The 71703-nt window shown below is 41.6% G+C and overlaps 3 protein-coding genes across 4 annotated transcripts; 1 reads left to right on the top strand and 2 right to left on the bottom strand.

Annotated features, from left to right (window-relative positions):
- Positions 1-4848: 4848 nt before the first annotated feature.
- drg1 (developmentally regulated GTP binding protein 1) lies at positions 4849-16066 on the bottom strand. The gene is made up of 9 exons (XM_085463572.1): positions 15864-16066; positions 14187-14310; positions 13883-14058; positions 13708-13777; positions 9562-9731; positions 8748-8878; positions 6043-6210; positions 5775-5897; positions 4849-5215 (listed from the first exon to the last, which is right to left on the bottom strand). Exons 1-9 carry the CDS (start codon positions 15900-15902, stop codon positions 5116-5118), a joined length of 1101 nt encoding a protein of 366 aa, XP_085319698.1. The 5' UTR covers positions 15903-16066; the 3' UTR covers positions 4849-5115.
- A 2525-nt stretch (positions 16067-18591) lies between these two features.
- On the bottom strand, positions 18592-45752 carry kcnn2 (potassium calcium-activated channel subfamily N member 2). 2 transcript variants are annotated; one of them, XM_085463571.1, is made up of 9 exons: positions 44824-45752; positions 44328-44423; positions 29674-30092; positions 29257-29398; positions 28990-29100; positions 28784-28911; positions 26969-26977; positions 24056-24125; positions 18592-20639 (listed from the first exon to the last, which is right to left on the bottom strand). In XM_085463571.1, the coding sequence occupies exons 1-9, from the start codon at positions 45607-45609 to the stop codon at positions 20364-20366; spliced, it is 2037 nt and encodes a 678-aa protein (XP_085319697.1). In that variant the 5' UTR covers positions 45610-45752; the 3' UTR covers positions 18592-20363. The 2 variants fall into 2 exon arrangements, with proteins under 2 accessions (XP_085319697.1, XP_085319696.1); XM_085463570.1 differs by lacking the exons at positions 24056-24125; positions 26969-26977 and having other exon boundaries at positions 20526-20639.
- A 14606-nt stretch (positions 45753-60358) lies between these two features.
- Positions 60359-71629, top strand: slc2a11l (solute carrier family 2 member 11, like). Its single transcript, XM_085463575.1, has 11 exons — positions 60359-60461; positions 60557-60717; positions 60845-60969; positions 61082-61211; positions 67262-67410; positions 67504-67691; positions 67923-68033; positions 68570-68671; positions 70315-70390; positions 70507-70634; positions 70738-71629. Exons 1-11 carry the CDS (start codon positions 60444-60446, stop codon positions 70942-70944), a joined length of 1395 nt encoding a protein of 464 aa, XP_085319701.1. The 5' UTR covers positions 60359-60443; the 3' UTR covers positions 70945-71629.
- Positions 71630-71703: the final 74 nt, after the last annotated feature.

Raw genomic sequence — 71703 nt, 5'->3', positions numbered from 1 at the left:
AAAGAAACGTGAAACATCCTCGCAGACCAGAAAGAAGCCTAGCCGCCTTCAACACAAGCACTGAAGACTGAGGACCTGCAAACACAAATCTGCCTGTTTAAATTCATAGATAGAGATCTGAAGATTGAATAGCTCAAGCTAAGAGTAGTTTCACATGGGAATGGGAATAGTTGTTCTCATTTAACAATATTCTTGTCAAGTCTAGTTTGAAAAATAAAAACTGTCTGCTGTGATGTGTGTATCTAGTGAATTAACCTTACTGAACCTGCTTATCCAGTCCTAACTAGTTTTAGTTTGAGAGGTTTATCGAATATTATACCTTAAAGTGTTTTTTATGCTTCACAGCAGAATTTAGGGCTACGTAATCATTGTTTTGAACGGCAGATGGTGAGGTCTTATTATTTTTCACTTTGCACTGCCATGCTGACTGCAGACTGTAGTGTTTAGGAGGTCGCCTGACAGACGTCCAAAGCTGCTTGTTGACTGTGGCTGTCTTTGTGTCGATATTTCATGTTCTTCTGCTGCCTCCATCAGTTTTCTCAGAGCATGTTCATTCTTTATTCTGAAGTTGTCGTGACTGTGAGTGCGTATGTTTCTGTGTCCCTGTGCATTTGTTACCTCTATTATAGACTGACCACGTACCCAGAATTTACCCGACCTCTCTCTTAATGGCTTGAGCCCCCTCGCATTGGGTAAGTGGTTAACAAAGTGGATGGATGGATGATTCTGTCACTGCAAACTTTCTCTGTGAGACATTTGAGTAGAATGTATTAGTAACACTTACACAATTACTGTATTTAAAATAGCAGCTACAGCTGAGGAATAACAAATGGCATGGCACCACATCCATAATGAGTTGATTGATTAAAATAAGAGTCGTAAAGAAAGGAGGAGTCTGGTTTTCATATTTCAGATTTATTGGTTTGATGCATTAGTTGGGATTGGACGACACAGACTGAATTTTAAAAGAAATAGCCGACCTCTGCGGAGAAAATGGAGTAATATATTTGATGATCATTTCAAGAACATAAACTCGGGCTGAGACATATTGGCTTGTAAGTTTCAGGCGTTTCTAAGAGTCTCGTCATTTGATTTACAGATCTGTGATGAGTCTGCAGTCCTTACAAACGACACATTGTTTTAATATATGACCTCTACCAGGCTGAAATCACTGGACATGCTCAAAATCACTGAGCACTTATTGTAATTGATCATTTCCACAAACCTCCCATATTTTTTGCTATCCAACTTATAGATAAAAAAAACAAAACACTTTTTTTTATATGAATGCTATGAACCCGATTGCTTGCTTTCACTGTTAAGTTTTCCACTTTATTCAACATAACCAGTAAAAATACACAGAATATTTAGATGGTATTAATGAGCCATAGCCCCACATCTTACTGCATCATGAGATTTTATTAAAATATAAACTAAACACTTGTAATATTATTAAAATTGACCCTGTGGTTATTGATCTTCTTTGTGTTTTTCTACCACACACCACCGCTGTCGTCCAGTCTTATTTACTGCCCTATTTTTTGTGATCATTTCATTTATACATGAATATTTGGAAAAATGCAGAGACATTGAAATAGATATCCAGATAGCTGAGGCAGACAGTGCACACAAGACTCCAAGGTGCTTGGCACAACCATGGACAGAAGATGCACTGCATGGTTAGATCAAGCACAATGGAGTCATGAGCAACGACAAAAAAAAAGTCCAACAGATATTGCACAGATGCAACTCTGCACAAATTGACCAAGCAACGTGCCGTATCGACCAGGTTTTTGTGCAAATGTTAAGTAGCAGGTTTTATTTTTTTCCTGAAAAAAGACACAGCATTGTTAGAATATTTTATGGGTTTTGCTGAAGGACGGTCCTGCAGTCGGAGCTGTCGGCAATGCAAAATTTCAGAAAAATCCAAAAAGTGTGAGAGAAGTGATCTGATCTCATGGGGATGTTTAAAAAAAGAAAGAAAGAAAGAAAGAAAGAAAAGAAATGCTACTGGTTGGTCTACGATCAAAAAAAGATGAAGAGACTTGTAGCTAGGAAGAGCTGCAGAATTAAAAAAAGCGAAAGATTACTCACAGGTCATGGTCACTGCGGGGAAAAAGGGCTACACCCTTCCTGCGCACGAACTGCGTCAAACCCCACCCTCTCGCCCTTCACGCCCAACTCTAACAGAGGAAAAAAGTCACCATTTGATCACTTTTCACTCTTTTAAAACTCAAATCTCAAACATTTTTAAGAAAGGACCTGCAGCAGGCCTGAAAAATGTTGGCTTGATTAAATTTGTTTCCTCATTGGGCATTCCCAAAGTGATCAATGGAAACAGAGTTTGGGTAATTCATCTGTGATCTTATTAGAGTCGCAAGATCTCATAGAGTCCAAGTCCCTGAAATTTTAGTAGTTATTGACTAAAAACAAACCATGCTCCCTGGACTCTATTGAATTAAGAATTAGAGGTATAGCTACTTCTCTGTAGTCCATCTGGGGTGCATCTGCCATCTACTAAGAGCAAAGAAAAACCACTCCTAACATTTTAGTCTTAACTATGTTAAGTGTTCCTGTGTTGTGATACCATCAGGCTAAGAGAGCTTCTTTTCCAAAAGGTTTGACAATCTTGTTACCTTCCCTTGTGTCTCTTTCTAGCTCCCTGAGGACATTTTACTACAATGAAAAGGCACGGCACAATAATCAACTTACAAGGCTCAGCAAGTGAAACCACTTTGTGTGATGAAATTACACCATAATGCATATTAATGCACCAAACAGGAAAAAAGCTGCCTTTGGAAGTGACCAAATGGCACGAAAATTGGAGTACTTTGGGTGAAGATGGTGGGCGGCGGTGATGAAACAGACTTTTGTTTTTCAGAACAATGAGGATGTTTGAAAGGGATGCAGCGCAGCTGATGGGATGGTTTAATGGGTTTTATGCACAGATGATGATTGTGATACATGATTACGCTTACTTACCTTCTATTTTCCTGTCTTCTTCTGGAAACCAACACGGCTTAAAATACTAAGAGAAGTATTTGAAAAAAGTGCTTTCTGAGCTAAAGCAACAAAACCTAAAGCAACTGTTCTTCAAACCTGACCAGCACAGTATCACTGAAAACAGTTGGTCTCAACCTACTCTGTGTTTAACGGACAACTTTCCAGCTGCTTTCGTTGGAAAGTCTCCTCTACACATTGTCTTTCCAAGAAACTCACCTTTCCATTCGCTAGCCTCAAAGCAAGCGTAAGGCGCAGGTGGTTGAGGGGTGGTGAAGACCGCTGGGTGCTCTGAGCTGTGTCTTGGGGTCTTCCAGCTTGCTCTACTGGAGACAGACTGTCCTGACTGCGTCCTCAGCACCCTTCAAGTCCCCAACTCCTGCCCCTCCTTCAAGCTAGGAGGGGTTGGGGATGTTCTCTTGGGATAGGTGCACTGGCAAGGAGGACTTGGTCAGGCTGGGATTGGATGTAGGTTGGGGAGTCTGAATGGGGGGGCGCCGGTTCCGCATTTCATAAATATTAATACGGAGTCCTCTCTCTCCAAATGGGTAGATTCTTTAATTTTGTTAGAGGGGGAAGTGCTTTATTCACTTAATGGCTTTTATTAGTGCCCAGTGTTCAACTCTTTCATTAGCTAAAGTGCTGCTATAATTTACAGGGTAAAAGGGGGTGGGGAAGAGGCGGTGTCTGGGAAGGGTTGATCCTGCTGCTGCTGCTGCTTCTGCTGGACAGGCAGGCTTCACCTTCAACCACTGCAGCTTTTACTAAAAAGTGGCTTTTGGGCTAAAAGAACTGGAGTCAAAAGATATCAAATACACTCCATGAACCGTTATACTGTCGGTCATGCTGTCTCACTTTCACATCTGTTTTTTTTCCTAAACACATCTGTGCAAATCTAAAGTGTTAAGGATGATCCCAAATTAGACACTGTAACCAATTTATTTTAGAAAAAAGCACAATGTTGATGACACTTCTAACAAATAAGTGGCTTTTTACCTATGAGCAGAGAAAGATTTTGTGGAAACATGCAGTGGATTTCTCTCGCTGGCAAACTGGAATCATTTTTCTTTGCGGTTCCATATCATATTAATTTAGTAAATGAAGATAAAAGCATGCATTTTTTTGCAATACTATATCCAATATATGATAAAATGCCTGCATTTGATGTATACATATTAAATATACTGTAAGGGTCTCCTATTTAGCTTGGCAACATCTTTGCATGGGTTTTGCACACACGCTTGATAATTAAAAAACAAAACATGAGTATCTTTCATGTTTGGACTGCTTGATTTCACTCTTCAAATTTCTAATCCAGCCATATTATACCACAGTTTACATGCTTGGTGTCATCCATCGCATTCATTCATTAGCTTCTGGTACTCGCACTCCGAGTGGTCTTGTTGTAACATACGGACATTAAATAACACCAACTTCCAAGAGTGCACCCAGTGCCAATAAAAAGCAGCTTTATTTTGCTCTGTGGAGTTTGGCTACTTGTGAACATCCCAACAACCCTCAGACTGCATCTGAGTGAATGAACTTATTAACCTGAGTGGCCGTCCCCACCAGAGAGCGGGGGAGTGGGTGGGCCACCAGTTTGAATAACTATCCCCATCATCAATGTCATATAAATCTCTTTCCCCCCCTCCCCCCTCTAAGCCACAGTTAAATGTTAGCCATAATGCTGGCTGCGGGTACGCATCTGCAACATTTCTGTCGGATTTTTCCTAAAAAACCAAATTTAGCACAACACAGAACACTCCTGGTTACACTTTTTGATAAAGTAATAAATCTATTATCTGAATAAAAGCACAGAATAATAAAAAGCATAAAATAACAGACACATTGAGATTCCACTGTGATTTTATTGTACAGTTCTTTTAGGAGTCAATGGAAGCCTTAACCAATATTCAATATGAACTATTCATGGTGTTAAGTACTGTGTGTTACTTTAAATATGACACTTTAACCTGCCATTGTTTTAAATCAATGAAAGCAAAAACAACAGATGCTGTAATGACAGACATGTCCGGTAGTTTATTGAGCAGCTGTACAGAACACTTTGTGATAACATGGGTCATGCAGTGAGCATTAAGAATCCTTTTTTTTTTTTTACTTTTTCACCAGCTGGATAACATCTTCATCCTCCATCACATGGTCCTTGCCCACCTTTTGAGGGTTGTGCTTTACAGAGGAGCCCCAAACAAGTGCACTGAAAGAAAGAGTTAAGAAAAAGAAAAAAAAAAAGAGTTTGATCCTGGTTGACTGATGATTCGTTCAAGAGTGTGAAAAGAAAAGATATCAGGCCATTATAAAGTAGCCCGACAAATCATTCTTTGCTACAGCTCTATTATAAAGGAACCTACTGGGTATGTGACATCCTTAAGGAGCAAAAGCTTCCATGTGTCACAGTTTTACCCGTCCGTTCCCTTGAGGATGGCTAATGCTCAGCAGCACTAACATAATGAATGATTGACGATGTTATCTTGCCAGGGCCATTTAGAGATGGTGGTGCAACACGCGGTCACATGTCTAAAAATCAAACGTTCCAGTGATGGCAACATTTAGTCTGGTAAATGTTGCCATTAAGGGAGGTGATAGAGTCATGAGAAAAAGAATGTCCACCCAGTTTTAGTTTTAAGGTTTTGACGCATAAAAACACATTAAGAATAATCTGATCAACACCACACTCTAAAATCACTTACATATAACCTCAGATGACAAAAATATTTTTAAAATATTAGCATTTTAGCTAAGGCAACTATACTCACTACTTAAATTCTTTGATGAGGTTTTTGTGAATCTTCATGCAGAAATCCTCCACTGAAGTTCGGTCATTGGGGAGCACAACAGGAGACGTGTAATCAGGAAGCTGGCCTTTGGGTTTGGTGTAGCTGTAAGTAAACGTATCATCTCAGTAACTTTTTCCAGTTTGAACACACAAACACTTCAATTTTCCAAAGACTTGCTTTAAATCTATAACTGACTTTCGCCGCATTCACAGAATCTTTTGCAGGTTGTATTGATGGAAATTCTTACATGCGCACAAGCCTTAAGTAGTCCCACATCCTCTCCAGCAGGTCATCAAAGTTCCAGCGGTGGTGGGCTGAGATGGGCACAGTGTGGGGCACTTTGTAGATGATGTCGAGCTCTTCAATGGAGATCTGGTCGATTTTGTTGAGCACATAAATGCATGGGATGTAGACGCTGTTGGGACAGGGACAGAGTCTGTAAGTGAAACCACTACATACTCAGTTATACTAAATAATCCAAGAAATAAAATGGTGAATAAATGAGTCTATATTTTGGTGCAGCATGAAGCCTTCTACTACATTTACTTGTTAACTAACATGTCAGCTGATACGCAAATGTTAGATATTACAACTAATGCCATTTGCCTAGCACAGGGTGCACGCGGTCTCAAACAGAAGATTTACAAATCAATTACTTTTGGCAGAATAACTCCTAATGAATATCATTATAAATTCATAGAGCTTGCAGTAAAAGTAAGATCAGGTGACCTTGAACTATCCCTCGGTGTTGCTGCTGTTGGCTCAGAATAATGCACGACCTCCCATAATGCATTTGCCTCTTTCACTCCTCTTGCACTTACATGCGACTAGAGTAAGTCCTTTTTTTGCACTCTGTCACAGTTTGTGCTTTGCCATCTCTGTGCTTTTCCCTTTCCCCTCACAGCAGATGGCTGCTCCACCCTGAGCCGCGTTCTGCCAGAAGCCTCTTCCTGTTGAAAATGAGTTTTTCTTCCCACTGATGCCAAGTTTGTGTTCATAAGGAAATCGCTGAATCACTGGGGTTCGTCTATAATGTTGTCTTTAGCTTAAAATATTAAGTGTCTTGAGACCATTGTGATGATTTGGTGCTACATAAATAAAACTGAACTGCATTGTCAACTATACACTCTAGTATACTCTGAGTCACTGACATGCTCTACTGTTTCTACTACATTTAGTAAGACATTTAATTCCTTTATTCTGCTTGTTGATTTTGAGATATTTTGTTTTTCATATAAAGCTTAATATTTTCATTTAAATGTAAACTTATCTTAATTTATTGTATTTATTTTTTAACTTCAAATTACTTTCTGCCTTATTTCTTTTGACATATCTTATTTTATCGATCTATATACTGTTTAAGCACTACTGCCTGATGTGGAGTTTACACGCCTGGGTTCTTGCTGTACTTCCTTCCAGTCCAAAGACATGCAGTTAGTGGGTTTAAGTTAATTGGTGATTGCAAATTGGCTGTCTGTGTCGGTGTGAATCGTTGTCTGTTTCTCTGCGTTAGTCCTGCCACAGACTGGTGTTTTATCCAGGGTGTACCCCACCTCTCTATGGTAGCTGTGATAGCCTCGAACCCTCTGCTACCCTGAATTGGATAAATGGAAGAGAATGGCTGGATGGATGGAATAAATAATGTATATTTCATTCAATTGTATAACAGGTGGTTACAGTTTCCACTGTGTCCATTTTCCTCCCAAAGTTCAGTAATTTTTTGAAGGAAAAAGTGTTTACTTTTCACAGGAACGTTTGACTTTATTTTTTTTATATGTATATTAAGTAATTTTAATCATGTTTAAAATATGTAGTGCTACATTTCCTTTTGTTAAGACACCTCTCTTCAAATAAATACTGTAAGTATACAGGCAAGGAGGGGGCCCCACCTAGTGCTTTATGCAATTACAGTTAATAGGCCCATAGGCTTCTGAATTATGAGAATTTTTAAAAATATTTTGCCCTTATGAAACATCACAGTGGATTTTAACTCAATTAAATGTGAATGAAAGCCAGAATTTCATCATTAATTCAAGGGATTTTCACAAAAAACCCTTCTCTGCTCAGGTTCAGCCAAATGCTGCAAAACTGATCAGACAGAGCTTTGCAGTGCAAATGGATGATGACCCAAAGCATACTGCAAAAGCAATGACGAGTTTCTCAAGGGAAAGAAATGAGACATTCTTCAGTGGCCAAGTCACCTGATCTCAAATCAGTAGAGCAGCTTTTCAGTTATTAAATACAAAAGTGAGGGCAGAGAGACCCACAAACAAGCAGCAGCTGAAGGCAGCTGTGGTAAAAGCCTAGTGGAGCATCTCATGGGAGGAAACAACATCTTGTGATGTCCAAGGGTGACTTCAAGCACTCACTGCAAGAATTACAAAAAAAAGTCCTTGTATTTAAAATTATGTTTTTCCAATTACTTTTCAGGATTGTTTAGGATTTACAGCATTAAGAAATGCTGTAAATCCTAAACATGTAATGCATTTTTTGGCCAAATCCCTTACAATAAAGCTGACAATAAGTCCGGACTTCAGACTTTGATTGGCCAGTCTTAAGATCCACATGGGGGTGTACAGGATTTAGACATTATTTAAAAAATATTCTATAGACATAGTGTTTGATAAATTTGTTTCCGTGCAGAAATTGTAGTTTTTATTTTATTGTATTGTGGTCTTTCTCCTAGTTGCTTTTTTCAGAGGAGGGACCATGCTCAACTCCACATATCTCTGATCCCATATTTGTTGACTTCTTATATTAAGATAAAAACCTTTGAGTCATCTAAGTAAGATTAAAACAGGAGTTCTCCCAGATGCTGCCTAGCACATAAACAGCATATTTAAATCCATCTGTAGTGGGAATGATGGGAGTGTTAAATAGGATTTCAGACCGGCAGGCCACACCCACTGAGAATGACTAAGAAAGGCCCATTGTGACACTTCAGCAGCTCACCGATTTCCCTCCACCACATCGATGAGGTCATCAGCTGTGGAGTCACTGCGCAGAGTGATGTCGGCGTTGTGGATCTTGTACTCTGCCAAGATACTCTTAACTGTTTCAGCGTCAAGCTCACTCTGTGCACACTGGAGAGAGAAAGAGAGAGTGCATGTGGATGGATGACTTAAAGTAACACAAAAAAGCAAGAAAATAGTCATTAAAAAAGTCACAATTTAAAGATCTGTATTAATCAATTATTACATATTAGAGTCAGCAATACAATAAAAATCCATATGTTCTAATCCATGTGGCATCACTACCCATTTCTGCATCTAAATGCTCTGCTGAATTAATAAAAGTGGCTGCTCTCCAAGGTGTTACAATAAACTGCAAAATATGAAAAACATTCAGCTCTGGACATAAACGAAAAAGGGAAAATTAAATACCACCCATGTTTGTTTGATTAGAGAAAATGGGATAGCTGACATTCTGCTACCTCATGATGAGCTACAGAACTACTGTTAGGCTAACATTAGCGCAGGTAAGCTGTAGCAAGAGGGTTAAACTGTTCTCGAAAGTACAGATAGACACAAATGCCGGACAGGAGGATAAACACAAATAAAGGACAAAACATCAAAATGTCTGGGACTGTGAGATTTTAAAAACTTAGCTTGGAGAACACATTACACTTGAATGTAGAGGCTTTAACTTTAATGACAAGTAAATGATGTTTTAAGTATCAGTGTAATTGTTCACTTGAGTTTTTAATTCTAAAGTGAAAACTGTAAGTGCGAAGTTTCATTTAGTGTGTTTATTATATGAGACGTACCGTAGCGGTAAAGTTGATGCCTCCTTTGTCCTTTTTCTTGAAACCAATGTTTGGTGGTTGCTTGTTAAGCCGAATGCCAAAGCCTTCCAGCTCATGTTCTATTAGCTTCTTATGAAGAAGAGGCTTCAACACATCGAGCACTATCAGAATCAGATTGCAGGTTCGAGCCACTGTGAGAGAGCGGAAAAAGAAACAATAACATCAGTCAGAAATGTGTAAAAAGAAATCCCAGTTGAAGTACACCTGTTCAGCTGCTCGTTAATGCAAATATGAAATCAACAAATCACAAGGCAATATTTAGACATATAGCCAGGTAGGTCATATGGGTCAAGACGACTTGCTGAAGTTCTAACTTGAGCTTCAGAATGGGGATTTAAGTGACTTTGGTTTTTGATGCAGGACGAGCTGGTCTGCATTTCGGAAAAAGCTTTCAGGATCAACAGAATTGTCTGAAAAAGGGAAAATATCCAGAGAGTGCTGTGAGGAGTGCTTTTTATGGAAACCAAATGACCACTCCATAAACACATGGCACAATACAGGAGGGAAAGCTCAACAGAACAAAACAAATGAACTTAAAGGAGAAAGCACATTTTTTGAGGATGCCAGTGTTCACATTTTGGACCACGAACACAGACGGTTTGAGAGACGAGTAAAGAAGTCCATCTACATCCACTGTGAATGTCTGTCACTAAACAGAGGTGGTGGGTGTGACACGAGTTATCAGCCACCTACAATGCAAATTTGAGAAACTTTCCCGAGCATTTCCACACCCACTCTCACCTTGCCTCAGGTGACCTCGATAGCTCATATGAGGTGCAAGAAATGTTTTCACAAACCTAAAGAAATCTGGTTACCTTCTTTTCAAGCACTTAAGACTACCATGACCTGTAAAATCTACATAGACCACTGAGCACTATTTAAAATGTCACAGCCTACCTAGGTATTGTTGCAGCAGGATAGCACACCATGTCACAAAGCATCTTAAAACAGATTTTGTAAACATGACATTAAGTTGTCAGCAGCTGATAAATCTGCAGCAACTGTGTCACGTTATCATGTAAATATCTGAGGAATGTTTCCAGCACCTTGTTGAATCTGTGCCACATAGAATGAAAGCAGTTCTAATGGAAGTACCACAACCTGGTACAATGAAAGCGTAACTAATAAATTGTCCAGTGAGTGGATAAAGCTGAGGTTCACTGCCTGGCCATAATGGTCAAAAGAAATCTTTGAGCAGGCTTGCACTTTTTGATGCCAGAGAAAAATGTAACAGTAATGAAGAGGCTCATGAAAGGAAGAGCTTAAAACACCAAGACTTTATTCAAGAGTGTAGAGTGAAAGGGTGGCAAGTATGTCTGTTTCCTCTAGAAGTGGGGTGTGGAAGGTTCCCAGTACAGTCACTGTAGATGGCACTCACTACACTCAGAGTTTCAGAAAATGAGCGGAAGACAGCTGTATGCAGGATGGTGGAAGCAGCAGAAAGAGCCTCTTATGGGCTCTGGTGTAAAAGGGAGGTGTAGGGTTGGAAGTGTGGAGGTGGTGGGCAGTGATTTAAGATAAGATAAGATAAGATAAGATAAGATAAGATAAGATAAGATAAGATAAGATAAGATAAGATAGAACTTTATTAATCCCTCAGGTGGGTTCCTCTGGGAAATTCGACTTCCAAAAAAAGCACAGCAACGACCAAAGTTACAGTTACAGAACTGTTATATATATATATATATATATACACACACACACACACACACACACACACACACACACACACACACACACACACATATATAAATACAGAGACAAATATAAATAAAATATACAAAGGGGATAAATAGAATAAATAGGAATAAAAAATAAAAATACAAGTGAATTGCACATTTCAAGTATTGAGTCTATTGCACTGTTGACTATTTACAAAAAGTATTGCACAAGGTATTGTACAGTGAGGTGCAGAGGCACTACAGCTTAGTTGTTCCCCCCTCCTTTGTCCTCCTGTTTCCCCTCCCTCTCCCCTCCAGAGAGGAGTTAAACAGTCTGATGGCGTGTGGGACAAAGGAGTTTTTGGCCATCGCTGCTGACACGCCAGATGGAGGGTGTTGCAGTTAAGGGTTGAAACGCCAGGTTAAGCCTGGGCATGACATCAGCTCCAGGCCAAAGGCCACAGTCAATCTGTAGAGCATCAGCAGTTGTGTTTTAAGCAAACTTTAGATAAAGACGTGAAACATTGTCTCACTGAAAATCATTGATTTTAGTGTTCCCGCATCTACAAATACAACATCTTATGATTTAATTTGTCTATAAATATATACAGGAGAAAGCTAAATTCTAGTAGCACTATTAGTAGTGCTGCCATTAGGGCTGGGCCATATCATACCATTCACAGTAATACCGGTATAATGTTGGGCAACGATAAGAAAATGAAATCTCGCGATAGAATATGGGTAAAACGCGCATGTGCAGTGCCTTTGTTTTCATACGCACATGGCGGAAAAAGCATGGCGGCGACGGAGAATGAGAAGGGCGAAAGCAGATCGTTGAATGAAACGGATGAACCAGAATTGGTTTGTAAAAATGCTGCAACTTCAGTGGTGTGGAATTGGTTTAGCTTTCGTCTGTCAGATACACAACAAAGCACTATTTTTGGTAGAGCATGCTAGTGGGCCGTCGTTATTACCATGTTTTTTGGAAAATGCGGCACACCTAAAATCAATCCTTTGATTTTTCTGAAAATCGACAGTGCCCCTTATAATCCTGTGTGCCTTATGTATGAATTCTGGTTGTGTTTACTGACCCATCCATCCTCATCCGCTTTGTCCGGGGCCGGGTCGCGGGGGCAGCAGCCTAAGCAAAGAGGCCCAGACCTCCCTCTCCCCAGCCACCTCCTCCAGCTTATCCGGGGGAATACCAAGGCGTTCCCAGGCCAGCCGAGAGATATAATCTCTCCAGCGTGTCCTGGGTCTGCCCCGGGGCCTCCTCCCGGTGGGACATGCCTGGAACACCTCACCCAGGAGGCGCCCAGGGGGCATCCTTGTCAGATGCCCGAACCACCTCAGCTGGCTCCTTTCGATGTGGAGCAGCAGCTGCTCTACTCTGAGCCCCTCCCGGATGGCCGAACTTCTCACCCTATCTCTAAGGGAGAGGCCAGCCACCCTTCGGAGGAAGCTCATTTCTGCCGCTTGTATCCGTGATCTCGTTCTTTCGGTCACTACCCACAGCTCGTGGCCATAGGTGAGGGTAGGGACGTAGACCGACCGGTAAATTGAGAGCTTCGCTTTTACACTCAGCTCCCTCTTCACCACGACGGACCGGTGCAGCGTCCGCATTACTGCAGCTGCAGCCCCAATCCGTCTGTCGATCTCCGGCTCCCTTCTCCCATCACTCGCGAACAAGACCCCGAGATACTTGAACTCCTCCACTTGGGGCAGGAACTCATCCCCGACCCGGAGTGGGCACTCCACCCTTTTCCGGCTGAGAACCATGGCCTCAGATTTGGAGGTGCTGATCCTCATTCCCGCTGCTTCACACTCGGCTGCGAACCGTTCCAGTGCGAGCTGGAGGCCCTCACCCGATGAAGCCAATGGTTGTGTTTACTGACCTCGAAACGATTTTATGTCGTACACGGCGCTTGAAAATCTGTCAAATGTTTTAGTATGACTTTGCTAAGCTACAAACCCACAGCGCTTGATGGATTGTCGGAGCATTACGGCTATCGTAGGCAGGCGCCTCGCTGAGTGATACGTACTGTGCTTCAGCATAATATTACGGTATTGTGTGTGTATAACCTCTTAAGTTTAGTGGATATTATACATGGTTATGCTGAGGATATGTCGGCCAATTTCCACTGGAAATGCCTTTTGGTTTAACTGTCAGCAAGGAATTTGCATTTGCACTGTAAACTTTTTATATAACTTTAATGCACATAAAAAACAGCTGCTTGTTTAAGTGAAAATACATTGATGGTTTTTTTTGCACTAATAAAGTTGTGGAGTTGTAAAGTATTTTGTCTAGTGTCAATTATATCGTCAGTTATATCGTTATCGCAAATTTTCAAATGTATATCGTGATAAATATTTTTGGTCATATTGCCCTGCTCTAACTGCCATTGTATTTCCCTCCAAGCAGATTCCACTGTAATCAAATCATTACCTGCGATGACCTGTCGGCCTCTGCCCTTTCCATCTTTGGCGCCCTCAATGATTCCTGGGAGATCCAGGAGCTAAAAAGGACGAAGTCAGAAAAAGAAAAATATAAGCAAATAACTTAAACCTTATCACAGCATGAACAATATTCCAGATTTTGAAGAAAGCAGAAACTCTTGTACCTGAATTTTAGCACCTTTATACCGAATGACTCCAGGTACTGTTGTTAGAGTGGTGAACTCGTAGGCAGCAACCTCAGAGTATACACCTGCAAGGTTACTTAGCAGTGTAGACTTTCCTACAGAAGGAAAGCCGACAAAGCCGACACGAGCGTCACCGGTTTTCGCTACATCAAAACCTAAAAGTTGGAGGAAACACATGAAAAAAAATCAAATATGCATTAGCATTCTTTGCCGGGCAAAAATAAAGAAATATTTAAAACAAAATTTTGGTAACATCATTAGGACACAAGTATCCTGATCTCACCTTCTCCTGTCCCACCACCGCTGCCTCCTTTAGGTGTGATGAGTTCCCTTCTGAGTTTGGCAAGACGTGCTTTGAGCAGACCCAAGTGGTGAGCTGTGGCCTTGTTCTTCTGCGTCCTGGCCATCTACAGTGAACAATAATACCAGTCTGCATGAGAACTTTCTAAAAAACATTAAGTAAGCAGTTTTTACTGACTGCACTCAGGTACAGTCATGGTGAAACTTAAAACAGAATAGACTTATCCTTTACAATTCAAAGTTTAATTTTGCCCATCTGGATTTACTGTGATGTCAGTGCAGTAACAACACAGTAACAACACTATAAACCTGGTCCCATTCTCTCATGTTGTACAGTTTTTACTTTATGCCAACTTAAATGCAAGAGTTTCTTACATTTGACATGCAACTTTAACTCAAACTTACATACTTGAATGATCATAGTTAAGGCAAAGAGTTTTTTTTAACCCTAAATTAACAGATACTCATTCATTTTATTTAATAATCCTAGTTTTTCTGTCCATTTGATAAATAATACAGTTTAAAGCATTTAATGTGGGAGGAAACATTTTTAATAGGCAGAAAAGTCCTGGCCAAGATCAACACAACTGTGTTTCTCTGCACATTAAAATGTACACCTAGTGCTGGTCTCAAGTTAAAGATAAATGGGTAGGTTGTGACAGGGAGGGCGTCCGGTGTAAAGTCTTTGCCAAATCAAACACGTTAGCTAGAAATGTTACTAGTGACTTACAAGAACTGCTACCGGTACAACTGACCAGCAGGGTGGCTGCTAATGGCCAAAGACTGAGAAAGAATAGTAGGGGAAGGCATGTTTGGAGGCAGTAAAATAGAAGGCAAGATTTTAAATGTAGGAATTATGGCTGGTAAAGTGAGAGAAATGGCTAACAAAGGAAAGGATGTTCAAGATGGATCTGCCAGGCAGGGAGATAAGAGGACGACCACAGAGAAGACCGATGAAAGCAATGATCTGCTGTGGCAACCCTTAAAGAAGACAGTGAAACAAGTAGTCTTTGCACTGCAACCTGGAGAGTTTCCTTTTACTGCCTCTGATAATACAGTAAGGTTTCCATTAAAAACTAGAAAAGGCATTTTCTGAAGAAACTGCAGCGTGAATGCCGATAGCTGAATGTTTTGAGCTGAAATGAAACAATTGCTGAATGTTAAGCTAAAGTTAAGTTTAAACTAAACTAAAAACTTAAACAAAAACATTCAGTGTAATTTAAAGCAAGTACCCCTGCTGGTACGAACTCTTATGTTCAAATTTGAGGCTTTCTCAATACAACAACAGACGGCACACCATACAAAGATCATAATATATGGATACGTGTGAATTAAAAGACAACACTGTCGTTTTAAGTTAACTTGTATTGAACAGTTAACGTGTACACATTATTTAAAGGCGAACTTGTTACTTGTTACCACCATCAACCTGCACTAGCACGTCCGTTACACTGTCTTATATGATTAGTAATGGATTCACAAGTTCACTGACTGGGTAAAGCAACTTTATATGCACTTTGTGGCCAAAAGAAAAAATGTGAGTTAGAAATATTAAGAGCAAAACAAAGCCCGGCTGTAATATTTTTGCTAACGCTAACAGCTTGTGGCTAGCTTAAACGTGACAGTCAGCGGGTTAGCCCGCCCGCTGTTTCCATCTTACCTCATTTTCAATTTCTGCTATTTTGGCGAGTATACTCATGGTGACGGTGTTCCCCGTGTAAAATTCACGTTACCGATTGAAACTGAAAAGGTTTTACATGGAAGTTGGCAAAGTTATTGGGGTACTTTAGCATGCACACCACACGAACGCGGTGGTGCGGTGTTTCCAGGGAAATCTCGCGAGAACCCGGACAGAGGCGGGGCGTGATACCCGGTGCGTTGACCAATGACAGCCCGCGTTCACTCACAGGTTGCTCACTGAACAAAAAAGAGAAACGCCAACGCAGCATGAGCTTCCATAAGTGCAAATGCTTCATTTGCGAATCAGGAAGGTGGAATTTAGTACAACTAAAATTTCAAATAAAATGTATAAACACAAGTACTGCAATAGTACGGCTATAGACAATGGAAAATTCCATTATTCATTTGGAAAGGTTGTTCTACTTCACTGGATATCAGGAAAAAAAACGTTTAGTTAACTTGCTTGATAAATCCCAGTTAGCTCTTCGAGGAAAAAAAAATCTTTACGTCAAAACGTACAACAAAGCTATTAAACACAATATTTTATTAAGAATTAATGAGGCCTGTGTGCCTGTGCAGATGAGCATTGGCTTGTACTTTTCTCAAGTTTCGGATGTTTCTGAGTTGTGAGGAGACATCGTCGCTCTAAATTGATTTAAATAACTGTTTTACGCTGTAAAACATCAGATTTAATCAGTGTCTAGCTGAGAATGTACCACTGTTGTCTTATATCGTCATACAAAAGTTGTACCTAAAATACTGCATGAGTACATTTACTCAGGTTGGATAGTGCGCTTTTATTTATTTTGCTCTTTTATTGAAATAATCCACAAGTTAAATATTAGAAGTGCTTTTCAGTATAAAACAAAACTATTTAACTACACATGAACTAAATTATCGTCTCCTAAATTAGGTTATGAATAAAAAACACCTCTATAGAAGAAAATTTTGATGAAAAAATAAGCTCGTGGGCCACTTCACTGAGTACACCTTAGTGATATGAGGTTAGAATACCCTTTGCCTTTTGAATAGCCTTAATTCTTCGTGACACAGATTCAACGAAACGCCGGAAACATTCCTCAGAGATTTTGGTCTATGTTGAAATGATCACACAATTGCTGCAGATTTTGCAGCAATCTCGTGGTGATAGATCCTTCTCTGTGGCAGGTCCCAGACTTTGGAATAGTCTCCCCTTTAATATTAGATCTGCTCAAACTCTTGAGCAATTTAAATCTTTACTAAAGACACACTTTTACGCTCTGGCTTTTAACACATTATGACCCAAGCATTTTGGATTTATCTGAATTAGTTAGTATTGTTTCAATTCTTCTATTCTATTGTTTCTATTGTTATTATTGTACTGAATTAGTTAGTATTGTTTCAATTCTTCTATTCTATTGTTTCTATTGTTATTATTGTATTACACTGTAGTTTTTAATTTTATTGTTATTGTTAAGCACTTTGTGCAGCATCGGCTGTTGGAAATGTGCTATATAAATAAATCTGACCTTGACCTTGACCTTGACAACCCTTTATGAGAATCCCCCATTGCCACATCCCAAAGGTGCTCTATTGGATTGAGATCAGACCATTTGAGTACAGTCAACTCATTATCAGTCAGTATGAGATGATCTGGACTTTGTGACATCATGTGTAATCCTCCTGAAAACAGCCATCAGAAGATGGACACACTGTGATCATACTGAAGACCGACCGATATATCGGCACTGCTGATATTATGAGTTATGTTATGAGTGGTAATGTTATCAGTTTTCATGTTGCATAGTTTGTCCACCAGAGGGCACTCTTTAACGTCTCTGCTGGCACCAATGCCTGTCATTGGTTGGCACAAACACGGCAGATCTAAGTAGAGTCAGGCAGAGCATGAACGAGTAATCCAGGACTTGCTTTGACAATAAAATATGATTATTTTTAAACTGAATTGGAAGGACTCATAAATAACATAACAGATATTATGGAAATTTGTTTATATTTCATGTATCGTATTTCATGTCACCCATCAGCCCGTCTAGCACCAATAACCACGCCATGTTCAAAGTCACTTGAATCACCTTTCTTCCCAATTCTGATCCTCCGTGTGAACTTCAGCAGGTTGTCTTGACCGTATCTACCTGCCATGTGATGTGTATCATATTTAACACATGGGTTTTTGTCTTATTTATGAGCTGTTGAAAAGGTGTACCAAAAAAGCATCCAGTGAGTGTATAACTGCATATAAAGTCAAAGTATTGCAAACTGATGCTTCGGTAAGATTAATATAATATCACATTTGTTTAATAATAATTACATTTATTCAGGTAGACGTTTAAATACTGTAACTGGATTTCTGGTGTATAATTGTAAAATTGTTGCATGCTAACTTTTAAGAAATAATCAATTCTACCTTTCTGCTTCTAAATAAGAAAAATCTTATAACTTTGTTATATACTTAAGGACTATGCCTTTACTTTTGCCAACACAATGGCAACTCTGGCTATATCAAATAACCTAATGTATGTCATAGCGAGCCTATTTCTTTAGAAGATCTACAAAGTCTGTGGTGCACTTTACCTGGAGCGTACATACTGATGAGCACATTGTCTACAACACTGGTTATTGCACTGAACTGTGTAACATCTTTCTATAAAAGCACATAAGATACAAACCCACATTTAAATGCACACAAAAAGGATGGAGACCGGTGAAATTGTATATTTTTATTGTTTAATTCTTTATCGTTTAAGTCGCATACAGTATAGTCTGTCATTGGTTTCTATGCTGCTAAAGTTTGTGGACGGAACATCTGTGTTTTGTCAACTCTCTGATTGATTTATTGGTTAATGAGTGAGCTGGTTGAACAAGACCTGTGATGGATCTCCTCTGACCCATGCAATGCTCTGTGAACCTTGGAACGGCTGTTTTAAAAATACACAACCATTATGGTCGTATACTGAGTAATAATGCATAAAAGGGTATGTTGGACACATCAGGAGATCTCACAGTTCATATGTAGCTACTGTGCATTAATGACCAAAGTGGATATATGAATAAAATCAGAATATATGTTAAATCAATTGTGGACCGTAACATTTCCAAGTGTAGTAAATGCCAATCACATTTACCAGCCCTGCTCTTCCAGCTCATCCCGCAGTATCATCCAAAGCGTATGCTGTAAACGATAGATGAAGTGTGAAGAATACCACAGTTTTTAAATCACACTGTTTGTTAATTATGTTCAGGAAAAAGTCTCACAGACAGTTTTATGTATCTTAACTCCAGTCCGAGATATCCTTACCGTGTGCTAGTTATGCTGAATCTGCCTCTTAATCGATCCCACGTTGTTGTTTGTTTAGTTTTAAGAGGTGTGCTTCTCCTCATTAAAGTATATAAAAATAGGCATTTACTTTTTAAAAGGTAGATATGGTTATGGTTTTGTTGTTCAGCATTTGATGGCAGCAAGCATAAAGAGCACAGGTAAAAGAAAAAAAAAGGACAGGAGGTGAGACACAGCGAGACTGGGGGTTAATTAGTAAATGTATGATCACTCAGTAAGTTTCTAAAGACTTTTGCAGGTCTAAGATGATGCTTCTTTGTGAGAAACAGAAATAGGGCTTCGATTTGAATCATTAACACTAGCCACAACTCGATAATTGACAATAATAAACCCATGCCCAAACATTTAAAATGTTCTTCTTTTAATGAGCAACGTATCTTTATATCATATCTTAGTCAGCATTGAAGTGCATTGATTAAAAAGTAAGTGCAAGTACAGGTTCTGATGCATTCATTTTTACTAGAGGATTAAATTATTTGCAACGTGGCCCCAAAAAATAGTCATTCTACAGGGGCACTCTGCAAAGGAAAACCATTATAGTTGATGCTGTTTCTAACCTAAAAGATATATGCTGTTTTCCTCATTTCAAGCTTTTAAAGTTATCTCTGAGTGACAGTGTGTAGGAGCGATTTTCATCTGGCTTCTGCTGTCAGCTCACTCCAGTCCGTAAACCGCAGCATTTTTCCTCAATATCACTGCCATGCTCCCTGACTGATTTCTCAGTGGTTTCTCGGTTTCCTTTGAGGAACACAGAGACTGAATCAAGCCAGCAGAAGCACAAAGTCTGTGAGAAGCACTATTTTAGTGCAATAGTTTCACACTTGGTAACTCTGCTACCTAAAACTGGCTACCTCTGCATAGAGATGGAGAAGAGTTCTTATCACAGCCCCATCGATAGGCCTTTTAGTTGTTACTGAGGGAAGCGCCATTATTTTTATGTCACCAGAGCAAGGATAACAACATCTTTTGAGGTAATAAAAAAATAAATAACAGCATGAAGTTATCCATTAAAATGTATTGTCCCCAGTATCTTGGATTCTGTCATCAGAATTTGGATAATACTTATTGAAACCATAAGGCTTTACGATAAATGCAACTTGGCCATATGATGGCAAAAGTCTCCAGTGGAGGCGTTCCCCCTGGACTCTAGCTGCTCTCGGAGGAGGTGGGCGGTGCCGTGGAGGACGACCTCCGCCGGGACACTGACTGTGAGCGCTCAGGGCTGTGTTTGTCATAAGGCTGGAGCTGCACCTCCAGGAAGTCCCTGTGCTGCTGGCTGATGACCTGGCTGATGAGTCCGGGCAAAGCTTGCAAGTTACTCAGTAGAGTCTCCAGCTTCGTCTCCAGCAGGGCAATCCTTTTCTCCATGTCCTCCCCTCTCTCATTCAGGTCTGATACCATGTCATACATGATGTTCTGAGTCTGGAATAGGAGAGATAAAACAAGCTTATTGTTAACATTTTCAAACCGATGTTACTTTTGATGGACCACCAGAAAATTTATTATACATTAAAAAAAATAGGGAAAATGCATTTTCATCACATCAAGATGCACTGATAGTTCTGAAAAGAGAAGAAAGAAAACTGGTTACAAGAGGCTACGAGTGCTAAAGATTCACTGTTCAAACACATCAAAGTCAAAGTAAAGAATGACTTTAAAATAATAAACTGATGTATATCTATTTGTACGTCTGTCTGAAAACAATACTCACATTCTGCCTGCAATTTCAATGTCAGAAATCGTGAATAAACATCAATGGCGCTATGCTGTGTAAAAGTGCAATAAAAGTTCAGCTAATATGATGCTTCCACAGTCTGAGTCAGATCTATAAAGCTCACAGTTTCAGATGTTACAGGCTTTTTTCACTGTATTGCACAATATTTGCTTGCTAAACCAAGATAGAAGGAAGAAAAAACTCACCATCACATTCAAAGTATTTTAGGATTTCATGTTTCTCTTAAATGACAACAAAAAATGTTCATGACTGAGTGCAGTAATGACTCGGATACACTCAACAGCCACTTTGTTAGGTACACCTGCTCCACTGCTTGTTAATGCAAACTTCTAATCAGCCAGACTGCTTTGAGTTGATAGGATGGCAACGGGAAGTCAAACAACTCCTCGTTACAGCTAAGGTATGCAGAAGAGCATCTCTGAATGAACAACATATTGATGAGCTACAGCAGAAGACCACACTGGGTGCCACTTCTGTCAGCTAAGAACAGGAAACGGAGCTACAATTTACTTGTAATGGTGTGGAGGATATTTTCTTGATACACTTTGGCCACTTAGTACCAAATGAATATTTAAATGCCACAGCCTAACTGAATATTGCTGCGGATCTTGTCCATCTCTTTATGCCCTTTATGGCCACAGTGTGCCCATCTGCTAATGGCTGCTTTCAGCAGGATAGTGCACCATGTCATGCTCCTCAAATCATCAAAATTGTACTCAAACGCCCTCCACAGTCATCACAACCTAATCCAATAGAGCACCTTTGGGATGTAGTGGGATGTGAGATTTCCATTATGTGCAGCCAACACATTTGCAACTGTGTGATGCTGTCATGTCAATATGGATCAAAATCTCTCAGGAGAATGTTTCCAACTTCTTGCTGAATCTGTATCCCGAAGACTTAATGCAGTTATGAAGGCAAAAAAGGGTCCACCCTGGTATTAGCAAGGTGCATCTAATAAAGTGTCCAGTGAGTGTATACACCTTACGCCACACACGAGATCAGCCTGTACAGAACCTGCATTATATGACAGGATGGTGATTGCACCAATGCTTCAGTTTATGTGTCAGGCTGCACGCTGTCGTAATACTGCACGGTAAGATGTTCCTGCGCAGGCTTCTTGAGCTGAATCAACAGTTCAGATTTTACAAACTGCTTTATGATACTGCCATTTTATCCATCTTGTCTGCAATGGCTTGTGTCTCAATCAGAGAAACCTTCACCATCCTTCAAAATAAGGTCAGAGGAACATTATTGGGAGCACAGTATCTACCGTAAACTGATCTAGAAGGGTGAATTTTATTTGGACAGTTTACAGGAGCTTTATGTTTTCATGCAGACCAGAGTACATTAGTTTGTGACCTTGAGGAGACAGGAAAGGTGCCTGCTGACTTCACATAATGCTCTTCTGATGCATCAGCCATCTCATAACAGGCTATTAAAAAACAACAACAAGAAAAGAAAAACAAACAAACACACAAACAAACAAACAAAAAAACCTCCATGAAAATTATATAACTACCGTATAACTACTCTTCTCTAAAACGGTTTGGGCTTCCAAAATAGTCAGCAACAGCCTAAGAAATTCATGTCACATTCCAGATGAGAAGTGGTGGTGAGGCTGCTGGAAGGTGGTCTCTGAGGTACTATTCAGTGCAGGACTAATAACCCCTGGCAGCTTAGAGGCGATGTCATCCATCACTTACCTTGTCCTCTTCTGATTTGAGGCGGGGATGATGGGATAGCTTGTTTATATGAATCAGTGAGGACTAAGGAAGCCATGACACTACTTAACCTGACAACTGTTGTTAGGGTTGTGCTATTAATATCAAATCAATCCAATAAAGGTCTTTTTCCTCTTAGTGTAATTAAGAAATGATTGCATCCAGGCACAGGCCTCCAAGTTTCAAACCGTGAAATGAAAGGAGAACATGCTCAAATAAGGTGGAATGGATGATAGAGAGCAAGAAAACCATTAGTAGATCATTGAGGAATATATGTGATGGAGCAAGAATACAGGTGGTTAATAGACATCCACTTGGGCTGTAATGTAAAACCGCAAATTGACATTATAAACCAATTTCTGTACAAGACGAGGGAAGAAGCGCGAGCAGAGTGGCAGAGATGGTTGTTAAAGCCACTTGAGTGAGCACTTTTGTAATTTAAGGATATGTACTGGAAAAAAATGAAAAAGAAAAAAAAATCCTGTGGAAGGAAACTGCATTCAGCCAATGTCACATCGTTTATGTCACGCTGGATGAATAAACAGGGTCTGTATAAGTGACTCTGGAGGAGATAATGAAATAAGGGGATACGTTATGATCTGAGGAATTTCACTGTGCACTGCAGTGGCAATGCATCTTCCAAAAAGATATGTTCAGCTCTATTTAGCTCCGTCTTTCCACCGAGAGCGTGAAAAGACTGAAGCCACACTGCCCTCCTATGGTTGCAGACTCATACAACACTGGCCATAAGCCACCTTACTCAATGTCACGTCGCAGGTTTCCGTGCTGTTTTACAGCATGAGGTGATTAGGCAATATTAACTAATACCTTTCATGACATGCTGGCCTGAATCCAGTTTGACTGTGGTGTACTTTTGAATGTCAGAGTGCTCTGCTTTTCTCTCCTCTTTTTCTCTGCCTTTATTTCTGGCTGAATCATCAGATCACAGTGTGTCTCCCTTTCCAGGTTACTGTTTCTGCTGTGTCAGGCTGGCGCACTGCCTGGTCTTTCCCTAAGGTTTGTCGACTTCTGTTTAGTGCATCTGGAGACAAACATCAGAGAATACATAGAGGGAAAAACTGTGCCGGGTTTCTCATTACTCCCATTCAGTAATTTTTTTGTCCCGGGGACAGTGATTTACACTGCAAAATGAAGATGCGTTATTATTTCATACCCCAAGCAAATTGAATTCCAGGTGAGCGCAGTCAACCGCAATCAACACACAGATTGTAAAGCCTGTCTGTTTATTTGACACCTGTAGACTTTGATTTATATTAGAAAACACAACTAATTCAGCCAGTCAGCTAGCATGCATCGGATTCAGCCACACAGAGGGAGGAAACCTACAAAGGCAGCAGTGTACTGTTAGTCTAGCTTACCTTAGCAAGGTCCACTAGTGAGTTTGCTTGGTCATTCAGCTTGCGTTGCTCCATTTTAACACTTCTCAATCTGAACACAAGACCATTCAGAACCCAATAAATTAACGCTATTAGTGTCGATATGTTTTTTCTTTTTCTTTTCTTTTTTGTTCTTGTTGTAAATTTGTGCACACACAAGGCATACACATGAAGAACACTCCCAGGACATGCATGGGATATGTGTAGAGAATGCAGGGTTTGGAGGGGCAGTCTGCTTGGTTGAGCTGCATGCAAGTGGAAAGGAGACCACAGAGAAAGAAAGGGTGGGGGGGAGGAGAGGGAGCTGCCACGGGGGGTGAATGAAATCAGCTCTGCGTCCTACTCAACCAATACACACCACAAGGGAATGGGGGTGGGGGGTCATATCTGGGTACAGTGTAAACAGCATTTATCAAGTCCTACTGTATGTCTTCTTGACATATGAGATTAGAAAACATCAACAGCAAGGGTAAAAAGGTCAGCTGTTGTTCCTGTAAAGTTCCCTTCTGGTTAACTTTTTTCTCTTTACTATTCCCATTTAGTCACTCAGAGAGCCAAAAACATCACACACTGTTTTGTATTAACACAGAGGGTAAAGTTTAACCTTTAAACAGCAGCTATGAGCCTGCTTCCCTTTTGAGACTTTCCAATATTCCCATTAGAACAGAGAAAATCGTGTCATGGTGACAACTTTTTTTTTTCTTTCTTATTTTTTCTTCTCTCTTTTTTTTTAAGTGACAACTTAAAGAATCGTTTTAATTGTTAATTGCGGGCAGGAAATGAAAAGATTTTTCCAGAAACTCTCTTGTGGGCTAAAAAACCATGCAAAACGCTAATTTTTCTATCACCCAAAAATCCTACCTGCAAAGACTGAAAATTGCCTACTTTATAAAATGTGCTTAAATAATTTACAGCTCCTGTTTAATTATGCTACTGAAGCACCATTTTAAACTCTTCTTCTCAGGGGACTTAAAAACAGCAAAATGTGCACTATTGTAGAGTATTAGCCACGTGGCATCAACATATTAAAGAGGGTTTTTTTCCTTCCTCCTGAATCGCTTAAAAATAATAATACACCATTAATACAGTCTGATTCTTAGGTGATGATTGAGGGTCAAATTTTAAGATTGCTAAAGACGAAGAAATTCAAGAGTCTTCGAGGGAGACTGATATTTCATCGAGAAACTCCCAAATGTGCAGCGAAGACCAACAGAGAGTGCCACAGAAGCCACTAAAGAAAACTTCAAGCATAGGGCAAAAATGTCCTGCCACCTTAGCCCCATTATGCTTCATACAAAGAAGACTCTCAGACAAATGCAGAACAAATTTCAAAACATCACTCTTATATTCTTCTAGTTATAATGAAACAAATAAAGAAAAGAGCAGTGGTCTGCTCTAAATTACAGAAGATAATAGGTGTTCGGGGTTACATGGTTTTGTAGTTGACATGAGACCTGTTAGAAATATACATTTCACAATTGGAAGACCAATAGCTGTCAGAGGGCAGGTTGAGGTGAGGGCGAGAAAGCCTGCTGACCTTCTATTTTATATTCAAAGTATGTTTTCCACAATCAGTCACTGCTCATGGGCACTTCCCTTTGTGAACGGGCACTTTATATGCGGTTGGTGTTCATCGGGGGAAAACGGCTATGCTAAGCGTTTCAATCTCAGTTAGTGCTGCTCCACATTTTTTACCCTCTCAAGTTGCTTTATTTGTCATGACCTCCATTAAACTCATGGTGAAAAGAAATGCAAATTATTCTTCAAAGTAATGGATGGGTCTGACGTCTTCTTTTTTTACCCCCCCGTCGCCCTTGTCCCTGCTGACCATTCACACTGTTGGTCACAGTTGCAGCCTCTCGAGCACAAACGGGATTTCTTCAAGGCTTTACCCTGACCTTCCTCTTAGGTCACTTCCCTCTTTGTTCAATTCGCTGATCTCTGAGCTAACAAGCGCTCACTGTCCTGCTTTTTTTTTTTTTTTTTTTGTCCCCACTATGGTTCCTCCTTCAGCCTTGCGCATGGAAAAAGACTTCCTCCCCAAAGGGAGACATTTGATTTCACAGCCGTTATGGCCTAAAACATTCTGCAAGACATTTGGCTAGCACTTGTGTCATACCGTGCCTCTAGCACGAGTCATCCAAAGGACCTCAGTGTTGTTGTGTCTCCAAACTCTTCTTGCATGGCAGCTGCATGTCGTTGCTATTATGCTGTTTACCAGCCATGACAACAACAATGGACTGGCATCTCTGCTACTGTGTCATCCAACAGGGAAATGGAGGAAATGTAGCTGCAAATGTCGTAACAGGCGTAACAATGGTTCCACTTGCCGAAAGATGACCCTGAGCCCTGATCTGTGCGAGCGTGGCCGCTTGGGCGTATCGCATGACTTTTTGGGTATCACAGAACGTACACGTCTGCAGGCTAATGCCACTCTGGTCGTCATCCTTCGGTAGGTGAAAGCACAGTCGATTGGAGTTTAATCAGTTGCTTTCTGATTAAAGATCAAAAGTCTCATCACATCCATGCAGAAATGGAAAGAAAAACACCCTCCATCATTGATAATTGAAATTCACTTAAACTGCATCTGTGGGTGTGTATACAATGTGCAGCGCATATCTGTTCACTAACAAGGTGCCTGTACCGGTGATTTAAATCAGACAAAGAAAAATGTGATGCTGTGTGTTTCGTCAAACTGACATGCCAACTAAGAAAAACACACTTTTAGCAGGTGTGACTGGGTTGTGTGAAGCAAAGATTTTTGAGGGATGAATTTCACTTATCAAATGAGGGAGTGTAATTTTTTTTTTTTTTTGGTAGTTATTGGGTTCAAGGACAAGCTCTCGTTAGCATGCACACAACAGGTCTGTATCTACATGAGAGGCGAAGACTTACTTTCGAGCTCTATTGCATTGTGTCGACACAAACAGGAAAAACAAAAACAAAACAGGAACAAAAAGGAAACATGAAGTAGACAAATGAATTATTACAATATCAGATAAACATAGTCAGATGGCAAACTGTGTTTGCTCACGTCTGGCTGCTGAAACCCTCATCGCTACACTGTCACCTGTGAAGAGCAGCCACCGCTTCTCCTGACTTCCCTCATCTTGAAACCAGTTTGTCATTTTACCCTGCGTGGACCGTTTCTGGTGGTTGCAGCTGTTTTTGTTCTCTGAATCTAATTGAGCCTTTTCTGGTCCTATCAGAAAGACAGTGAATAAAAGCAATCTTCCTGTTAATGCCGGCAAACCAGAAGTGTCTGTTTAACAACAGCTTTTACCCCCCTCAACTAATAAGGATGTGTGAGCAAAGTTTTCTCACTGTCTTACAACTTTGACCAGTAGAGGAAGTCAAAGATTGCTGTAGGCCTATTAAAAGCCTCCACTTGTTAATCCACTTCCTATTCTATATTAATTGCACGCCAGAGTTTGTCTGTCACACCCTGCGATTAGGCTACAGGCCCTACTTAAAACTCTCCCACACGAACCCTGTGAACACTCTGCCTCATAACCGAGACCGAATCTCTCTAACACAAAGAATGTGACCAGGAGATGTTGATACCACGCTGAGTGGTCGTTCTAAGCACACAGAGCAACGTGACTTTTCCCAACTGAATCTGGTTCTTTATAGATTGCACTTTAGCTCTGAGCCATTTCCATTATTAGGCTGTCCAAGAGAACAGGAGGTGGACATGAGAAGCCGTCATCAATGCCGCGAATCACCTGAACCCAACAGCAAGGGCATAATGACTCGAAAAGCAGCAACAATGAGAGAAAGCTATTAAACTGCAAGTCTGGATGCGGGTTGCAGCAGCAGCAGACAGTTTGTGTATATTTGTGTTTCCCTACCTTCCCAATAAACATCCGAATGCCGTTAAAACTTAAATGTGTGTCCAAAAGATTCACGAGCAAAGCAAAGTTGCACACAGTACACCATATATATATATGTGTGTGTGAATAAAACCACAGAAAGCAAAACAAACATACAAACAGAGGACATTTTTACTTGAGTATGAACAATATACCAGCGTATTTGCTATTATTTATTCTAATAAAGCGCAGAGGTGATTGCCAGTTAATGAAAGAAGCCTCAGTGTGGCTGTGCTGGTAAGCACTGTAAGCTGAAGGAAAACAACAGTGAGGTGAGGTTAAAATCAATACTGTTTTGGAGTGAGATAGCACTTTGGGGGTCCTTGGGGACCCACTAAAACACTAGCTGACAGGTGAATGTCTGAGCAAGCGCTAGAGGAGTAGAAACCGAAATGTGTCAGCCCTGAGGTCAGCCTGACATCTGACTCACAGCGAAGAAGACACACAAGAGTCAACCTGACAGCAAAAGGTGGAGAAATCGATATCATACTCCTGTGAATTCTGTAAAACCTGCATATTTTGAGGTAAAATGAACTTTACACAGAGTTTCTTTTTCATGATGCTAGTTTATGCCTTTTAAAAAACGGGTAAATGCTTTACAGGAATCTCCAATGAGTCATTGTGTATATATACATATATAACATTCAAACATCAGCAGAGGAAGTTGTGAAATCAGTCAAGTCAAAGCATGGTTATAAAAATACAAGAACCTCCAAATCTATGAGCACAAAGCTTTGCTACAGGTGTCAAACAATTCAGATTTCAGGTTTGTGTTGCTCTGGTGAATGAAATTGCTGAAGAAAAGTGGCGAGGTCAGGGTTAAGAGCACGGCACCTACTGGTGAATGGCTTGGAGAAATTTTCTCTGGTGCTTCCTGACTCTGGCGTGGTCCATCTTCCTCACCAGTTTAGTGTTCTTGTAGATGAGCCACGTCTCCCTGAGAACGTTCGCAGCTGTGTTTTTCACCTTAGGGTGCAAAAACAAAATTGCTTAAGACTGTAATGAAATAAAGCATCTATGACACCTTGCAGCGCTTTCACTTACTCTTTTGGTTAGCTGGGTGTCCATCATAAAATTGTGAACATGTTTTTCAGCTTTGGTTAATTCCAGTTTCTTTGCCACCACAGCCACCACCAAGGCAGTGCAGCCAGCGCCCTGGGAGCCAGAGAAAATATACAGCGTTCCTTTACTTGTCAATATTTTTCAGTCACGATAAATTAGCAGCAGATCGGCTTCTTTTACATAATTAATAAGAGTCTTTCAATAGTTTCACAAGCTGATAAAAAAACAAAACAAGCATCATAATCTCACCATAATGCCAGTCAGGAGGCAGACTCCTTTCCCACAGTACGTATGTGGGACCATATCCCCATAACCAATGGTAAGAAACGTGATTGAGATCAACCACATGGCTCCAAGAAAGTTGCTGGTTATGTCCTGGTTATCATGGTACCTGTAATGAATAATAAATGTATCAGACTGACACACCTTCATGCACCTGAACAAACTGCTACTTATTTCTTTTTTAAAAAAAAGAGGTTTTAGCGACTGTAATGCCTAAAATCCAACGTTTCAGGACTCTGCAGTTTCATAATCTTTTCTTACAGCTTGTGTTAATCCTTCTATCTTGATGCTCAGACAGAAAGTGAGTATTCTATCTATTTTTAAGCCTTATCTATGTTTCATGCTGAGCAGCGCGGCATAGCATGAGAAAACTGATCCAGGCACCTCTCGCAGGCTCTCACTGTCCATGCAGCGATTATCCATAGCGAGATGGTGAAGACCAGCAGCACAGTGCCGGGGCAGATGGTCATGAGAGTCTTCATCACAAATCGCGTGTTAAAGTTAATCTTGTTGAGTGCACCGATGCTGCGGGACGAGGCATCGGTGAAGAGCTTGCTGTGCAGCAGCATGACGCGAGCGATGAGGTACAGGCGCAGGAACATGGGGATGGACAGGATGATGTCCACATCTGCATCCGTCTTGGATGCCACGTAGGAGTAGGCCAAGCGTGCCGTCCAGGTGAAGGTGTAGTTGCCTGGGATGGGGTGTATGGCGCACACCAGGATCTCCAGGCAGATGAAGAAGATGCGCTCGTATGTCATGGCTATCCTCCAGTCATCAGCTGCATTGTCCACCATAAATAGCTGCAAGGAAAGGGCACCATGAGAGTGATGAAGGGTAGAAAAAGCAATCAAACAAAAGGAAACAGCTGAAATTTTCATCATGTTGACACAGCACACTACAGGAAATCATTAAGCCCATTAAAGAGTAAACAGCAAATCGCCTCAAGCCATTAAATTACATTTTTTTTAAAAAAGAAACTGTGCTCAGAACATTTGAAGGAAGTGTAGCCAAAGAAAACGGAAAAGATTTCATGACAAGGGGAGGATGTTACAAGCTTTCAGATATTTACAGATATATACAACATCTAATGACCTCATCATGGCTTTAATGTCATATCTGTGTTTGTGAGCGCACCACACCAGGTGTGTAAGTTTTAATGCCTTAAGGAACGTTTGTTGCTATTTTTCCCATTTCCTTTAATGCCAAAGGTCTTTGTAACAAAATAAGACTGGGGCCGGGTCATGTTTACCACTGTGTTGCATCACCCCCCCTTTTTAACAACAATCTTAAAGCATTTGAGAACTAAAGCTTTGAAAGTCAAACGTTTCCCCATTTTTGCTTGATGTGGGGTCGCAGCTGCTCAGCTGTTTGACTTCAACACAGACTCACTGTTGCGATGTGTGTAAAACACTGGAAACCTCTGAGAAAGACTTCTGGATGGCAATATGTTCCTCTAAAACCTGCGTATGCCATTCAGCATTAAAGACGCTTTTGAAAATGTGGAAACCTTTGGTTGTTCTGACCACAGCAGAGTTAGTTTCCACCCCAGTCCATCTTAAATGAGCTTGGGTTCAGAGAGGATTTGTGTGTTTATTTTCTTTGATCTGAAAGCAGCTGAAAATGGGACTACTTATAAAAACGACTGCAGTTCTTAAACAGTTAATGCAATACCTTTGTTACAGCCATCGATTTAAATCTGAAAGTCTGCACTTCACCCACATCTCAATTGCTTGATTTAAAATCCACTGTGGCAGCGGACAACTTAACTGTTGGTACAGTAAACGGTTATTTCAGCATCAAATTTAAAAAACAAAATAGTCCAAAGACTTCAGATGTTCACTTATGATTGTAAACCAGTTTTCTTTAAAGTTTTACCTTTTCAACAAAACCGAGACATTTAAAGATTGTCAGGGCAGTATGGACTTTTTAAAGCTACTTTGACGTGAAAACTAAATAATGTAAAAAGAAAAAGAAAGCCATGAAACGGCAGACTCATCAATGCTGTATAAAACAGCTTCTGCATACAATAAATTATTGAAATTTCTGGAATAAATGACAATCCTTAGTGTAAAGCATCTTAGTGCCTGTAGAATAAATTGTTCTGAAGATGACTGAAAATTTTGACTTCTTCATTAAAATGCATTAAAATAAAATATTATTACATCAGGCAATACATTAGCGGTGTGCAGTAAGCATTTTCAACTTCTAAGCAGTATACTAATGAGAACATCTGCCACCTCCACATAGCATTAGGTGCTGATCGCCTGGCCACCCTGACCAGAAGGCTGGCTGTCTCACTGGGGACTTCAGTGTGAGTGGATTTCAACACCTCCCATCGCTCTTCTCCACCCCGTCCTCTGTCATATATACGCAGGAGCTTTCTCACATGGTCATTCCTGCTGATGTCCCTTCACTCCTCTTTATCACTTTCTACAGCTATCTTCAACTCGTGTCCTCACACAACTACCAATATCAGCTCCTTCACGGTCTCCACTTCTCACGCTAAAGGTTGTAAACAGGCGATCTCAATTTTATACCTGTTGCTTTGTATTGTGAAGCTTGTAGATAAAAAGCGCTCCAAACTGTATTCCTCTCTCTGACACCTCGCACTGGTATCCCTTCTCTAATGCGCCCGCTCTATCCACTCAATCACATCAAGGTCCTGCGCCTGTGCAAGCTGTCACAAGTGGCAGTAGATTTTTCACAAAACATTATTGTCAGCAAATCCAATCGAGGTTTCCTGGCAGCTTTTTTTTGCCATGAGAGCAGACGCCTTTATGAAGGGGGAAAAAAGAAAAGGAAAACTGCACTATTACGTGCCGTCCGAAACCTCCCTAATGTACTCGGTAATAAATTATGGGGTGTCCACTGACTTCTCAGGCTTAACTATGATATACAGTACAATGATTTTGCTTACAGCCCTCTGAAACAACATCCTGCACAGTTCTGTTCATCTTTCAGCTCAGAAATGTACAAGAATTATTAAAGTAAGAGGAACATCTTCACAATTTGTCCTATTAATGTGTTATATAATACTGAAGTATTTGTTTGCTTACTCAATGGTAAGAAATGAAAATCAAAAAATAACCCAGATATTTAATGGAAGGATTAGTTTCAGGTTATGTCGTAAGTCACAGAAAATGTATAGTTAAAAAAAAGTCATGATGCTCGCTGCAGAGGTTTTGTGCTGATCTTAATGCGAGAGAACAGCTGAAACACTGCAGTTACTGAGTCGGCAGAGCGTTAGCGAGTTTTTCTCTCTGTGCCATTCAGAGGCACTCGGTGATGCCGCTCTGTAACTTTATGTGGTCTGCAACTATGTCGTTGAGTTTCTATTGTTCATAAATGCACATGTTGCAGGGGCAACATCTCACAAGCAGTCAGGTCATCTTAAACGTGTCAGTGATATAACTCGAGAGGTGGAGCCATCAAAAAACCCTTTTGAGTTCTCGCTTGGCTTGGCTCCCAGTTAAATCTGGAATTGAATTTAAAGTCCTTCTCTTCCCATACATGGTCTTGAATAATCAGGCCCCATTTTATCTTAAACACCTCATATTAATGTATCATCCCAATAAAGCTCCTTACTCTCAGACCACTGGCTCACTTACAGGATAAAAGTAGAACGGGAGGCAGAGCTTTCAGCTTTGAGGGCCCGGTTCTGTGGAACCAGCTCCCAGTTTGGATTCAGGAGACAGAAACCCTCTCTTATTCTAAGATTAGCCTTATAACTTTAATTACTGATGAAGCATATAGTTAGGGATGAATCAGGTGACCCTGAGTGATACCTTAGTTATGCTACAATAGGTCTGGGCTGCTGGTGGATTCCCATGATGCATTAAGTGTATCTTCATCACTCACCTCTTTTAACGTGCTGTTAATGTGTTTATACATCACTCTGCATTTAATCATTAGTTATTATTGATGCCTGGCTCCACAGCATGTCTTTTGTCCTGTCCCCATCCCCCGAACTGGTCACGCCAGATGGCCGCCCCTCCCTGAGCCTGATTCTGCTGGAAGTTTCTTGCTATAAAAAGGAAGTTTTTCCTTCCCACTGTTGCCAAGTGCTTGCTCATAGGGGGGTTCTCTGTATTATTGTAGGGTCTTTACCTATAAAGTGCCTTGAGGTGACCGTTGTTGTGATTTGGCAATATATAAATAAAACTGAATTGAACTGAATAGGAGTAAAAAGATTTTAAAGAAAATTAGATGACCATTTTTAGAATAATTCATCATTTGCAGCACATAATATTAGTAAACATTGTATCTGAAGAAATCCCTACACACAAAGGACAACACTGAAAAACAAAACTGACTGGCAAAGAAAAAAACAGGTTACAGAAATGCTGCTGCATCCTCTGCTCGTGTAAGATGGACTGAGGTGAAGTGGAAAGCTGTCTGTGTTCTTATGTATCAAATTTTAAATTCATGCTTGAATTCACGCGCGCTGCTCTAACCAGGCTAAAGAGGAGAGGGACCGTTCGACTTGTTGTCTTGCTGTCAGGAAAGGCCTTATTTATTTGTGTAAGACAATGCCAGAGCCCATTCTGCGCAGAGTACACAGCACGGCTCTGTTGCAAGAGAGTCAGGGTGAAAAACTGGCCTGTCTGCAGTTCAGACCTGTCGCCTATTGAAAACATTGGATTAATAGGCAAAAAAAAAAGACAACAAGAAGCAGCAAGAAGCATTTGATTTACAAAACTGCAGCAGCTGGTCTCCTCGATCTCCAAACATTTAAAGAGTGTGTTGTTAGAAACAGAGGAAAACCTGATCCTAACCTTTTTAAAATGTGTAGCTAGCATTAAAAATGTGGGTGTATTTTTCAAAAACAATTATATGCCTCTCTTTTAGCATCTATTACCTTGCCCTCGCACTTTTAATCATTTATATAGGGCTTATATGATTTGCAAATCAGTCTGTCTTAAACTTTATGACAAATCATATGGTCATAATTTTCCGGACACTCTGGAGGCATACATCATGACTCGGCAGTTTGCCAGCTACTCTCCATTTAATTTGGAATTTCTCATTATAGAAGCAAAAAGAAAACTGTCCCACTCCTGAAAGGCTAATGGGATCACTGACCTAGATTGTAATTTTAGCTGTGACATGTTACCTAAAATGGAATCGCTGAAATAGTCATGTTTCTCACATCTTAAATAAAGCTCCCCATTCAAAGCGTTCATCTCAAGGACAAAGCCAGCGCACAGAAATCAATAAGACTGCGCTACAGACGTGTACGAGTGCTCCACATGCTACAGTTCGACAGCTTCAAAGGGACTCCGAGACTACAGCTTCAGCTGCTTTAATGCAGAAACGGCACACTGCACGCTTATTATAGCTTCTGAGCCAAGAAATGTGCAGGAAATATCCGCTGTCAACAAGCCGGCACAGTACAACACCAGCCAACAACAACAGCAACAAGTCCGTGAATAAATGGTACAACAACCCCACGTAGCCTCTCATTTGTATTTATTCAGAAGCTACAATCAAAGTCCCCCGCCCTCCCCCAAACACAGAAACACGTGAATTAAATTTTCAGCTGTGGTTGTTCCTATCAAATGAGCGACACTGAGCTCCTTTAACAAACTGACATCTGACAAAGAAGTGTGTAACTCTAACCACAGCTTGTCCTGTTCAGCTTTCCAGCTGAGTGTAATGTAGACATGGAAACACAAGCTGTGTCTCCACTCACACTGTGGTCTCTTACTTACAGAATTAGCTCTCTGAAAGAGGCTAAATCTATTATTTGTACGCGGCACAAGCGACGTTTTATTTTACATTTTAAACAACAAACCGGTCGTGTCAAAAGCAGTTACAAAGTTTGTTACCTCCAAACAATGTAATTAAACATTTAGCAGGAGCTTGCATAAGGAAAGCCTACTTGGTGAATAAAAGCAATTATGGTAATGGCCTGAAATACAATACTCATGGGGCTTTAACCGCACAGCATGAAATATTTCATACTCGCTGGAAAACCATGACAGAGAGGCGGAAGAAACTGCATCTATGGATGAAAAATATTCAACTGTGAGGTTTATTTTTTAAAAAAAGAAAAAACTTATGTTAACAGTGTGAAAAACAAAAGCCCTGATGAGAAATAGAAGGTTAATTATTTACAGCACAGATGGTTTAAGTACTATAAAAACAGGCTATAAATATAATAATTTCAGTTACATCATAGTTACATTTTTTAATGTTAAGAATGAAAATATGAAACAATTAATAGAGGTTCAAAAAAACAAATGAGTCCACAAGTAAATCTTGTGGTGATCATTAAATTATTATTACATTTTTTATTTTATTTACATATAGACAATTACATAAATGAAAATTATAACCACAGAGACATGATTATTAAAAATATGTCCAACCTAACATGAGAATAAAATAAAGGCCTGCGACTTGAGAAACATACCTGAAAGTTTATTTTTAAGATAAAGAAGGTAAAAAGAATCTATTTCAAGCGGTAAGAGCGCCGCATCTTAACCTCGTACACAGTGGATCATTAAGATTTGAAGATGAAACAGAGGCACAGCTAGAATAGAAGAAATCATTTTTCTTTTCAAAAAAAATCTTGTGCATAGACTTTCTTTGTCGTGCTCACTGTGTGGAAATATGACATTTAAATACGGTTAATCTTTTGTAAAAGTGGCAGAAACTTTATCAGGTGTCAATTAGCAACCTAGTTGCTAAAATCAACTTGTTTAATCTGCTCAAATGCTACACGTGTATGTTACTTAGCGTACACTTGTTAACCACTTTATTAGGTACATCTGTTCAAATGCTCGTTAATGCAAATATTTCATCAGCCAATTGCATGGCTGCAGCTCAGTGCATTTAGGCTTATAGACAGGGTCAAGATGACCTGCTAGAGTCAAAACCGAACGTCAGAATGGGACTGCAAGAAGATCTATGTGACACTGAATGTGGCATTGTTATCGGTGCTAGATGGGTGATGAACAGGCAACAAAAACTCAAACAACTGCTTGTTACAACCAAGTGATGCAGAAGAGCATCTTTGAATGCACAACATGTGAAACCTTGAAGCAGATGTGCTACAGCAGCAGAAGATCACAATGGGTGCCACTCCAGCTGGGAAACTAAGGCTATAATTCGGCTCACCAAAAATGGATAACAGAAGCCTAAAAAAATGTTGTCTGGTGATGGTAGAGCCAGAAATTGGCATAAACAAGTTGAAAGTGTGTATCCATGCTGCCTTGTATCAGCAGTTCAGGTTGCCGAGCATGTACTGGCTTGAGGGATGTTTTTTTGACACACATTGGACCCCTTAGTAACAGCGCCGGTCTACCTGAGTATCTTGGTGACCATGTCCATCCCTCAATGGCCATAGTGCGTGCACCCATCTTCTGATGCCTGCTTCCTACAGGATAAAGCTCCATATCACAAAACTCAAATCATCTCCTGATCATGGTTTCTTGCATATGACAGTGGCCTCATATGACCCACACAGTCACAATCTAATAAAGCACAAAGATGGGAATGTGGAGCTGAAAAATCAGCAGCAGCTGTGTGATGCTGTCATGTCACTATGCTTTAAAATCTCTGAGGAATAATTCCAGCACCTTGTTGAACCTGTACAATGAAGAATTAAAGACGTTCTAAATATAAAGGGGGATCTAACCTGGCATTAGCACCTGGTACCTAATATAGTGGCCAGTGACATTTCTAATTAGCACACAGTACAGCTCAGAGTGATGGGAATGCCATTAAGTCTGTGAGGTTATAAACTAAAGGATCAGGTAAAAAAAAAAAGAAGAAGACAAGACCTTAATGGCATTAGATTAAAAGCTAAGGAGTCACTAAATATATTTCAGTACATCCTGGGGGAAAGACAAACATATGCACTTTATTCAGTGGCAATCCATCCAATAGTTGCCCAGACATATTATTTGAATGTGAACTGTGTGTGGGGTCACACAAGAGATTAGGATTTATCCTTATCTGCTCAGTATGAATGCCTATAATAAAGTTTCATGGTCGTTCCTTTAATAATAAAATGGCTAAAAATTTAGTCACAAAAATAATAGATGAAAAACAGGCCTTTAAATTCTTACAATCTATATTCATCACATGGATATTGAAAGACACGTTTGTTTGTATCTATATATGTGTCCTAACCTTAACTGTGTGCCTTTATTCTAAAACAGCTCTCTCCAAAATCCCCACCTTACCTTAGGAAAAAAAACCTAAAATCAGTTCAAGAGCACAGACGTTAATCCCCTGCAATGTACAACAGAGCCCAGGGAACAGGGCGCCAGCCTGTTTCTAACTCGGGCCAAATCAAAGCATCAGCGGTTTCTCTTTGACATTCATCTTGTTTTCTGATGGACTTAAAATACAGTCTAATCACTCAGAGCGCATGCCCCTTTCCCATCATCGAAAAGGCTTCTTCATGTCAGTCTGAGAGACAGCACAGCCGAATATGTCTTGAGGTCATTCCCTGCCTGCCGATGTCCTGTGTCTGCACTGTGCAGCCCCGGAGGAGCTCACCTGCGCTGCTAGCTGGGTTGGTTACTGGTTTCACTACTCTCAATATAACTAATGGAGTGCAGCTCAATATTTAATCTGTGTAATGTGTAGATGGGAACATATATCTTGTCACTGAGAATGAAATCACTCAATCTCATTAGTGAATTAGGTTGAGAGGTTCAGTCCAATTAGGCATTAATGCAATGCTTTATTTATGATATCAAAGTGAGCCACTAAGAGGCCAGTTTGCAGAATAAATCTGAAGCTTTCGCAAATTCTGTTTGCTTTCGCTTCCGAGATTAAGTCTCACATTTGCATGTGCAATTTTTCCATTCGAGCAAAGTGAAACATTTCTGAGCCAAAGTAAAAGCTCGTATAAATCTTTCTTTAAAGTGCTGTGGCTGCAGCCAAGTCGCCACACATTAATAATCTACATTCAGCTGCGTGTTTGGAGTCACACACACGCACAAAAAGAGCAATTTCATAAATAATCTTCAGGATCCTCAACTCTATGGGTGGTTTGGTATCTGTGCCCTTGAAAGGCGGTACGTTCAGTGAAAACATTGAGGTCACCAGCCAGTGGTGGTTATCTGACTCCAGTCTGGAGTCTCAGGTAGAGGACAGATTTCACTGTGAGAAATTTAGAGCGTCTCCTGCAGTTACACCATATCTCTGACACATACGCAGCACTCAGGGGCAATCTGCAGAGCACAGCCAAGTTTGGCTTTGGCAGAATTTTGCTGGCACAGTTTGGGTGACGCGTTGTTGTTTTATCTTTTCCGCTGAACCGAAAAATGTAATATTGCGCGACTGTGAAACATCAGCGCAGACCCTTATCGCAAAAGTACACATCAAAGACAAAAAAAAAAACCAACCCAGCCCCCAAAGCATTTTGCATTAGTTTAAGAGAACTCAGCAGAACTGTCATCACAAGGTAGAGTGACACAGCAGTGGCCTTAACACAACACTTTGATGTGAGAAGAAGAGGGAAACTTGCAAAATGTCAGTTTGTGTTCGCTTAGAAAAACAGAGAGAACTCATCAACCACCTCAGCAGCTTGCAGCTCATATCAGACTCTGACAAGGACAAGTCAAAGTTAGGAAAGAGCTACACACTCAATGCAGCTGTGTTAACTTCCACAACACAGCTGCATTGCCTAACTAAGAAGTCTAAAAATTACTCATCTGGAAATATTAAGGAGACGTATAATGAGATTCATGCTTCCGGCTCTTTATCAAAGCTGGTGTGTAGAGGGAGGAATACATATAATTTTCCTTGTGGACACTAAAAACAAAACAAAAACTAAGGACAAATCTTTTTCTTTTTTTTTAAGCACACTCAGCTCAGTAGGTCACTCCTCACTGCCAATGCAGCACAGCAGTTGTATCCCTAAACAAATGACAGCCTGTGTCCGACCTCTCTCCTGCCTGCTCAGAGTGACCTTTTTTTGAGTTTTCAGTCACTCTGCGCAGAACAAACTCTGTGTTGTGGAAATCAGAGAGCGCAGACTTTACCGAGCTTGACAGGTAAATCAGTTTTAAGGGGCTAGAAGTGGTGGGGAAACCATTTCATCACCCTGACTTATGCCTCTACATCTGACAGGCATCTGTGAGTACACATGGATGTGCATGCATAATCTACTTCACTGCAGGAACAACATTTCCCACATGGCAAAGTGCACTTTCGAAACAGCAATTCATATTGCAACATTGCAAACACATTAGGCTCTCGTAGAGGCGCAAAAATGAAGCGCGGGGATGTGGATGGGGAGGGCGTGTTAAACCTAAGAACATTGCATAAAACCGAATAACACAACAGCTGACAGAGTGCTGATGCAGTAATGCTAAATAAGGACTCAGTCGATGGGTGTGTTTGTGTTTTGGTGGGCGCGGTGGTTTTCAAACTTTTTCTCCAGGGGACGTCATTTGCAGATAGAAAATAAAAGTATTTGGGTTGGTGAAGCTCTACATGGGAAATCTATCATTTAAAGCGATTAGTTTCTGAACTCAGGCTCTAATGTCAAATATTTGGAGTAGCCACCCCTCATTTCTTTACATTTTGTTAGGAAAATGGGAAATAGATGCAGAAATTGTCTAAACAAATATAGAAATAGAGCTTGAACTCTTTTAGACAAGCTTTCTCATAATTACTTTTGTCTTCAAGAATAGTTTCCAGGCTTCTTGTTAAAGCACTGCTTTGGATGCTGACATGGCAGAGCCTCCACTGTGTTTACAAAAGGCTGTAGACACTCTTTGCATCAGACCTGTTGCCACTGAGACTATTTCTGATGAGTCTTCAGTGAACTGTACACGAGTAAACTGGAGTGTCAGATGCATCTTTCAGGTCCTGCGTCAGGTCTTTGTTGGATTTTTTTTTCCAATTTGTCAAGGACACAACTTCCAGAGCTGTAGAGAGTTTTTTTTAGACCTGCCACTTCTTGTTTTGTCCTCCACTGCCCTGTTTCCTCAAAATTTTGAAGACACGCTCCACAGCATGCTGAGTTATGCCAAGTTTTCGATTAATAGCTCTTTAGGAATCACCTTTTGTTACAAAAATCCTATTTTAAGTCTGCCAAACTGGTTCAGCTAAAGAAACGGGAACAAAGGATGAGCTTTTGTGACAGGCTGCTAGCAACAAAGTGTCTAACAACTCAATTCAATATTCATTCTTTGCTAAGTTGTGTGTTATGTGTAGACACAACACCGGCTGATCCTTGAGTTAGGTGTTTTTTAATACTTGAATGATTCATGCAGTAGGTAAAAATATTCCTCTGAAAATGGGCAATGTCCAAAGAAAATCTTTAAAACACCTCCATCCTGGAGAGCTATTGTTCAAGAGCACTTTAAAAAATTACACATCTTGTTCCTTGGAAAGAAAATATGAAGCGATTGTCGTTGGCTTTTGCATTGTAGTGCACATTTACATTGACTTCATTCATGGGAAAATACTGTACTTTTTGCTTTGCTACACTTACTACTTGGCAGCCTTTATGTGAGGTAAACAAAACATGGTCAAAGACAGAATGATTCAACTATCAGAAAGTTAGTTGGCAACTGATTCCTCTTTAGGTTTAGACTATTTGATAAAACACGAGTTTTTAGATGTTACGTTGTTCATTTCTTTGCAGCGAAAGCTTCTACTTCTGATATTTTAGGTAAACTTCCTAATCACATTTATAGATACATAAGAAACACTTTCAGTAGCTTTACTTTCAGCTGAGCTTTTAAAATGATTGACTTTATATGATTTTGTACTTTGTTGTTAATACTTGTATAGCATCTGATAACCTCTTTGCCACTGCCAGATTTCCCTGTGTGAATTTACGAATCACTGAAAATTTACCAGTCAGTAGTCGTATTCTTCCACCTGTTAAAGTAATGTTTCTGACTTTGGAGAAGCTTTTCTCAAAAGACTTTCCAAAACTGCCAGTTAAGCAGATAATCAAGTTAAAAATTAAATGCCAAATTAAAAATCAAGAACCCCCCTCCCCCCCAAAAAATTCTCTTGTTTCAGCTCGTCTGGTGTGACAATTTGCTGGTTTTTGTTTGTATTACATCACTGTCAGTGTTTGCAAGCATTGTACAAAATCTCTGCATTTAATAATGGAAAAAAGGCTAATTCAGCACCAATAAACGACACCAGATTATTTAGAGATATAGTGAAGACTTAATGATATAAAATCTGAAGTAACATGATGTCACGTAGAAAAATGCGCATTTAAATCCATCCATCTCCATCAATCCTAACTGCAAAGACACTAAAGTCCAGGTGAAACTGGACATACACACTGAACATATCACCAGTGCATCACATGACTAATATCTACACCCAAACCAGTTTAGAATCACCAGTTAACCTAACATGCATGCCTTTGGACATTTGCACTCAGCACAGTGCCTGCAGGTGACCAGGTTCAATCTCAAACCTTCTTGAAGTGAAGTGAATGTGCTAACTGTTGTATCACCCCAATTTAATCATCTATCAAAATATTGGCAATGGTAAAATTTGCATTGGACAAGTTTATGTCGTTCCTAATGCACCCGACGTAGCACCTCACTGCTAATAAAAAAGTCAACCTTCAATCAGGATTTTCAATTTGGGGCATTACACCTTCATTTAGTCCTGATATTTAAATGTTTAAGGATTCAATCTGGAGTCTGTTTCAGTTTATCTTCCTTAAACAAAAAATAAACCGAAAGAAAACAATCAGTTTGTTTTTTTCACAAGTGTATTGAGTAGCAGGCAGCACACGGACAGAGAAAATCAGAAAGAAAAACACATTTTATCAGCTCTCTCCGGTCTCTCTCTGTTCTGTGTGCTTGTGTGTACTTGCGTTTACCATCAGCAAGGCAGATTCAGAATTAATTCAGCCGTCTACACATGTGCATGTGTACGTTTTTGAAGGCACATATGTCAATCTGCAGGAACCAAAAAAGCCACAACTGGCACAAAAAACAGCAACAATTGACACAAAAGAGCCTCAGGCAAGGAGGGATGGGAGCAGCTGTTGTGGTGGATGTTGAAGTATAACAGTGTGAACTGGATTTAAATAGTGAGACAAAGTCAGTTCCAGGGACTGGTTACTCCCAAAGGGAATGTGATGAATTAGAGGACAGACCTTCTAATCAACTTGTATATTTACAGAGCAGGTCTAGTGAGTAAGACTGCGGTGACTTGATAATGTTTTCTGACTCATCAAAGTGTTCCAGCTTCTACTTCAGTCAGCGTGAATATGTGGCGAATTGCAATAATCAGCTGTGAAGAAACAACTGCCTTAATAAAGTTTTCTAGGTCAACAAAGGAGGAAATGTCTTTTATAGCAAAAAGAGAGCTATGCGGGGTGAAAAATGTTGTGGATATTGACGTGACTGTCAGAGGGGACTTGATCAAAGATGTCTGAGCAGCCTGCCTGTGTGTTAAATATGCATCTGCTGACAATTAAAGGAATGGAAAGAAATCCTTGCTTTAGAGCTAAAATAATCACTTGCGCTCAGGAAACAGCGGTTCCTCAGAGTCATTTTAAGCAGAGAAAAGAGATTTCAACTTCTTGAATCCATGTTTATAATATACAGATGTGTTGCTGTAACATTGCAGCAAGGATATATATACATAAAAGTAGTCTCAGCGTCTCAGCAAACTGGTTTCCTGTGAATGGGAACAATAACCGCGTGGCTGATGCAGGACTAATTTGATACCTCTACCTAAATAGAAACATGCTGTGTACAAAGAATGTCTCTTTACATCAAAACTAAATTGTTACACCGGTCGGCAGCTGCATAAGCAAATGGTGAAAAAAAGCTCTGTTTATGGATTTATTTATTTGCTCTGTATTTTAGCAGAAATATCCAATGGCCAAAAAAAAGAGGAAGAAGAAGAAAAAAATGGGTTTGATACTTTCATACCAACGTATGATTTTCTTTCTAATTTATACACAGATCCTGCGAACCATCTGCAGGGGAAATGAAACAGCTTCTGTTGTACGGTGAAATATGATAATGATGCCTTTCTACCATCTCTTATGAAGAAAGGTTTACAATGAGAGATCTCAAGGCAGTGACACATTTTACTGTTGGGCTATTTTAATGACTGATCCTCTCCTGGGGTTTGTAGCTGCTAAATATACCAACAAAGCTGATGAAGATTCTGTTTGCCAGATGCAAGAGGTAAGAAGTGATGTTTTATCAAAGTGTAATGCACTATTTCATAAACAAAATGAGGCTACGTCTTGAGTTTGAGACTATAGACTGGCAACAAAGTGAAGAAATAAGGTCAGATGAAAACAGCTGGATCAGCTTTTACAGTTCAGCTGAAGGCATTTTTAAAATCACCCTCTTGTGCAAAGGTAAGAAACTCCATTAACATGATTAAACATGGCGTTGTTTAGTATTTGAGAAAATGCTTGGGTGGTGTTTCTTTTAAGGTGAAGCTTTTCCCATTTAGGTGAATTTAAAAAGAAAGAGACAGAAACACATCAGGCACATGGAAGCCGTCTGGCATGCAACGGAGGCCCATGCTGCAGGAAGTGAAAATTTGTGGCAAAGACATGAGTACTGAAGCACAGTAATGCAACAATGCTCCGAGGCATGGTCATAAAACTGTCATGTTGGAGTATCTCAGGCTAATAATCATTCATCCACTCAACCCTGCGAGGAGTTCCTTAATCTTCCCAATATCTATAATGAACTGTTAATGCGGCTTCAATAGCTGATGATTAGGCCTACAACAGCACCAGTGCAACAACCTCTCCCATCATTTACACACTCACAGGGCTGCAGAAAGTCTTTGATTCTTTGAAAGAAAAAAAAAGATGGCAAAGAAACAAACACACATTTCACATGTTTCACAATGTTCATGCATTAAATGCACAAAATACTTAAATCTGACACTAAATGAGCAGCAATGACTTTAAAATCAACCTGTAACAGTGTAAAAGAAGGGGAAAAGTGTGCAGAAATACAGCAGATTAGACATAAAACTGATAAAACATGCTTTGATTAAAAAAACAAACAAACAAAAAAAAAAACAACAGAGTGCATCAGCATTACCTGTATCTCCCTTGCATGGTAGATGATAATCAGCCCCAGGAGAATGATTGTAGAAAGGCTTATCAGGCATTTTAGAGCTAATGAATATAGGGATTCCTGCAAAAGAGCAAGGACAGTAAAGTCAAAGAAGACACAACAACATGACAGAAGATCTTGTCTTACATGCTGGAGTAACTCCTACTAATGTGCCAAAATAAATAAATAAGTAAGTAAAAACGGCACGATTTAGCTTTTTAGGACACAGTGCAACAAATTCTAACATTGCAGCTTCTTCTCCCATTCATTTTTTTGGAGGTGATGGTGGTGGGGGGTCCCCTTCATGGCTGGACAGCTGTGGGCCTTTTGGCCTGCGTGCCTGGGACCTGCCTGAGAACACTTTATCCTACCACAAGTTGTTTAACGTTAAAAACACTTGTTTCGTGAGTCACATGTCCCCTAAATCAACTCTAGCCTACATGGGACTGCGAGGCACGGACTTTGAGTGGGCTATACGCACCTTTCCATACGCTCCCCATGAGAGTTCAGTCTCTATAACCATAACAACGATCCCAAACATCCCAAAGATTAAAGCATAGTCGCTGAGCCGTTTCCTTTTCTCAAACAAGGCCCTCCTGTGCCCCAGCTTCTCCCCAATGTTCTGGTTCTTCTTTTTACCCGATTTGGCCCCGCTGTGGCTGCAGCCTCCCCCTCCGTCTCCCGATGCGTAAGGCATCAGGGTGCTTGAATTATTCTCCGGCTTGGATACTAAAGTGTCCGACGCATCTGCGGCGGAGATGGGCTGCAAAGGCTGGGACTCGGAATCAAACTCGTGTATGTTTCTGCGGGACGAGCTCAAGTTGCTCAGCGGCCGCATTACGCCGCCGTTGTATCTGCAGCTGCTCATGGCTATTTCATTGTAGGAGTTACTGTCTTTGTGGCTGCTGCCCAGGCTGCCCCGCTGCCTATCGCGGCAATGCTGCTGCTGCTGCTGATGGTGAGGATGATGATGATGATGATGTCTGGATGAACTACCATGACTAGAAGGTGTGAACTCGCAGACACTGTACTGGCAGCCTTGCCTCGAAGACGTTTCCGAAGGTGCCCTTAAAGTTCCCACAGTGGCCGGCGACGTCCCGCGAAAGACGAGGCTTTTTCTCGCATCACAGGTGCAATTATTGCAGGTGCAGCATTGGTCGTGCTGCTTGCCGAGGCGATCCTCGCGTCCGCAGTAGTGCTGGTACTTACAGTGCTGGAGCTGCTGCTCTGGGAAGAAATCGTTCTGCAGCTGTAATGGGGTTTCCATGTCAGTGCTGCTTTTTAAAGCAGCGACCAGGCGCCACAGAGCCCCCGACAAAGGGCGTCACGGTCCTTACGGGAGGACAGAGCTGCTGCATGAATAGATCCATTTCGGCTCCGGTAGATGTGTGAGAGGAGCCTCCGATTGGGCAGAGGGGACCAAAACAACTGTCTCGACGTCATGAAAAGGTTGCAACCACAGGAACTGAAGCCCAGCCTCGTTTCATTCTCATCAATATAAGCGAGTGAATTGTTGCTTCCCCCCACCTGCACTGTCACACCTTTACAAAGACACACAGGGAAAACTTACTCAAGGTGTGTGTGTTTTTTATTTCTCATTATTTCTATTGATTTGTGAAACATCCCTTGATCAGTGCAGCTCTGCTTTGCTGAGACACCGCCACTCCCACAGGTGCATTTTAGCTTTTGCCCCCAACAACACATCAGCACCTCCTATTAAGAAAACCCGGACTGATTTCCAATTTCTTACTTGAGAGGAAACACAAGTAGCTCGCTGTCACCCGTGATTTACAACAAGGTGCTGATTTCATTCAGCTCATTGGCCGTTGAGCGCGTGACGCCTTCGCGAGCAACGGCACTCTGTCTCCGCAGCCAGATTGATGCGAGCGCTGGTGGCTACCTTATTAATGGAGTGCAAGAGTTATATCACCCCAAGGAAATACAACCAACTGCCCGAGATTGAGCAGCTGTGGCATAAAACAAAGACCGAAACCTAATCATCCAGACATCGCGGCGTAACAGCAGCAGCAGCAGCAAATTTAGTCATAGGGCCGTTTGGCGCTATTGGAGTTATGTTGTTGTGTTTGCGGTGGGATTTGAGTGCGAGCTGCGCAGTTTGATTGCTCGGAATGATTTCTTTGCTTCATCTGCAGTGAAGTCGTAAAGTTGCCCTTCTATGCAATATTTACATTAAGCATAAAGCGTAGATCCAGAAACAACAAAACAGCTCCAAACGGGCGCAAAAGTTTGAACTGCACGAGAGTGCGTGGTAAAGCATTAAAGTGCACGTGTTTTCCTGCAGTTATCTAAGTGGAGCTGTTTACTGGAGCTCACAGACAAAAAATTTGAGTCTTCAAAGTCAGAAACTTCGACTCCGTGGACTGCTCCACTCGCCCATTGATCACTACCAACCCCTCAATAAAACAAACCTTCAGCACAGGATCGCAATGCGCACTTACTCCTGATTGGCTGATGCACACGCCACGTGACATCTCTCGCCTTCACGAGCCGGAAGCTTCTTCTTCTCTCTCCCTCTCTCTCTCTCTCTCTCTCTCTCTCTCTGTGAAGTCCGGTGAATGAGAGCCGTGCTCGTTAATTCAAGCCACAAATCGCACGCAATCTATGGGAGTCTATGGACTCTTTTCTGTAAGGCAGATAAAATAGCCTTCATTGAAACAGAATGGTCATTTCTTCCCCCCACTTTGAATAGAAAGCATTGTCAGATATCTTAGCCTTCGTTTCTCTGCAAAACGGGCAGAGCATTTTAGTCCTTAAAAGCATTTTGAGCGGTGTTTTGAAATTACACCGTAAGAACAGCAACACGTTTGTCCTCTTAGGTAATTTAAAAATATGTTTATTTTACAATGTCACAACACTATTTTTGTTATAAGACAAAAAAAGAGAAGCTCTAATTGTAAGGGAATTCCAGATCTTAGGAAAAAACCCCACAAGATCCAGAACAATCATATGCACAATAATATGGGAAAAACAGGAAGTTATAAAATCAGATATTCTCGGTAATTTATATTTAGTTAAAATAGTATTTTAAAACTGCTAAAGCCTGGCTAACCCACCCAGGTACAGATTTATGATCGAGTTACTCACTTCAGAGGAACTAATTATTGCGCCTTCTAGTGGTTGCACAGAAGGGGAGAGAGATTTCAGTAGACAAGGAGACAGGAAGCACATATTCTAATGAGATGCTGGCAGCTGTGATGGTGTACATTTTATTCTTTCAAAATGGCGTGCACCAAACAAGGAAGAATAAACATGAATGTGAATTCCAAGCTGGAGAATAAACCCAGATAAATTGTTTTATATTCATGCCTTTTTGTAGATCCAGTTATATGAAAACCAAAGTGTTTCACAGGACCATATGGAGTTCCATGGAAAACTTTGGGTCTTTGTGGAATAACATAACTTGAAATAATGGTTTTCGTTTGACTTTGTCAGTCTGTCACATCGTTAGGGATGAATTTGGGTCCACTCTTCTCTACAGCATTGCTTCTGTTCATTGAGATTTATGGGCTTTATCTATGCACAGCTCTCTTAAGATCCAGCTGCAGCATTTCAGTCAGTCACCTTTGACTATAGAATACTTTGATATAAAGAAGATTTCATAGTCGACTCAATGTCTGCAAGGCGTCCAGGTGCTGATATGTGCTAATATAGTGTATTTGGTTTTCTCCAAATATGGTGTTGTGCATTGTTGCCAAATATCTCCATTTTGGTCCCATCTGTCCACAGGACATTGCTCCAGATGTTCTGTGGTTTGTTCAGATACAACATTACAAACCTGAGCCTTGCTGTCATGCTCTTATTAGACATGGAAGACGTTTTCTTGGCAATCCTTCCAAACAAGACACAGTTGTTCAGCTTTTTTCAGAACTTTACCTTTAACATTTAACACATTAACTAAAGCCTGTAGAGTTCGAGATATAACATTTTGCAGTTTCTCTGAACATTGCATGATCTGACTTTGGAGTGAATTTGTTAGGACATCAACTTCTGCACAGAGTGTGACATTGTGTTTACACACAGTTGAATGCTCCAGAGCAGCAAACCGCCAAAACCGATGCTTTTTCAGAGGTGCTCACATTTGCTGATGATCAATTAACCACGTACCTTTGATTAGCAGCACCTGGCTGCTACTTACCCTCTTAATTAGAAACAGTAATGGAGTACTTAGTTTTTTACAGGACTACATGGAGTCATGTGAAAAAGTTCCTTTTCCACATGACTGAATATATGGGCCTTTGCATTTACAATCTAAAAGTATGCTATCTCTGTTCATTCAGGCTTAAACTGTACTGTAATTAAGAGAACGTGTGTAGCTTTGGTTCCGTCGACAGGAATGTGTGTTGAAATTTCCAGGATTAGATTCATGAGTTTTGCACCAGAGTTATGTCTGTCCTCCTTTGTGCCATTTCTCCATTCTTGCCTCTGATGTACCTTGAAAGAGAAACATAATGCTTCCTTACACAATTACAGAGTCAGCACCAGTTTGCTCTGCAACTCCATGTGTTTATCTACTGGACTGTGTTTTGATCATACTGACAAGTAGGTTAGGAAAAAGTGAGGAGAGAAGCAAGCTGCAAAGTTAACAGCCTGCTTAGTCAACAGTATAGTTTGCTCCTTCCTTTCAAAGCACATCTGACGGAGTCGTGCACCTGAACCCAGTGTCACCAAAACAGATTCCCGAACATCTTTATTTAGATGCTTTGGTGACAAAACAGTATTAAAATTGCTCAAGGTGATACTGCCTTCAATATAATCTCTTAAGCCCAGTCATGTCCAACATGTACAAATACGAGTGTCTGCTCTTAATGTTTTTTATTTTTATTTTTAAATAACCATTTAATATTAATTAATGTTTAAATGCATATTTCTTATGTAAAATGACAAATAAGTCTTATAATTGTTATTATCATTTGGTCTTATAATGGGCGGTATCCTGCTGTTGTCCATCTGCACATAAATGATTCGTATTTGAATGTAAATGTGCGTACGCAATTATTTACATTGTGATTTTGTAGATGGATAGATAAAGAAGGGAAAGTACTTTCTTGAGGCATTTCAAGATCAATGTCACCCACCTCCATTGTGCTGGGAATGAATTAAACATGATTTATTTAGCTGTGAGTCATATGGACACTGGATACCTGACTTGAGTGAGAAGCTTTAACTCCAGCATCAGTTTGCATCTGTTTTCACTACAATTCCTCCTCTAATGTCGCTGATACCTGATTACGGAGGGCTTTTAGGTGCGTCACACCTGACAGAAGAGCCATTTGTGTTGAGACGCAGATTTACTGGCAATCTGATTTAAGTGGCACCTTCAAGGGCATGATGGCGCGTCATGGAACCTGGGATTTTGACTCTCGGTTTCCATGAGGAAGAGTGATATAGTGCTGCTGTGCTGATTCATCTGTAAATGTGTCACTTGTAATCTGGAGAATGGGCAGCAGCCATGCATGCATTGGCAGAAATTCGCAGCCTAATTAGTCTGTCTGACTTTCGTGTGCTTTATGGCAAGAAAACTGAAGATGAATGTGAAACACAAAGTGAGGAGTGAGGTTTCTGACTGCGGCATGTGGCATCAAGAAATGAAGATTTAGTAGTAAAACACAAAGACATATTTTACGTATCTGAACATAATTAACATCAGTACTTGCAAAATCCTTTTATTAAACTTGCTTTGTTTTCATCGGTCTCTTTCCTGCCACTGGAGATTAGAAAATGTATCCACTGTGAGTGGCACTTTGAGGACAACCCTGACAAGCTCAGCATGTTTTTTCTTCAAATTATGTGTGTGTGTGTGTCTGTCTGACAACCTGAAAGTACCACTCTTTGTCATTTTGTACAAATTATGGATCCAGAAATGCAGCATCGCTCGAGTACATAATAGGACACTGCTTTGAGCACAGCAACTTAAATGAGGGGTTATCTGAAAGTCTGACGTCAGCTGTGCCTTTCCCCTTTGCTGTTCTTTGATCATTTCTATAACCCCACCTACAGATAACAAAAGAAAACTTCTCTGGAATAATAATTCTGTATTAAGCCTGGAGAGTCTAATTCTGGGCAGCATGGTGGTGTAGCACTTAGTACTCTTACCTCTCAGCAAGAAGATGCTGGGTTTGGAGGTTCTCAGCCTTTCTGTGTGGCTTTTGCATGTTCTCCCACAGACATGTTGGACAGAGATGGTTGTGTGTCATTTAGAGTGTTGACGGTGCAGCACCTGGGTTCACAAGTCGAAAAGTCCTTTTCCACTAGCACTTACTCGCCTCGACTCGGCTGACATGGCTCAACTTGACACATCTCAGTTTCTGATGTTTTCCATTACAATTGAGCACCGGATGGGCACATGAGCATTAGAACCGGACCACAGAGCAATGGAAGTGTGAGGGACCAAGCAACCAAAGCAAAGAGGACACAGGCAAAAAGGTATCTTCAAAAAGTGTTTTCTTTATTTTAACCCCCAAAAAGTCCAAAATTAACAACATTCAAAAACATACTTAGCAGGCCCGTAAAAGAGGTCAACTAAATATAACGCTACGAAAAGTAATTTCCAGAAACTTAACCAAAACAAAGTGAGACACAACTTAACTCACAAACTGACCTAATTAGAAAGATGCATGAGGGTAGCTTTTATAATGATTTGGCCAAACCATTTACACACAATAGGGGGAAAACAAAAACATACTAATATTAACTAAGCACAGAATAACCTAACTAAACCTAAAACACCCCTGCTCCTGGTAAGCCCATGGTTGGTCCTGCTGAGCAGGCATTTTGTTCCCAGAGTCCTCAGCCTTTTTGCCCAGACAGGAAACAGCCACCGCCCAAACCCAGGGAACTCAAAGAAAGAGAAACATAATTAATATAACAAAACATTTTAGAAAAACCACACGATGCTATGTGCGCGCCTCGTAATATCAGTGTTAGGTTTAACCAAATGATCAACAGTGTTGGGGAGTAACGGAATACATGTACCGCCGTTACATACAAAATATGAGTAACTGTATTCCGTTACAGTTACCGTTTAAAAAGGTGGTATTTAGAATACAGTTACTTTGTTGAAATAAATGGATTACATGGCGGTACTTCCCTGTTTCATATTGTGGCGGGTCAGGACTGTTTGGGTTTTGTTTGACAGCTGTGATGTTCTGTTGTTCCAGGCGGCAGCGTTACGGTTGCCATCGTTACAGGGTGAGGCTCTCTCTCTGCTTGTTTTCTGGGTGAGAGAGCGCCTTTTTGTTGTTGTTGTGCTAAGCTAATAGGCAGAATGCTACAGGAAGAATGTAGCCTCATGGGCAGTGTAGTCCGTGCTGCAGGGAGAATGGACTGCCATACCTGTTATGTGTCTGTGAGCGTGAGGAGGGAGAAAAAGGAAAAGTACAAGCTGTCACGGAGCAGAAACGGGAGCTGGAAGCATGTAAATATAATAATAACCACTGCAGCCAAGAAGAGTGTCTGACGAGCCCAGTTGTAAGTAAGGGCTTTGGAGTTGACTCGACTGTTCGTGTTTTCCTCCAAAAACAATAAGTTCCGTTGGAGCAGTCTTTCAACTCCTCTTTCTGTCTCTCGCCAGCAAAGTTGACCCACACAACAAAGTAAAGCTATTTTTCGGCTACGTGCCTGACACAGAACCCACCGTATTAGTCAGAGGTCCCTTTACTACGGTCCGGAGCCGCGGACCTTCAGTAACAGTAATAAATCACAGCAATAGCACATTCATGTAGTTGTAAACAGCATGATAATATATTAAGTAATCCAAAGTATTCAGAATACGTTACTCTCATTGAGTAACGTAACGGAATACGTTACAGAATACATTTTGGGGCATGTATTCTGTAATCTGTAATGGAATACATTTTAAAAGTAACCTTCCCAACACTGATGATTAATGAATTATATTAATGAAGAAAACTGCAAAACAAACTAATAAAGTGGAAAAATGGACTGATTTACCCCTGTGTGGCTGATGCCATCACAGGAAGAAGGCGGTCATGTCGTATGAATCACATTTTCGTTTGCATCATGTGGATGGTTGGGTGCCTGTGCGCTTCTTACTGGGTAAAAAATAAGACCAGGATGCACAACAACGAGTTTCTCTGTATCAGGATTTGCATCTCGGTGCAGATACGTCAGCACACCTTTAGGCGACTAGTGAGTCTATTCCGCCAGGATAATGTTAGACAGATAGTCATAATGTTATGTCTGATCGGTGAAAGCACCAGTCAATTTTCATAGTTTTTTTTTTTTTGAGTTTTAGTTCCAGTTTTATTTTAATCCTTATTTGTGTTTTGGGTACTTTTCTTGTCTGTCTTTCTTTCTCTTTTTGTGTGTTTGTGTGTGTGTGTCCTTTCTGGGTCTCAGTTATCTGCTCTCCCTGTTTTATTTTGGTAAATACTTTTCTTTGTGCCTCATCCTGTCTTTGTTCTTTTCCTGTCCTTGTGATGGCCTGCTCTGCTGTGAACTGTTTGTGCTCACCCTGGCCTCCCTTGCGTAAATTTATTCTTTGTGCTTTCCTCCAGTCTTGATCAACTAGCCAGTTTTTCCCACTTCCTATTGTTTGTTTAGTGGTTTCTCTGAGTTTCTCGTTCAGACTGGCTTGGTTATATCTTCAGTTTGATATTCTGCTTCTCCCCTTTTGTTCATCTGTATGTTTAATCAAGTGATTACAACCTCACTTCCCTGAACTATAAAAAAAGTGATTTTAGTTTAAGTTCATTGAATAGAAGTAGGATTGTGATTGCTTTGTGTGTGCTCTAAGGAAGCCTATTCAACAGTTTTCTTTAGTCTGATTCTCCACAGAGTCAGTGGAAGTTCTGATAGAGACCCCCCATCCCCATAATTTATTGCAATCATGTGCCTTTCATTTTAGCTGAAAGGGTTGATTCCTGCCAAGCAGGGGTGCAGTGTTTCTGGAAATAATCAGCCGAGAGGAGAGGTTATAAAACTGTTAGACAGTTTAAGTCACCCTGACCAGACTGGAGTTAATGAGGATATAGAAGGTGTGTGTGTGAACCTGAAAAGCTCCTTGTAAAGTGAACCTGTTAGGCATTCATTATTTATCGTGATCAAGCGTTGCCATGGGTCTCCGTCTACTTAGGAGGACTTCACGAGTTTGGCACCAGGCCTTGAGTGTCAGTTTCTACTGCCAAGTGTTTCTGAGACAGCCTGAAACAAAGAGCCCAGACTCAGAAATACAGAGTTATTTCCTGGGAATATAAATGGAGAAACTGACACATTGTTCCAAATCTAAAGTCAGTGCAAGGGATGGAAGATGCAAAACATGTCACTGACACATGACAAGAGAAAACACCAGACTATCACAGAGCCAACACAAAGAGACAGACAACCATTTGCCCTCACATTTACACCTCTAGGAAATTTAGGATCAATAATTATCCCAACTCCACTAACTGCTTGTCTTTGAACTGTGGGAGGATCCCAGAGGACCCGAACAGAATTCACGCAGATACATGGGAGGAACATGCAAACTCATCTGAGGTGACTGTGTTAAGTACTGCACCACTGTGCTGCTTTTCCCATTTGTGTACTAAACATTCTTACACCATACACAATATAAACAAAATCTCTACCGTGGTTAAAAGTTTGCAAGAACCGAAACTGCTTGGATAAAAGTGAAGACAGTTTGGATAAATGCAATGGAAAAATAACAGCACTCATGAAAATGCTAAGTCACACCTCGGTTTGGAGCAGCTTCTCAGGCTGACTTCATTTAAGGCGTTCTTCACTGATTCATTTTGCACTTCTATTAAACTGGAGGGCTCACAAGAGACCACTTAAAACAAGAATGAGTTTTGCCTCCATCTCTGTGCGGGGACACTTTGGCTGTCTATATACAGAATGTATATTAATAATATTATTATTGTTATCATTACCATTAAGTGAAGATTTGTCCTGCTGGTGATGCTAAATAAAAGAGCTAGGGATCACCAGGGTTATTAGGGTTTGTCTTATGGATATCTAGTAGTTGTTGACACAGTTTAGTTTGAAGTTCTTAGAAAATATAAGAAGAGTCTCACTGCTTTGCACCCACTCAAAACCACTTTGGACATTTATTTGAGCAGTTATTTTGAAGCATTATCTAAATGAACCTTAATTAAATTACATTTTAATGGAGACATAAAAAGTACATTTGTACAATCACCAGTTCAATCTGATAAATGCAGCTTCAAACCTGCTGACTTTGCTTCAAATTTAGGTTTAACAAGCTTTCCTATTTTAACTTGTACTTTCACCCTTGTATTTGCTGTTTTAGCACAGATTTCAGTTTGATTTTCTTTCAGTGGCATCTTTCGCTCTCTTATAACATCCCAGGCCAAACCCTGCCAGATAAAAGAAACAGTTCTCACCTTCTGATGGAGGTAGCATGGCATAAAGGAGTGGTTCCAAGGGCTTGGCGAAGAGCAGGAGGTATTCTGATCCCTAAGGAGAAGAACTTCTCATCCATCAGCCACTTTCGTCAGTTTAGCCTGCTGAATGTAGAGGGAAAGATCTTCTTCAGTGTCTTGGTCAAAGACTATCTACTTTCTTGCAAAGAAATAACTATGCTGACAGATCAGTGCAGAAGGCCAGCATCCGGGGCTTCTTGGGATGTCTGGAGCATGCCACCGTCATCTGGCACCAGATTCAAACTGCCAAGAAAGAACGAAGAGACCTTCATCTGGCCTTTTGATCAGTTCTGCATGAGATCTTGTGGATGGCCTTCAACTATTTCAGTGTACCAAACAACATCACAGGACTGGTCAAGACCTATTTTCAGGATTTATAGTTTTGTGTGAGAGCTGAGAACACCACCACAGCCTGGCAGCATCTGGGAATTGGAGTTATGGCAGGCTGCACGATTTCTCTTCTGGCATTTATCATGACAATGGAGTTGGTCATGCGGGCATCTTGGTGGGTAGCGGGAGATGAGAGACTCAGTAGTGGTCTTCATCTTCCTCCCATTAGAGTCTACATGGATGACATGACCATCATTACGAAAACAAAACCATGTACTAGGTGATTGCTATAAGCTCCGGGAAAACATCGAATGGGCAAGAATGGAGTTTAAGCCAAGTAAATCTCACAGCATCTCCATCATAAAAGGAAAACTGACAGCCGAGCAATTCTATATCAGTGGAGAACCAATTCCAACAGTCTTAGAGAAGTCCATCAAGAGCCTGGGACAGTGGTATAATGCAGATGTGGCAACTTGAACAACTAAGGCAGAACATGGCTAACGACCTCAAGCGGATTAACAACACTGCACTCTGAGGGAAACTGAAGCGCTGGTGCTTCCAGTTTGGGTTATTACCCAGACTACTGTGGCCGTTGACAGTGTACGAGGTCTCACTCAGTCATGCCAATCAACTAAAGAGGCTAATGAGCTCCTACGATAAGAAGTGGCTCAGACTTCCCAAATTCCTCAGCAGAGTTGGAATCTACAGTGAATGGATACTGTCATTGCCTATCCCTAAATTGAGGCTTGAGATCACACTCACGGAATTCCGGGACCCAATAGTGAGAGGCACTGCTCCCACCCTAGCAACAGGGAGGAAGTGGACCCCAGCCACAGCTGTGCCATGGGCCAAATCTGCTCTTCGCCATTGTGACGTGGTGGGTCACGTCCAACTTGGCAGAAGAGGATTTGGTCTTGGAGCAGTAACACCTCTGTGGCAACAGGCATCTGTAACCGAACGTCAAAAAATGGTGGTGGAGGAGGTGCGTCGACAGGAGGAAACAGTAAGACATGCCAGAGCCATAGCGCTGGCCAAGCAGGGTCGCTGGATGAATTGGGAGAGTGTTGAAAAGAGGAAACTCACATGGAGTGAAATCTGGGGAATGGAGTCCAATAGGCTAAGTTTCATCATCCGAGCGACATACGATGTGCTACCTTCCCCAATAAATCTGCAGCTGTGGTTTGGAAAGGACCCATCTTGCACCCTGTGTACAGTCACAGCAACATTTAAGCACATCTTGGTTGGTTGTAGGACTAGCCTTACTCAGGGCAGATACACATGGAGACACAATCAGGTCCTCAGGTGTCTAGCTGAGAAAATTGAGAGCAAGATAAAATCCATCAACGCTCAACCTTTCATGAACCAAGAGGAGCGTCAGTATTCATCAGCATTTGTCTGGGAGGGGGACAAGCCGAGGACTAGCCCTTCAACCTCACTGAAGGTTGCCAGGGATTGGCAGATGCAAGTGGACTTGGATCAGAGGCAAATTTTTCCCACAGAGATCGTAAGAACTACTCTGCGACCAGACCGCGTCCTTAGGTCTAACTCCCAAAAATTTGTGTACGTAACTGAGCTGATGGTACCATGGGAGGAAGCAATTGAAGAAGCATTTGAGCGTAAGACACTGCGCTATGCCAACTTGGCAGCTGAGGCAGAGGACAGAGGCTGGGAGATCAAAGTGTGCCCGGTGGAAGTGGGGTGCAGGTGCTTTGTTGCCAGTACAACAGCAAACCTGTTTATAGAGTTTGGGATCAGAGGACAGGCACGACAGCAGGCTATAAGAGAATTAGCTAACACTGCTGAGAGGACCAGTCACTGGTTATGGCTAAAGAGGGCTGACATAACTTGGGTAGCTAAGGCAGTCTGCTAACCGTGAGACAACCCGTGGTGGGCCTGCCTCAGGAGAGGGTGTCAAAAGGGTAGAAAACCTAACAGTAAAAATTTTGCTGGTTGACTGATACAGCTGGCTAAGAGCCTACTGGGAGCTGTGCAGTTCATGAAAGTGAAACCTAAAGGAGGAATGAAAGAGAAAAAAATAAAAAGAAAAAAATGTTCTGCTCTTCTCCCCTCTGCTCTTCTTCCCTTTTCTGGGAGGCAGTGGGGAGGTAGAGCGCACAGCCCAATCCGGCGGGGAGGTGCGGGATGCCAGGCACTCTCTGCTCTCTTCTATTTTGTCTCTTTTGTCTTACTTCTCTCTATTACCTCTTCTATTCCTTTGAAGAAATGAGGCTCCATAAATATTAGAGAGGTAAGTATTATTTCTCAGTTGCGGTGAATTGATAGAAGAAAATAAATTGTAGAAAACTAAACAGAAGAAAGTAGAAGAGAAATAACAATTTAAAAGTTTATTTTAAATTGACACACTGACACACTCTGGGGCTTGATCAACCCTGGCAGGGCCTCCTTGGATGAGGGTGTCTAGTGATAACACCCGATGAATCCAAGGTCCACTACTGACGATGTGTCCCAAATTTTAATATGATAATGTAGACCAGATCTCTAATCCCTAAACCTAACCAAGGAGGGTAAAAAATGGTGGATTAGCCTGGGGATAAAAGACCAAAACACCCTGTGAAGTTGAGGCACACAATGATGTGTCTCGCTGGTAAAGTTTGTGGAACTTTTCAGAACAGAGCCTAAAGGAGAGAGCACGAGTTAACAAAGAAAGTCGATAACGCTGATGTCACCCCTATTATTGCTGACGGGGTCTTTATGTTTTCTGAGGATAGCTAGCATAAAGAAAGCATCATAATGTTGAAGTGTCTTTGTAGTACCCAGCAAACATACTACAAAGCCACACCAGGTCACGGTGATAGTGTACCATGGGGCACATAGTATGGGCTTGGGACCCATCTGGGGCTCCAGCCATGTTTGCTTGGTATAGCTGGTCTCAGTTAGCACACAACACAGATTGCTCATGGTTTAACTTTGCTCATGTTTCACCAACACCATTTAAAACCAGTGTATTGTATTTAAGTTCTAGTTGTTTGTTTTGATAGATCATCACAGTATTTTGACAGGAATGTTCTCTTCACACAGGAGAGTGATGGGCAGGTGGATGTGGCTGCAGTTACAGGCTTATAAAGAAGATCGGCCTATGCTTCTCAGAGTGGGAAGTCTGACATAGAGACTCACAGCTATTCAAAATAACTTTTATCCAACAACAAAGTCAGAGAATTGAACAGCAACGTGTGCAACCTGTACAACATTGATACTGATGGTTTTATTTTTGCCCTGCATTAGTAGGTTTTTCATGAATATTGTGGGGGTTTTTTAATATGTATGTAGGTTTGCCTTCCTTGGTGAAATATATATTTATGTATCTTTTACTGATTTCAGATGAAGATCATTTTCCCCTTTATCCCCATTGTTTCTTTAGTCCTTTTCACTATTGACGACGAGTCAATTTGGAGCCCAAGTTAAAGATTGAATCCTTTATAATTTGATCTGAGGGTGCATGTGTGGTTCTCCAAAGAAAGAAAAAACACACTGGTTCATCATTCAGTTCGCAGTAATGACTCCGTAAGAAAAGTCTTACAGCTTTCTCATAAAGTGTCAGCTGTTTCTCCTTCAGTCAAGCTGAAAATACAGCCTCAACGGCAGTTGCAAAAGCTTCATTCACCAGCAGGAATTTATTTTTTTAAGTTCTGGTCTTTCAGTGCTTTATTGACAGTGTTTTTAGTCTGAAGCTGACTCTGCTTCCTCTCTGGAGGTCAGCTGTGTGACATCTGGCTGCATCATGTGTCAGACACAGACACACTGTCTCCTTGGGACAGTTGTGCACAGCTTTTGTCCTTTTTGGAGAACCGGCTTACTTTTGAGAACCAGATGTTATGTAACAAAATTTGTGCTTTTCACAGTGAAGCGTCTTACTGCTGCTTTTGATCGTTCGTTGATACTTTATATTTGTGATTCTGACTCTGAACCAGAGTTTTGTAATAATAGGTGTGTTGGGCCACTCTTGTTTTTCTAGTGGAAACGACTGAAACAGCTTAATTTGGGTATCAAACCTAAGAAGCAACACTTTGAATAAATAGACATCTCACTGTGCCTTTCAAAGACAGTCCCTATACACAATTAACAAAGGATTTAGAATAAAAAGAAACTCCCACACAATTTTTTTTTTTTACAAAACAAAAGTGCAAGACCAATGTGTTTCTTTCTTTGCTGAAGAATCTTCCAGCAACATCCAGTTTCTCCTGTTCACTGTTTGTATAACTGAATGAGGTATGTGCAAACATTAAGGAAGTTATGTTGGTTGTAGCTTAATGTTTACTGACAACTGACACTGAGGTTTTCCCTGTCTGGATAGCTAATACATTTTCCAAAATGTAACCTTTCTTTTGAGACTTATGGCTCTGTATCCCTTCCATGAGATGATTTTCCTGTTGTGTTTTGTGATGCAATTCTCCACTAAGCTTTGAGACAAATAAAAATAGGTTAAAGGTTTTGGCTTAACTTCATAATCACGTCTTTGTCTCTCTCTGTGTAACTTTTTCAAACTTTTAAACAGATTGCAGGACAATAAATAACTTTTCTTTAGAGCAGCCTGTTAACCCTCTCAGGCCCAAATTAAGTTTTTTGTTGCTAATGCACAACCAAGTCCTGCAGTGGTACTTCTGAGTAAAAAAAAACTCATTAAATATGTATGTGGGGTAATCAGGTTGTTAGTTTTTAACTGTTGCAAATCTGCAACTTCTGCCTGGAGAGGGTTAAGGGTCTTTCATGATCACTGGGCAGAATCCTTAAGCAAACAAAAGTCATGCCCACATGACTTATTCCACATCAGACACATAACTTTTTAAGTTGTTGTTTTTGTTCCAAACACCTTTTATTCTTTGGCCCAGAAAAAAGTTAATCATTTCAGCGCTCAGTTAAATGTGTGCTGCATCCATGTGAATGATCTGAAAAGACTTCTCACCCGAAAGCGACAGACCTACAACAATGATTCAGCACTTAGGACTCCTGGTAGGTGACAGTTAAAACTATTTTTATGTTTACATTATGTTTTTTGAATTGTGAATGGCTAGCTCAAGCATATAAATGAAAGGAAAACTTCTTTTTTTGATATTTAAATGACTGCTGTATATGGAGAATTGACACAATCCATAAAAATAATTGAACATACAGACTGACAGATGTAAGTTTAGGGAAATGTGGTATTGAAAAATTAAAATTTGATTATTTAGCATGATTGACGTTAAACAAAATGTACCTACATTTTCCATAAAAACATTTCTTGATTTCTTTAAAAACATTTTTACAGGTAGCTTATCCTGTTGTATTTGCTGCCATTTTTGTGTGTGGTATCGGTGGGACATTTCATTATGGATACAGCGTGTCTGTGATGACCTCCCCCTCTGTTGTAAGTGAGATACTTTACTAAATTAAAATACAGACAACCTTAAGCTGTATTTTCAGCATGCATAGACAAGTCTATACCTGTTCACCTTGTTGTAGTTTATAAAGGAGCTGGTGAAGCAAACATGCGTGCAAAGATACGGTCTCTCCCTGGAGCCATGGCAGCTCTCGCTCATCTGGTCCTTCACAGTGTCCATTTTCTGCATTGGGGGTTTACTGGGGTCGCTAACAGCTGGTTCACTGGCGTCAAAATTTGGCAGGTTGGTGTACATGAGCATAAAAATTCCATATTCTGTTTAGCTATTAACATGGCACTGTCAAAGACATGCATAAATAGATGTTCTGCGTTGGCCTCAGGCTCTAAGTCTCTGTTTTCCTGTCCCATAGAAAGCGATGCCTTTTGTTAAACACCTTTGTGGCTATACTTGGCAGCGTGTTGATGCTCTTGAGTAAAACAGCCATGTCCTTTGAGATGATCATGGCAGGACGATTTTTCTTTGGCATTAATTCAGGTAACCTTTTGAGCAAACTCACTGGAGCTAGTTTCCCGGCTGTCCAAACTGTCACCTCATTGAATCTGGTCAGATTGTATATGTGTGTTGTTGATTTTTCCTGTTACTTTAGGAGCCAGTCTTGCAGTTTATCCAATGTACGTCATGGAAATCGCTCCTCGGAAGCTGAAAGGGATTGTTGGCGTGTTCATTGGTTCCTTCATGTCTTTGGGGAAGTTCTCTGGCCAACTGCTGGGGATCAGGTGAGGTAGCCTACATGTGAAAACGAAAGTATCTCACAGTCCTGTGAAAAACTAAGTACATCTCGTGATTCTAACACCTTCAGCAGAAATAACCAGAAGTAATCATTTTCTGTATAACATCATCATTCTCTCATTGTGGAGGAAATTTGGCTCACTCTTCTTCACAGCACTGCTTTGGGCATTCATTTAGCTTTCTTAAGAGCTCACCACAGCATTTCAGTCAGGTCTTAATTTTGACTGAGTCACTGCAGCCAATGCAACAGGACTGCAAAGGGTCAGATCATGTGGTATTACAATGTGGGACATATTCACATATTTGTAGACATTTTTTTGTGGATTGGTAAATTTCATCTGGCCATTTCTCTGTAAGATGCTCTTTTGACTTGTTACCGTTAGCCTAATTAGATGCAAAATGTTCCTTCAACTCCTTAGTAAAACTTAATTTCCCAGCCTTTCATTGCACATTCCCAGCTTTTTTGAGCTGTCTTGTTGCCATGAAATTCATCATGAGCTAATATTTTACATGAAATTTTAAACAACATATCTTTTCTATTTTGAACAAAATCTGAAATTTGAAAATCATTTGCATTCAGCTTTTATTTGCATTCTACACAACATCACTACTTTAAGGTTTTTATAGTATTTAACTGTATTTCTGAAAAACAGTCCTTTATGGTTCGTATTATTTGCAATTGCAAAAAAAGGAAAAAGAACAAAAAAGTGATAGTTGCAGGGATGGATGGCCACACTTCAAAGGCAGTGGAGGAGGCTAAAGTGATGTGGGAGTGGAGGGAACAGGGTTGGATGGTACATCAGGGACATTTGAGTGAACATGACTGCGCAGGTCCCGCTTCAGTTTCAGGCCCCAGTCCGCGAGATCTTCAACGCACACCTCCGGCACAGCTTCAACAGCATTCCGAGGGAGACTGGGGACATTGAGTCCGAATGGACCATGTTCAGCGTCTTCATTGCCGAAGCTGCTGCATTGAGCTGCGGCCGCAAGGTGGTTGGTGCCTGCCGTGGTGGTAATCCCCGAACCAAATGGTGGACACCAGAGGTGAAGGGAGCCACCAGGCTGAAGAAGGAGTCCTATCGGGCTTGGTTAGCCTGTGGGTGTCACGGTTTGCGGGGCAAGCCGTGTGGATTTGTAGTAAGGACCCAAAAGGCGGCAGCTCTGGTGCAGGTGAGTGTTTATTTACAGGGGTGTAAGTACAAACAGCGGTGGCGACAAAACATGAAACCGGAAACCTAAACTGGGTAAACTAATAAGACAAACCAGAATGAGGATGCAGGGAGGTCCGGAGAAATACATACGAGGAGACGCAGGGAGACCAAGGGGAAACAACACAGACGAACCAGCGATTACTAAGACAGAAAATACAACTTAAATACACTCAGAACACAGGGAGATTATACACAGGTGGGAGACACAGCTGGGAGTGATTAACATGACGAGACCAGGGAGGCAAACTGAAAACACTCACATAAGATGCAGACCTTCACAATAAAACAGGAACACACGGGGGGAACAGGGTAAACACCAATTAGAGAACAGAACCAAAATCGCGAAGAGAAAACACAAAACGCTGGGTCAAAAGGACCCAGGATCATGACAGTACCCCCCCCCCCCCCCCCCCCCCTCAAAGGCTGGCTCCAGACAGCCCAACAAGAAACAAAACAGCCAGAAAAAACAGAAAACAACCCGACCAGGGCGGGCGGCGGGGGCCCAGGAAGGAGGGCTCGAAGCAAAACAAAACCGGAGCACCAGAAGGCCAAAAGACAAAAACAAAAAACGAGCCCAAAACCAAAAGAAACGAAGCACACCAGAACACAGGAAAAAACAGAGCCCAAAACAGAAGAGTTCAGGGGGCCGACAGCACAGGAGTCCAAAACAGTTCAGGGGTCCGACCGTGCAGACGGCAACGGCGGCCACTCAGGCGATGGCGGTCCGGGGGCCGGCCGTGCGGAAGGCAACGGCGGCCACTCAGGCGATGGCGGTCCGGGGGCCGGCCGTGCGGAAGGCAACAGCGGCCACTCAGGCGATGGTGATCCGGACCAGGGGAGGCTGCAGAGGCTGGACCAGGCGAGGATGAAGACTCGGATGAGGCTGGACCAGGCGAGGCTGAAGACTCGGATGAAGCTGGACCAGGCGAGGCTGAAGACTCGGATGAAGCTGGACCAGGCGAGGATGAAGACTCGGATGAAGCTGGACCAGGCGAGGATGAAGACTCGGATGAGGCTGGACCAGACGAGGCTGAAGGCTCTGAGGCTGGACCAGACGAGGCTGAAGGCTCTGAGGCTGGACCAGACGAGGCTGAAGGCTCTGAGGCTGGACCAGACGAGGATGATGATGATGCTGCAGCTGGCGAGGATGATGATGATGCTGCAGCAGCCGGCGAGGATGATGATGATGCTGCAGCAGGTGGCTGGACGGGCTCCTCGGGCCCTCCAGCTGAGACAGGTGGCTGAACGGGCCCCTTGGACCCTCCAGCAGAAGCCATCACAAAGCCAGCAGGCATGGAGTCCTCTGGCAGACATGAAGGCAATGGGTGCTGTGCTGAGCACTGGCCCTGCTCAGACAGCACTGACACGGAGTTGTTCTCTGAGGGCTGCTTAATCTTCAGGGGTCCAGAATCAGCTGGGGACTGAGACCTAGCCTCTGGGGAAGCCCTGGAGTGCAGAACGGTGCTTGAAGCAGCTAAAGCGCGAGAAACTCCCTGACTGGACCTTAAATCTTCTCCCTGCATGGAGTGAATGAGTGGAACCGGTACTGCTGGAGCCAGAGCTACGGGTAGCGGGGGCACTGGAGCTACTGGGGCCTGCGCTACAGGCGGCACTGGAGACTGAACTGAGGGTGGCACTGGAGACTGAACTGAGGGTGGCACTGGAGACTGAACTGAGGGTGGCACTGGAGACTGAACTGAAAGGAGCACTGGCTGCGGGGGAGCTAACTGAGCTGAGAGTGGCTGCGGGGGAGCTAACCGAGCTGAGAGTGGCTGCGGGGGAGCTAACTGAGCTGCCGGTAGCTGCACAGGCGATAAGCAGCTCGCGTTGACATCCGCCACACAAAACGCAGCCCCTGAATGAACAGTCATGCAGTCTGAAAATGAAAAAGAGTCCTCACTCACCACAGCCGGTGATTTAGAAGCCCGAACGTACGGCTGTGGGGTGGCGCGCTTGCGGCGCGATCGGCGTTTCCTCCCCGCAGACGGCTCCGACGGGCCGGGCAAGATCACATCCGGCGAGTCGGGCAGCGAGGCAGGAGTGGCTGAGAGAAGGTGAGGTGTGTGCCGGAGAAAAGCCTGTATGGTCGGAGGAAGTGAATTCAGTAGCCATGGCAGGCCGGAAAAGAGACGTTGTAGCCGACCTTCCACGGCGCGGCGAAGCTCGTACGGAGGATTCTCCAGCCACAGCCCGAAGAGGATCTCCACATTGTAGCCGATGTCATCCTGGAGCTCCTCGGACGGATTGACTGCCGCTGGGTCCATGGTGGCTGGTTCGTTCTGTCACGGTTTGCGGGGCAAGCCGTGTGGATTTGTAGTAAGGCCCCAAAAGGCGGCAGCTCTGGTGCAGGTGAGTGTTTATTTACAGGGGTGTAAGTACAAACAGCGGTGGCGACAAAACATGAAACCGGAAACCTAAACTGGGTAAACTAATAAGACAAACCAGAATGAGGATGCAGGGAGGTCCGGAGAAATACATACGGGAAGACGCAGGGAGACCGAGGGGAAACAACACAGACGAACCAGCGATTACTAAGACAGAAAATACAACTTAAATACACTCAGAACACAGGGAGATTACACACAGGTGGGAGACACAGCTGGGAGTGATTAACATGACGAGACCAGGGAGGCAAACTGAAAACACTCACATAAGACGCAGACCTTCACAATAAAACAGGAACACACGGGGGGAACAGGGTAAACACCAATTAGAGAACAGAACCAAAATCGTGAAGAGAAAACACAAAACGCTGGGTCAAAAGGACCCAGGATCATGACAGTGGGACTCCGGAGGCAGCCGACAGGTATCGACAGGCCAAGCGGAATGCGGCTCGGGCAGTGGCTGAAGCAAAAACTCGGGTGTGGGAGGAGTTCGGAGAGGCCATGGAAAAAGACTTTCGGGCTGCCTCGAAGAGATTCTGGCAAACCGTCAGACGTCTCAGGAGGGGAAAGCGGTGCTCTACCTGCACTGTGTATAGTGCTGGCGGAGCGCTGCTGACGTCGACTGAGAAAATTGTCAGGCGGTGGAAGGAATACTTCGAAGACCTCCTTAATCCCACTGACACGTCTTCCGAGGAGGAAGCAGAGTCTGGGGATGAGGGGAATGACCCGCCAATTTCCGGGGGCGAGGTCACTGAGGCAGTTAAACAACTCCTTGGTGGCAGAGCCCTTGGTGTTGATGAGGTCCGCCCCGAGTTCCTGAAGGCTCTGGACGTTGTAGGGCTGTCCTGGTTGACACGCCTCTGCAATGTTGCGTGGAGATCAGGGGCAGTACCTGTGGACTGGCAGACCGGGGTGGTGGTCCCCATCTTCAAGAAAGGAGACCGGAGGGTGTGTTCCAACTACAGGGGGATCACACTCCTCAGCCTCCCTGGGAAAGTCTATGCCAGGGTGCTGGAGAGGAGAGTTCGTCCGTTAGTCGAACCTCGGATACAGGAGGAACAATGCGGTTTTCGTCCTGGTCGCGGAACACTGGACCAGCTCTTTATCCTCTCCAGGATACTTGAGGGTGCATGGGAGTTTGCCCAACCAGTCTACATGTGTTTTGTGGACTTGGAGAAGGCATTCGACCGTGTCCCTCGGGGTGTCCTGTGGGAGGTGTTGCGGGAATATGGGGTGTCTGGCCCATTGCTACGGGCCATTCGATCCCTATACAACCGTTGCAAGAGCTTGGTTCGCATTGCCGGCAATAAGTCGGACTCGTTCCCGGTGGGTGATGGGCTCCGCCAGGGCTGCCCTTTGTCTCCGGTTCTGTTCATAATTTTTATGGACAGGATTTCTAGGCGCAGCCAAGTGGCGGAGGGCTTTCGCTTTGGTGGCCTCAGAATCTCATCTCTGATTTTTGCAGATGATGTGGTTCTGTTGGCTTCATCGGGTGAGGGCCTCCAGCTCGCACTGGAGCGGTTCGCAGCCGAGTGTGAAGCAGCGGGAATGAGGATCAGCACCTCCAAATCTGAGGCCATGGTTCTCAGCCGGAAAAGGGTGGAGTGCCCACTCCGGGTCGGGGATGAGTTCCTGCCCCAAGTGGAGGAGTTCAAGTATCTCGGGGTCTTGTTCGCGAGTGATGGGAGAAGGGAGCCGGAGATCGACAGACGGATTGGGGCTGCAGCTGCAGTAATGCAGACGCTGCACCGGTCCGTCGTGGTGAAGAGGGAGCTGAGTGTAAAAGCGAAGCTCTCAATTTACCGGTCGATCTACGTCCCTACCCTCACCTATGGCCACGAGCTGTGGGTAGTGACCGAAAGAATGAGATCGCGGATACAAGCGGCAGAAATGAGCTTCCTCCGAAGGGTGGCTGGCCTCTCCCTTAGAGATAGGGTGAGAAGTTCGGCCATCCGGGAGGGGCTCAGAGTAGAGCAGCTGCTGCTCCACATCGAAAGGAGCCAGCTGAGGTGGTTCGGGCATCTGACAAGGATGCCCCCTGGGCGCCTCCTGGGTGAGGTGTTCCAGGCATGTCCCACCGGGAGGAGGCCCCGGGGCAGACCCAGGACACGCTGGAGAGATTATATCTCTCGGCTGGCCTGGGAACGCCTTGGTATTCCCCCGGATAAGCTGGAGGAGGTGGCTGGGGAGAGGGAGGTCTGGGCCTCTTTGCTTAGGCTGCTGCCCCCGCGACCCGGCCCCGGACAAAGCGGATGAAAATGGATGGATGGATTATTTGCAATGTATTTAAGTGCAATTTATTGCACTTTGTTACCATGTATGAAAGAATTATATGCAAAAATCTTTGTCCCTTTAAAACTTTTCATAACTGTGTTTTTGGAAGCATGTTGCTATTTTAGATATTAACCTGTGATAACTTGACTATTGATGTTATACTTGCAGTGAGTTACTTGGTACAGAGAAGCTGTGGCCCTGGCTGCTTGGTTTCATCGGTTTCACTGGGTTGTTTCAACTCATCACCCTGTTCTTCCTGCCAGAATCTCCCAGCTTCCTGTTGCTGGACAGAGGAGACCAACGAACCTGTGAAAAAGGTGTACAAAAACATTTTTAGCCTTAGGGGATTTTTTTTACTTAGTGACTGTTAACTTACCATTTAAATCTCATGTTTTTTCATGCCACCTTAGCTTTAAAGCAGCTTTGGGGCAATAAGGACTACAGCAGAGAGATCGAGGAGATGCTGGAGGAGAAAGCTGCCCTGCAGAGTGTCCGCAGCTACTCAGTGTTGGAGCTGATTCAGAACAAAACGATCCGCTGGCAGCTGATTACTGTCGCTGTAACTTTCACCTCAGTGCAGCTCTGTGGCATCAATGCTGTGAGTGTATATGCTAGAAAGAGAGGAGTCTTTCTTTCACCAGTCTCTGTAATCTCCTTTTTTAGATTATGTTCTTTCAAAAAATCCTGTAATGTCTAAATATAATAAAATGTAATAAATACATAACTAACAATAACAGTGAAATATTCAGCAGGAAAACTGGCCAGTTTCAGTAAAATGAATAGAAACATTACACAGTTTCTTATCTGTGTATGTTTAACTTCTCTACAGGTGTACTTTTATTCTTTTGATGTGTTTCGTGCGGCGGGAATCCCAGAAGAAAAGTTACGATACACTGCCTTGGGGACAGGGCTCTGTGAATTTTCTACTGTTGTATCCTGTGTAAGTACTCTTTCACTGATATCCAATCATGTTTGTATCCAATAAAAAACGGACTGTCCAGCAAAATATAGGTGCTCAGCTCAAGAACGACAAACTTTAAAGGACAAAAAGTAGTGCAGCACAATGACTGATCCAAAGGTGTTTACTTGTGCAAACAGACTAGCATTTCAGCAGGTGGAGCCAGAGTGGACAAAAACTAACAAGGGCAACTTGTGTCCTATGACTCATCGTCATTTCTTTGTTCAGACTTCTGTTGAAATGTTAGTCACTTAGCACAAGCCAATTTTAGGGAAACTTTGTGTTTAACATCCTGTAAACACTCTATCATTAATGTTTGTTTTATTTACTTCCTGCTGATGTATCAAATCATTTAAGGGAAAAAACGTCTGGAGGTCTCACCAGTGATGTAAATGCCTTGTGGCAGCTGTTTTCATGTGTAATCGTAGCTCCCCCATGTGGCTGTTTAATTAATTGTTTAATTTTAATTCTGTGCAAAACATTTACAGCAGCAGGCTAAATCTGTTCTCATGTTGCAGTTCATGATTATTAACAGAACAGGAAAAACGGCCCTGCTCTTCAGAGGCTACGCAGGAATGTCTGTGACACTAGTTTTCCTCACCATCACTTTGTACCTGCAAGTAAGTCACTGCAAAACTAACCACTTTTAAAAATATATTTATATATACACTACCAGTCAAATGTTTTAGGACACATTATTTTTTTTCCATTTTTTAATTGAAAATTACGCTGTTTAATGTCTCATTACACCCTGAAATGAAAGCATAGTACAAATAAGCTGTTGGAGTTAAAAGAGAAATCATGGAATCAATTTATAGACAAAAATGTATTCTAAAGTTTTGATTTATCAAAGTAGCCAGCTTTGGCAGATATAACAGCTGAACACACCCGTGGCATTTTTTCTGCAATAGAAATCCAATATTCTTCAGGAAGTTCTTCCCATATCTTTTGCAGAAGTTCCCATAAATGTGTGACACTTGTAGATTGCTTTGCTTTCACTCTTCTTTCCAGTTCATCCCAAACCAGCTTGATGGGGTTTCAGTCTGGAGCCTGTGCTGGCCTCTCCATGTTTTCAAGCTAATTATCTCATTCTTTTTTTCCTGAGGTAGTTCTGGTAAAGCTTGGACTTATCTTTTGGGTCATTATCTTGCTGTAGGATAAACCCCAACTAGGCGCATACCCGAGGGTGTTGCTTGGGGCTGCAGAAAGCTGTGGTAGCCGTTTTGGTTCAGGGTCCCTTTCACTCTCACCATCAAATTTCCTTCCCCACATTTGACAGTTGATACCACACACTGTGAAACCATCCTTTCGCCTACTCGAAAGGGTAGTTATGATGGGAAGATTTCAAATTTTGATTAGTCCATAATACCTTTTTCCAGTCTTCAGTAGTGCAATGGCAGTGTTTCATGGCCCAGGCAAGCCTTTTGTCTTATTCTGATTATTCTTAGCAATGGCTTTCTTATTGCTACTTGTCCTGTTAAACCTGCTCAAAGTCTTCTCTTCACAGTTGAAACTGGGACTTGCTTATTACGACCTCTATTAAGCTGTGCTTGAAACTGTTGTCCTGTGAGCCGCCTATCACGCAAACTGTTAACTCTCAGAAACTCGTCCTCAGATTCAGTTGTGGCTTTGGGTCTGCCAGAGCTCTTCCCGTCTGAGTTTCTGAGTGCCTTTTGATGTCGAAGGAAACTGTACTCACTGACACCTTTACTTTCTTTGCAATTTCTCTGTAGGAAAGACCTACATTTTTAGGTGCTATGATGGTCTGTCTCTCTTCCATTTTTCTCGCCATTTTTGTAGCCACACACTTTCTGTAGTACAATACTGTTCAACTGATGCTCACGAGGGCATGGTACCACAGTGTGTTCCAGCACTGCTTTTATGCAGACAGAGGGGCCAGTAAGTAATCCAGAAAAGTTGCAATTAGTAGCACCAGCTTTCAATGGTTGATCAACCTCCATTGCTGAACGACAGCTTTAAATTGTTAACCCATTTTGTGTTCCCCGAAAAAGACCTTTTTTAAATAATTTTGAAATGTATATTATTTTTTAGTTTTGGGTAAACTTACCTTCACAAAAAAAAAAAAACATCTGGCAGTTGACCACTTACCTTTGTACCATTTCAAACTATTCACTGGACTTGAATGACTTGAATTGTGATAAATGACTGGAAAAATTGGGGTGTTCTGAAACCTTTGACAGATAGTATATACATCTGCATATTTGAATAAATAAACAAACTTAAACCCTTTTGTTTTCCTCAGAGTCAGGTCTCCTGGATGCCGTACTGCAGCATGGTCCTTATTTTCCTCTGTATAGTCTTTTTTGCCATTGGTCCAGGTACGTTTATCTCTCAAGCTAATATTTCTAAAGACTGTAAAATTAACACCAAGAAGTTTTTCTTTTTGACCAAACAATGAGGAGATCTTATTGTAGCATGTACATTTTCCCCAAAGTTGGAGTTACACCTAGTCTTCCAGGGGAACTCTTTGCTCAGCCTTTCAGATCGGCTGCGTACACAATCTCTTGCAGCCTCAACTGGTTAGTCCTGTTTGTGGTTGGGATGGTCTTCCCCATCCTAGTGGTAAGTATGTTAAAAGTATGTAAAATGTGGCATATTTTTAAGATCATTTGAAATGTGTCAAGCACAAGGACTGACAAATTGCCTCCAAATGCTTTATTTCCAGGAGAAACTGGATTACTTTTGCTTTCTCATTTTTCTGTTTTCTTGCTTCATCTGTGGGCTTTATATGAAGTTCAACGTCCCCGAAATCAAAAATAAGACACCGCTGGAGATCGCTGCAGAATTTGATAAGATGCATTGCAAACCCAAAAGAGAAGACGTGACTGAGAAGTACGCCAATAGAATCATATCATACGAAACCAAACTGTGATTAGATTTATTAAAAAAAATGAAAATATGCTGTTAAATGTGCAGCTTGAATTAGTCACTGTATGTCAGACAGACAGGATATGAATGACGTTAATAAATATTTAGGATTAAACTGGTCATCAAGGACATAGCACAGAGGTTTTTTTTGTTTTTGTTTTTTTTACTGATGAAGGACATTCACACTGCACCAAAATAACTGTGTAATACAAAAAACAAATAAATGACAGAAAAGTCATTTTATCTACTATAAAAACGTATTTTCTTTTTTTCTTTTTCTTTCTTTACAATGGATACGCAGTAAGATAAAAAACAAACAAACAAAAAATTAAATATAAAATAGGACATTTTCTGTCAATGAATAATTTATTTCTGTTTCCATACCTGAACTTTTTTTGTAATTTTTAACATTTCTGTCAAACATTTTCTTACAGTTTATACCCGAACTTTCTTTCATTTACTACAACAGTATAGTATATGGCGTAGAAAAACTGAGCTGTGCTGTTGTAACTGCACTTCTTTTTCTTATGTTAAGATGTCTTAGGGATTCAGTGTGTAGTTAAATGTCTTTACACAGACAGAAAGGAGAGTTTCACTGGTCCAGCCCACTTATGATCAAAGTGGGCTGCATATGGCCCATGACCCATATTGTGAGTTTGACACGTTATAGATCTTTCACTCTTGTTTGATTATTAAAAAAATGATTTTAAAGTGAGTTGTAGCAGCATTTTTTTCTATTTGCGTTTTCTTACTTTACTCTAAA

This window comes from Copadichromis virginalis, linkage group LG7, assembly GCF_057382275.1.
Source record: "Copadichromis virginalis isolate Kocher_CV1m ecotype Utaka linkage group LG7, C_Virginalis_male_GT1.1, whole genome shotgun sequence".
Lineage (NCBI taxonomy): Eukaryota > Metazoa > Chordata > Actinopteri > Cichliformes > Cichlidae > Copadichromis > Copadichromis virginalis.
This window is presented reverse-complemented; position numbering and strand designations above follow the sequence as displayed.

Coding starts and splice junctions, on each gene's coding strand:
- drg1 (XM_085463572.1), bottom strand. CDS start 15,902: ATGAGTATACTCGCCAAAATAGCAGAAATTGAAAATGAG. Junction 14,059..14,186: donor CGGTGGTGGGACAGGAGAAG/GTGAGATCAGGA, acceptor TCCAACTTTTAG/GTTTTGATGTAGCGAAAACC. Junction 5,898..6,042: donor TACTTAAGGCTTGTGCGCAT/GTAAGAATTTCC, acceptor GTTTACTTACAG/CTACACCAAACCCAAAGGCC.
- kcnn2 (XM_085463571.1), bottom strand. CDS start 45,609: ATGGAAACCCCATTACAGCTGCAGAACGATTTCTTCCCAGAGCAGCAG. Junction 44,424..44,823: donor CATGGGGAGCGTATGGAAAG/GTGCGTATAGCC, acceptor GCTCTTTTGCAG/GAATCCCTATATTCATTAGC. Junction 30,093..44,327: donor ACCATGCAAGGGAGATACAG/GTAATGCTGATG, acceptor CTTTCCTTGCAG/CTATTTATGGTGGACAATGC.
- slc2a11l (XM_085463575.1), top strand. Junction 60,970..61,081: donor TTTCTTTGGCATTAATTCAG/GTAACCTTTTGA, acceptor CTGTTACTTTAG/GAGCCAGTCTTGCAGTTTAT. Junction 68,034..68,569: donor TTTCTACTGTTGTATCCTGT/GTAAGTACTCTT, acceptor CTCATGTTGCAG/TTCATGATTATTAACAGAAC.